General features: G+C 41.1%; 2 protein-coding genes across 5 annotated transcripts in view; one reads left to right on the forward strand and one right to left on the reverse strand.

Annotated features, from left to right (window-relative positions):
• Positions 1 to 2,971: 2,971 nt before the first annotated feature.
• On the reverse strand, positions 2,972 to 28,781 carry PIP4P2 (phosphatidylinositol-4,5-bisphosphate 4-phosphatase 2). The gene is made up of 7 exons (XM_075706080.1): positions 28,676 to 28,781; positions 22,465 to 22,613; positions 20,925 to 21,031; positions 19,007 to 19,130; positions 12,354 to 12,406; positions 3,891 to 3,981; positions 2,972 to 3,117 (listed from the first exon to the last, which is right to left on the reverse strand). The coding sequence occupies exons 1-7, from the start codon at positions 28,779 to 28,781 to the stop codon at positions 2,974 to 2,976; spliced, it is 774 nt and encodes a 257-aa protein (XP_075562195.1). The 3' UTR covers positions 2,972 to 2,973.
• An 18,609-nt stretch (positions 28,782 to 47,390) lies between these two features.
• The window catches only part of OTUD6B (OTU deubiquitinase 6B), a 10,274-nt gene continuing 2,929 nt past the window's right edge, over positions 47,391 to 54,735 (forward strand). The window contains exons 1-4 of one of the 4 annotated variants that reach the window (XM_075704567.1): positions 47,391 to 47,481; positions 50,059 to 50,217; positions 52,156 to 52,247; positions 53,705 to 54,017. In XM_075704567.1, the coding sequence (XP_075560682.1) occupies positions 47,391 to 47,481; positions 50,059 to 50,217; positions 52,156 to 52,247; positions 53,705 to 54,017 (655 nt within the window). Of the gene's footprint in view, positions 47,482 to 49,631; positions 49,664 to 49,757; positions 49,783 to 50,058; positions 50,218 to 52,151; positions 52,248 to 53,704; positions 54,018 to 54,735 lie in introns of those variants that run through there. The other 3 variants (XM_075704566.1, XM_075704568.1, XM_075704569.1) reach the window with 3 other exon arrangements.

Below are 54,735 nucleotides of genomic sequence, written 5' to 3' on the forward strand. Positions count from 1 at the left end.
TTAGATTGATCTAACATGACAAATCATCTTTGCTGCTATTCACCTATTTATTATTCAAGTCCTTCTAGTTAGTTACAGGGATCTTCTAGCACTTGATGTTAAGGTGCTGCCTTGGCTTTCCCTCTGTTTGTAAAGACATACACTATGTTTGAACGACCAGGGAAAAGCAAGTGTTGCTCATCATCCATTTCTCAGCAATAACCACTAATGGCTCCATGGTTGCTTCAGCATCTTATCTAAGCACTTCATGGTGAATTTCTTATCAGGCCAATTTGAAACCTCTAGCTTCTTGCAACATGCTACTTGTGACAAAGATCTCACGATAATGTAATTTTCAGAAACACTACCCTCTAGTCTTTATTTTTAAAAAACAACATATCAACATGTACAATGAGTACAAACAAAACCAGTAAAACACTCACTCATCGGTAGGTTTGTAATTAAAAAAAAAACCACAGTTTAAGGTCTGAAGTGTTTCGTAGTCAACACCACTTGGTTTATATAAAAACCTCCTTGGTGGGAAGGAGTGGAGAGTAGTGAAGGGACAAGATAAAACCTGAAAGCGCAGATGAGTGATTATAAAAGCTGAAAGTTCTTCTAGTGGTCAGTATGCACAGGACAGGATTTTTTTTTTTTTTTTTTTAAAGTTTAGAGAAGTTTAATGGATTGAGATGTAGTTCAGCACATAACATCATAACTGCAAACAAGCGTGCTCCACAAATACCCAGATCTATTAGAGTCCCTTGTAGAGGCCCTTCAGATTCTACCATTAGTTTTCTTACATGGTTAAAATATCATGATTCTTATGTATCCAGAAGTGGCTGAAATGTAACAACACAATACACTTCATATTTTATAGAAATAACTACAATATTTCACTTTGCAAAAGGAAGGAGTAGCAAATACCATGCTATTATCCTGATCCAGCAAAAATAAATTACTATGTCCATGTATCTTCCCTTCTGCTCAAAAACATTAAGAAAAAAGGAGAAACACAAGATAGGAAATAAAGTGCAGCTTAATACAGGGGAAAAAGTACAAATTCCTTTGATTCATTAATATAATATTATACCCAGGCTCCCCCTTCCACCCTCACTTAAGTTACAAAAGCAGCGGATAATTTTCTGTACAGCCCCAGCCTACTTTATTTCAGGATGCGGAGAGCAGGCAGTATTTTGAAATACAAGACAACTGGAAAGATTATTCGAAGGTTTAAGATGCAAATGAGCACAGCAAATCCCTGCAGTGAAGGGATGTAAATAGCATGAGGAAAAGAAGAGAGTATATTACCATATTCCCTCAATAAGCCATTGACCAAAGACGACGTAACCCCAACAGTGCTCTCATCCCTTATTTACTTCCTCATTCTTCCCAAAACGTCAAGAAAACAGCAGTTTGTTCTTGCTCTCTTACATTCCTGAGGCTGCCATTTGGCAAAAACGCAGAGCCCACCTCTGCTGCACAATACCTTTGTTGTTCCTGTATCACACTAGGAAATTCTTCCACTTGCGTATTTTTGTTTTTATATAAATAACAAAATATATTGTTTGAATAATAATCTTTATTTCTTTATTAGTTTATTTGTAAAAGGTACATTGTAATCCTGAGCTACTGCTTTTATACATTTAGCATCATACAAAGACAGATCATTTACAGTTTGATCATTTACATTTATTGTGCTCCAAAATCCTTATCTGAGTATCATTTTGTCCTAGCAGGAACATAGATAATTTAAATTACATGTATCCCTGAAACATCCACATTAATTTACCCATCTGACCCCATTAACTAAATTACTACAGTCATCTAAATCACTCAGGACATTCCTTCTGAATTTAGCAAAAACTTGTTTAAACTATAAAGATGGGCAGTGCAAGAACTGGTCCCTCGATCCTTTATGAATACATCATTAGAAAAAGCTTTCTGTTTCCGTATTCTCTTGGCAAGTCAGTGCTAAATTGACTAGATGTACTTTATGATGGAATGGTCCAAGCAATAGTTTACTCATTTTCTTATTACAGCAGTTAATGTGAATTTACAGTGCCTCCCTTTGCAGTGACCAGTGCATAACTCTCCCAAACAGGGAAAATCTGACATGATCAGAGGAAAGAAAGAGGCAACCCATCACCATCTTATTGTCACCTAGGTGACACTGAAGTATTACGAAACAAGTCATATGAAATGCTTCCCTTAGACCCTGTAAAGGAACTTGTATGAACAACCGGAGTTAAGTTCCATAATCCGAGCATGGCTTTTAGGATTTGCCAGTTAAAAAAACCCGAAACCAAACCTAAGTCCCAGGATCCTGGAGAAGAAAGCACTTATCCTAACTGAAATCCAATCCTGGATAAACGGAGATTGGACTACCAAAACAGCATCTCTCTACCTGAAAAATCTCAAAGCATACAGTGTTTACAAATGTCTCTCTAGCAACAGCATCAGTCTTTTAAAGTACACTCATAACTTTCATTTCCTGAATAAGGTCACTATGATCTTAGGCAAAAGATACAGTAAGCAGAGTTCAAGCAAAATGCTTATTGCTTAGGTTTTAAAGCAAGCCACTTTAATATAATTTTAGTTAAAATGTTAAGTACAAATGTGAAGCTACTGTAGAAACACTTATAAACACTCTTGCTTTTGAATTCTTACTGATCATCTAGAAAAATGGCAGACGGATTTTAACATAAGGAAGGAAATGTAAAACTTAATACTGTCTGTTGAAATAAAATTCAACACCTATAAAGACAGAGTTATGAACATGTAAACGTAGCTTTAGTATTCAGAGCTAGGGAATCTAGCAGCAAAACAAACTATTTGCATATTATGTAGTGCAATGAACATTTGTTCTTAGAGACCCCCAGTCTTAAAACTACATTGAACAGAATGGAATCCTTACAGGAAAGGTTTTAAAAGTGTCCAAGATGTAATATCCAGAATTACTAGATGTTCATCCACTATAATCTAACAATTTCTCTACGCAAAACTGTGCTCTGGATAACTGACTTTAATGGCTCCCCAGTAACAGGCTCGAATGAGGCAGATTAAACCTAAGAGATAAGCAATAGCCCAAGAAACATATGTTGCGTGAAATTGCCTGGCGAAGTCTTGTGTACCAACCTAAAAAGAGAAAACAAAAAAGTGTCAAACATACAGCACTATCTGCTCTTCAGGGAAGAGCAAATTATATTAAGGAGAAGCATATCGGCACCTTTTTTACTCTGATAAGGAGGTGTAATGAAAATCACACATATGAATTCAACTGCAGGTATTTCCTCAGATGTATTTTTCTGGGACTGCCGGGTAGAAAGTTGGCTCTAGTAACCAGTACCAGATACTTCAGAGCCAAGCAAGCCAGAGAGTTTTCTGAGTAACAGAGTAACAACACAAGCCTTTTAATTTGTGAATAACTTATTATCTGGTTTTAGTCTTTATAGCTTGTACAAATTCTAAAGGCATATACATGTTACTAACTTTTGGAATCCCATTCCCCTGCACTGCAGTGGAACTTACATTCCTGACTATACAGCAGTATGTATTTCTGGAAACCTGGAAGTTTTGAGAGCCCTAGCAAGAGCAAGATGTTCCAGTATTTCTACAGTGAAGTAAAACCATTTTTCATAAAACTGAAGGTTTTAGAGAGATGAAGAGTCAAATTTAACATCAGGAAGAAGAGACTCTCAAAGTACCGTAATTTTTTTTTTAAGGAACATTTCATTTTTCTGGCTAACTCAGATGATTAAGTCCATGGTTTTAATAGAGATGACAAAAACCACAAAAACTTAGGACATTACTCAAATGCTGGGGAAAGAAGAGATGGTCAACCAAGGGGGCTCCTTTGTACACGCACACCCCTGCACACAGTTGTAAGTGTATCATTGTATATCACTCACAGTTAATCCAACTCCAATGAAGATGCATATCATTCCAATTGTAATATATGCACAGCAGCGTCTCCGTGGCAGTGCACTTCCAACAGAAGAACTGTTAGAAAATAAATAGTATTTTAAATTAAAAAAACCAACCCTACATAAACAGTAACTGTTCAGTCTAAATGGGGGGAGGGGAAGAGAATGGCAATACACATACACCATCTTAAGCTTGTAAAGGTGTAGGCGAAGTCTACAATTATACCAAGCATTAAAAGACAGAGTCCACGTGTTTGTTTATTGGTGAAGATTACCTAGTATCTAAAAATCTAGATGCTTATAACAAAGAGAGTGGTGCCACACCTACAGTTTGAGTGTGTCTACCTCCTGTATCCACAGTGCACCCAGATAAGTATCTTGAGTGGCTTCTGGATTGCAAAACCCAAGTTTGCTTTGCAGCTTCAACGTAGGTGATAAGACACCCTTTAGACTTTTAATACATGAATACATGGCTTTAATACATTCACTGCATCTAAGTAACTGGAAATCGGTTCTGCCACCCCTAAATGTCATTAACAATAACAACCTGCCCTATCTATTTCCTGGAATAGTTCACTCAATACTGTTGAGTGGCTAAACTCTACCCCATTTCTTGAACATAAAAAACCCAAACCGTTTTGGTCACAAACATGAAAAAATTTTCGTGTTCAACATTTCCAAAGACTGAAATTCTTTAGACGCGTTTAAATCAGTTTTAGTAACATCAAAAATATGACAAGTTCTTTTTACTTTCCAATTTTCTTTTGGAGCTCTATCAGAAGTTACATGAGCTGCACAAATCACTGCTGACAACCAAGGTAAATAAATCCCCTGGAAGTTCTGTCACTCATCATCTTGACTGTGAACTCCACAACAGACAGTTTTGTCTCTACCTGCTGTGTTGAGCTACCTATTACAGTGCTTCAGTCAAATGGAATATAAAATGCAAATAAAACATTACGTTCTTCACTACAGGTTAGAAAAATTATTCCAGAAGCTCAGCTTTGTTGAGACACACATTTGCAATCACAGACAGCTATACTAATGAGGAAAATAGGAACATGAATTAATTCCATTGAAACACAGAGAACACATAGGTCAGTTGAGACGACTAAAAAGGCAGAGGTGCTTTCATAAAACAGGTACCACCTATTGTAGAGGTAGTTTTGAAGCATCCTGAAGCATGCTATCATTAACTAAGTACTTCCTGGGAGACCAACATGCCTTTGGAAATACAGAGTTGCTCGTACTCTGTGTTCAAAGATGCAAGGAAAAGTAATTTTCATCTCATGGTAGTTCAACATACTCAAGGTAAACATGTAACAGAAGAAAGCATTGCTGAACTATTAAGTAGTACATCTGTCATATGACTGACCAAACTTCTGGCTCCAGTTAATTAACCATGTAGTAAGGCCTCATATGCTTAGCATGTGACTAGAATTTTTTAAGCATTCATCTTAGAACGCCTTCAAATAGATTGGTTTAAGCAGCTTTACTTCAATATTACTTCTTTACAAGGAATTTCTAAAACGTACCAAGAAAAAAACAACCCCAAAACACAGTCCTCAAGCTAACATGCACACTCTGAGCTTCATCTTGCAAGGCAAGGGCTGGATACAGTGACCACTCATAAGCCACCTGTTATACACTTTCAGAAGAGGAAAAGTCCCACAACCGTTCTGCTCATTAATTTCCCAGGGGAAATTACTTCTTATCAAAAGCCTCACCATACATATTTGGGATGGGACTGGGGGGGTGGGGTGTGATTAGGGTGGGAGAATTCCCAATTGGGGAAATAATGGTGTCTTACCACCTTCTCACACACCCCCACACACACTCCCCAAAAGCCACCCTAAATACTTCTATAGCCATTCTAGAAGAGGGGTATGTTGCCTGATTCCAAGTTACACAAGGGGAAAAAAATAAACCAGAAGTTTTATAAAAGGGGACAGGGAAAAAATGCCTCCAAAAGCTGAACCGATGAGCACTGAGCTTGCCAAACTGACCTTAAGTTCCCTCCTTTGCAAGATTTCCCGGCTATGTACTCAGAAAGTTAATTCCATTACAGAGCTGGATACCTTAAGATAAGCCAGTAGAAATGTCACATTCAATACACCCAAAACACACATGATATTTACTGCACTGTATATTTCACACAAAGTTCATTTTGGGAAAGAGACCTTCACTTTCAGAGCTGTCTGACTTATCATCTTGGTTTTGTAATCATAATATTGCAGGTGCCGTGTGTATTTTCCATCCATGTTTCTCTCAAGCTCTGTCCCCTCCTATCCAGTAAGAAAGGCTGGAGGAGAAACCATCACCTCAAATACTGCAAAAAGGAAATGTAAAGAATGTCTTAATTTAAACTGCCTTTTTCTTTCTACAGAAAGCAGAGTTGAAACAAATAAATGTAAGTTTCTACAGTCACATAACAGACCAGGGAATGTTTAGCAATCCCAATAAAGCATAATTTATTTAGAATAGAATAGGCTATTTCAGTTGGAAGCGACCTACAAAGATCATCTAGCCTGACAAAAAGTTAAAGCCTGTTGTTAAGGGCATTGTTCAAATGCCTCTTAAACACTGACAAGCTTGGGGCATTGATCACCTCTCTAGGAAGCCTGTTCCAGTGTTTGACCACCCCCTCAGTAAAGAAATGCTTCTTAATGTCCAGTCTAAACCTCCCCTATTTTTCATCTCCCAGCAGTGATAGTAGCCACTGGGCCACTCTAAATAGTGACCCCAAATTGCACATTAAAAACCCAAATTAACTTTGAATAAGGAAAGCTGAAACCCTACCCCAAAACCTACCAACTGCAGCAACTTTGACAGGGACATTCAGAAATATTAAAACTAGGTCAAAAGAACATTTTTAGGTTGCAGAACCAGCTGCTTCCATTGTGGGACTAATGAGGGTGAACTCACTACAAAGTTATCCAGAAGGCAGCGGTTCTTTCTTTCTGAGCTGCTGCTAAGGAAGCAAAGGCACCTGCCAGACCTTTGGGCAACAGCAGCAGATATAAAAGTCACCAAAACCCATTTAGCATCAGGTAGTAATTAGAAGAGGGGAAAACCACCACAAGGGACAGAGGCTATTAAAGGAGTAGCACAGGAAATCTTAAAGGCCCAGCAGCAGGCTGTCCCCATGTGCCAAAAGATGAACGGGCAAGGAAGAAGGCCAGCCTGGCTGAACAGGGAGCTTTGGCTGGAACTCAGGAAAAAAAGGAGAGTTTCTGACCTTTGGAAGAAGGGGCAGACCACTCAGGAGGACTACAAGGATGTTGTGAGGTTATGCAGGGAGAAAATTAGAAGGGTCAAAGCCCAGATAGAACTTAATCTGGCTACTGCTGAAAAAGACAATAAAAAATGTTTCTATAAATACATTAACAACAAAAAAGGAGGGCTAAGGAGAATCTCCATCCTTTATTGGATGCAGGAGGAAACATAGTGACAAAGGATGCAGGAGGAGGCTGAGGTACTTAATGCCTTCTTTGCCTCAAATAGTCAGACCAGTTGATCTTGGGATACCCAGCCCCCTGAGCTGGAAGACAGGTACAGGGAGCAGAATGAAGCCCCCATAATCCAAAGGGAAATGGTTAGCAATCTGCTACACCACTTAGACACACACAAGTCCATGGGGCCAGATGGGATCCACCCAAATGTACTGACAGAGCTGGCGGAGGTGCTCACCAAGCCACTTTCAATCCTTTATTAGCAGTCCTGGCTAATCGTGGAGGTCCCAGTTGACTGGAGGTTAGCAAATGGGACTCCCATCGACAAAAAGGGCCAGAAGGAGGATCCAGGGAACTACAGGCCTGTCAGCCTGACCTCGGTGCTGGGGAAGGTTATGGAGCAGATCATCTTGAGTGCCATCACGCAGCACATATGGGACAACCAGGTGATCAGACCGAGTCAGCATGGGTTTATGAAAGGCAGGTCCTGCTTGACTAACCTCATCTCCTTCTATGACAAGGTGACCCGCTTAGTGGTTGAGGGAAAGGCTGTGGATGTTGTCTGCCTAGACTTTAGTAAAGCTTTTGACACCATCTCCCACAGCATTCTCCCGGAGAAACTGGTTGCTCATGGCTTGGATGGGCGTAGTCTTCACTGGGTAAAAAACCTGGCTGGATGGCCGAGCCCTAAGAGTTGTAGTGAATGCAGTTAAATCCAGTTGGTGGCAGGTCACAAGTGGTGTTCGCCAGGGTTCAGTATCGGGGCCAGTTCTGTTTCATATCTTTATCAATGATCTGAATGACGGGATCGAGTACACCCTCAGTAAGTTTGCAGATGACACCAAGTTGGGTGGGAGTGTTGATCTGCTGGAGGGTAGGATGGCCCTGCAGAGGGACCTGGACAGGCTGGACCAATGGACTGAGGCCAACTGTATGAGGTTCAACAAGGCCAAATGCTGGGTCCTGCCTGCACTTCAGTCACAATAACCCCATGCAACGCTACAGGCTTGGGGAAGAGTGGCTGGAAAGCTGCCTGGCTGAAAAGGACCTGGGGGTGCTGGCTGACAGCCAGCTGAACATGAGCCAGCAGTGTGCCCAGGTGGCCAAGAAGGCCAACAGCATCCTGGCTTGTATCAGGAATAGTGTGGCCAGCAGGAGCAGGGAGGTGATTGTTCCCCTGTACTCGGCGCTGGTGAGGCCGCACCTCAGATGCTGTGTCCAGTTTTGGGCCCCTCAATACAAAAAAAAACCACTGAGGTGCTGGAGCATGTTCAGAGAAGGGCAACGAAGCTGGTGAAGGGTCTGGAGCACAGGTCTTATGAGGAGCGGCTGAGGGAACTGGGGTTGTTTAGCCTGGAGAAGAGGAGGCCAAGGGGAGACCTCACTCTACAATTACCTGAAAGGAGGCTGTAGCAAGATGAGCATTGGTCTCTTCTCCCAAGTAACAAGTGATAGGACGAGAGGAAATGGCCTCAAGTTGCATCAGGGGAGGTTTAGATTGGACATAAGGAAAAATTTCTTCACCAAAAGGGTTGTCAAGCATTGGAACAGGCTGCCCAGGGAAGTGGTAGAGTCCCCATCCTTGGAGGCATTAAAAGAGATGTAGATGTGGTGCTTAGGGACATGGTTTAGTGGTGGACTTGGCAGTGTTAACAGTTGGACATGATAATCTTAAAGGTCCTTTCCAACCTAAATGATTCTACGATTGCAGGATCTCTTGGGCTCTCAGACATGCTTTTGGAAAAATTTTTAAGAGGAAGATCAAAATGCCAGTATTTTGAAGGTGAATAGCACTGCTGAAGCTAGACTCCATAGTAGTGACGAGGTTCCAACATCTTTCTCTTTCCTAAAGGTCCTGCAAACTTTATGGGGCAAAAAGTGTTATCAATTCATTAGGGTTGATCATTTTGTCAGACCATAAAAAGAAACATAAGTAGGTTCTAAAGGAAAAAAAAAAACCAAACCACCACACACAGAGGATTCAGCATTCTGAAATAAGAACTTGTACCATTCAATGCTCTTTCTAGTAACTGAATTCATGATCTTGAAGTTTCTAGATTATTTAACATACAGCTTGGGTAAAAGAGCATCAGACAAAAAAGAGTTCCTGCTTCTTCTCCATCATTAAATGAGACAAATATCAGAACCCTTCCTTAAACCTCTCTGTTTTGGGAAACAGGCTGATAAACATCTGGTATTTTGTGTTTTGAAACACAAAAGAACACTAAAACAGTTTCTCACCCATTCCCAGGTGTCAACCTCTACACTACAAAATAAAACTTTACTGCAACAATTTCCTTATTATCTACATTTGTTGTCCCAATGCAGTAGACAACATAAAACTAAGGGCCTATGTCAGGCACAACCACTATGCATCAGTAGGGCTTCTGCAAACACCTGACCTATACTGGCATGACCAGGTTTGTAGTCCATTTCCAAAGAGATTTGGTCATTTACCAAATAAGTGATTTTATTCTCTACATCACAACTAATTTCCCAGGTTATTTTTCAAAAAAATTACATGGGGGGGAGGGGAAGACACACACATGGGACAATGACACAAACAAAAAAAAAAAAAGCATCTCACAAAACAATACAATTGCAACCACAGTGGTAGCAGGTAGATGGGATTAAAAACAAACAAGAAACCCAAGATCCCGTTTCTCCCAACATCCAAATATGAAAGGTTCCTTTGTTTATGTACTCTGAGGCACACGCGCTTTATTTTCACTGAACATTGTTTCATTATTGACCTTTTCATGTAATAACTCCTAACTTCCCCTGCAGTTTTACAAGGCACTCTTAATATTAAGATCTAGTCTCCATCAACCAAATAGGTGGTCACAAACAAGCTATTTGCAGAGATTCACTGCACTTATAAAAACGTTTGAAACAAAATCATGAAAATTATTTGAGAATTAAAAGTCTCAGCAGATGTCTTCTTGAAAAACCTACTGTTGCAGTGACTCAAGGTGCCTTTTGCCTCAGTCTACACTATCCTTTTTTCAGTGACAGTCATCAGCTGAGTGAACAGAAGGAATGAATAGTTTTGCCTCTGACTAGTCATCTACTAATGAAAGAAGTTTTGCATTAATAAGCTGAAACAGAATCCCACATTCCCTTCCGACTACTTGGTTACAGGTATGACAACCTCTGACAAAGGGCTGATAGAAAGCAGCAGGTCACTGCAGTTATTTATTCCATCATCATGACTCAAAGCTCTGTCTCATCTATGCTGTGTCCTAAATCCATGCATTACAAATGTTTATGCTGTCAGAACTGCAGAACACCTGACCATCGCATCTCAAAATGTGGGAAGACACCAAGCAACTCATTCGAAGCTAAATTACAGTATTCCGTAGTTTGCATCCTCATCCCAAGGAAAGAAATGCCTGTTTGTTAAAGTTCGTTTTGTGTTCTGCAACTCAGTTGCCACACTAGCTGTAATTTTCACAATTGCACTGCAGAGATGCTCCGGTTTTATTACATACAGATAGCATGCTTTGCACTTTAAAGACAAAAATACTATGAAATCCTTAGACTCCAGCTAGATATTAAAATACAAGCAACATAAGTCACCAGAAGACAGACCAAAAGATCACATGGTATGACTTTTGCACTGCTGCTTGCAGTGGTTTTTTTTGTTATTGTTGGGGCTGGGTTTTTTTTGTTTGGTTTTTGTTGGGGGTTTTTTAAGGTTTAAAAAGCAAATAATTTTGTACCTAAGGAGAGTCAAGGAAAAGCTGAGGTCCACTATCAAGGGTGACATAATAAAGTATAAAACATAATTTTGTTAGTTTAAAAAAATCCAACCAAACAAACCACAAAACACCAACCCCTCCCCCAGGATTGAAAAGACTGAATGCAATTACAGTCAGGAAAAAAACCCTGCAAAGCAACATCTCATCAAGACCATGAGTTTATTTGAGCCAAGCAAACTAGAACATACCACTACTCCACACCCGACTGGTTACACTCCTGAGGTTAAACATACCACTAGACTGACTTCTCTATCAAATACTCCAGTACAATATTTCAATCACTGTTGAAGCCCAGGCCATGCCAACATCTACAGTACATTTATCCTAAGCCTTCTGCTTTCTAAGGGACTTGCTAGTTTTCCTACAACATGCCACACAGCTGTGGTTCTCCATTCCCAGTGGAAAACACATTTGCTCCTTTAACTGGAAGTCACACTTCCCTATCAAAGGAAGACAATTATTTAAATAAATCAGCAGGACAAGAAAGTCTCTGAAGTAATATTTTTAAATCTTATTTCACACCCTGTGGTTGAGATTCCATACAAATTTAAAGTACGTTTGTAGTGTAGCTTTTAACAACACTTCAAACCAAGTATTCCCGACCTCAGATAAGAAAGGCCAAACAAATACTCAAAAAAAAAAGCTGCAAACAAAGACCAAAACATAAAAAACTCTTAGGGCTCTTGTATTCTAATTTTTCTCCTTCTTATTGAATAGCAAATGAGCAGACAAGTTAATCTACAGTAATTCATAAACATTAAACAAGCTAATGCATTAAGATGCTTAACAAGTTAGTTGTTGAGTTTATGAAATCAGTAAAACCTCTTTCAAATTAAGACAAGATTATTTCCTTTCCTCCTTTTACAATAAGGCAATTCAAGTTCTACATTTAAACACGACATCTGATTAACCGCATGAAGTGGTAAAATTTCAAGGACACAAGTTGTTCATTTTAGCAACCCATTCCTGTCTATTGTTAGCAGCTTATTTTTGCCTCTAGCAACTCAATCAGAGCATTTTAATAAATGCAGGTTGGATTTGTCAAATTTACTGATTTGTGCACAAAGAGTGGGGAATCCATGTGCACATAACATGCTCTTCAGCCTTGAAATTCAGATGAGCACGGCAAAATAATCAGCACAGCAGACACATTTTACTCCAAAGACTTTTATGGAAGAAACACTGGCAACTTATTTAACGGTTAATTTACGTAACCTTGCTTTCAGAGAACTTACATTTTTTTGCAGTGTGGGCATTTTGCTAGTGTGTTAAACCTCAGTTCCATCCACTGTAAAAAGAAAACATAAAAAGGTTGAAAAACTGGCCTGAGAAAATGTTTGTTGTACTTCATGCTAAATGTCACTGTGAAAACATTTTGCTTCTCAGGCTTTCTTTGACTTGTTTTTTGCTTTCTTCCGTAAATGGGATGCCCTTTTGTCAGTAGCAGCACAGGATTGGGATTTCCATGTGAACATTTCCCATGACTTGCCTTAGTATTACAAGATTTGCTTGACGTAATGTGGTTTCATCCACAGGCACAGTATGGCCAAAGTGATAGTATTAATACAGTTTTTTCTCTTACTTCCACGACTATGAATATATTGAATCAAAATAAATGTGTTTTCTTTGGCACAATTACAGATAGATGCATTTTCCCATCTTTCCCCAACCCTTGCATCATTTGTGAAAACTACGTTAAGTGTGCACAGAAAGATTAGCTAAAGAGTATTTTAGAAAGTAGGTGTCTTATATCAATAAAATAGAGAACACTATTGTCTACTTACATGACATTTTAAAAAGGTGACATATTGTGGTGGGTTGACCCTGGCTGGATGCCAGGTGCCCACCAAAGCCACTCTATCACTCCCCTCCTCAACTGGACAGGGGAGAGAAAATATAACAAAAGGCTCATGGGTTGAGATAAGGGCAGGAACAGATCATTCACCAATTACCATCACAGGCAAAACAGGTTTGACTTGGGGTAATCAGTTTAATTTATTACCAGTCAAATTAGAGTAGGATAATGAGAAATAAAACCCAAATCTAACACACCTTCCCCCGACCCCTCCCTTCTTCCCAGGCTTAACTTTACTCCCAAATTCTCTACCTCCTACCCCCAGCGCTGCTCCAGCGTGGGCTCCCCTCTCCACAGGTCCTGCCAGGAGCCTGCTCCAGCACAGGCTTCCCATGGGGTCACAGCCTCCTTTGGGCATCTCCCTGCTCTGGCGTGGGGTCCTCCCCGGGCTGCAGGTGGATATCTGCTCCACCGTGGGCCTCCATGGGCTGCAGGGGCACAGCTGCCTCACCATGGTCTGCACCATGGGCTGCAGGGGAATCTCTGCTCCGGCGCCTGGAGCACCTCCTGCCCTCCTTCACTGACCTTGGTGTCTGCAGGGCTGTTTCTTCCACATATTCTCACTCCTCTCTCCTGGCCCCAATTGCTGCTGCACAGCAACTTTCCCCTTCTTAAATATGTTATCACAGAGGTGCTAAACACCATCACTGATGGGCTCGGCCTCGGCCAGCAGCAGGTCCATCCTGGAGCCAGCTGGCATTGGCTCTATTGGCCACAGGGGAGACTTCTAGCAGCTTCTCCCAGAAGCCACCCCTGTAGCCCCCGCTGCTACCAAAACCTTGCCACGCAAACCTGATACATATATAAAATTGTACATGGTATGGTCATAACCTTCCATGCATAGACTAAAACCTATCTGGGAAACAGCCTTAGTAGTAATGTCTCAAATACCTCAACCAGAGGATACACAGTCACATACTTATTTAAAATCAGTAGTTTTTGTTAAATTTCATTCTGTGATAATACACATACCAAACAAGTATTTTAAACATGTTTGCCTTGAACAAGGGGTTATGTTTATTGTTCTTTGCTCTGGAAGCTGTTATATTGTAACTGCAGCTCTCTTCTGCTGCCTTTCTCAAATAGAGGTAGTTAGCACCGTTTCCTGGTTAAATATAATTCTCCTCTCCCCTCCCCTCTTAATTTATGCAAAAGTCACACTGCAAGTTACTAGAGGGGAGGAAAGAAGCTACAGCACGTACCACCAATGCCTCCATTCAGATCCTCCTTATCTCTGTGAGAAATCAGAAGCTGGTTTACTGAAGTGAATAGTGTTGTTATAACTGCTACAAACACAAATCAAAATCAGAGCCCATCCTTGTACGGAACACAGGACCTACCTACAGCACAGCACCACTTAAGCACTGAGAAGAAATTTATGATTTTATGTGCAAAGAAAGAGGATGTGGCTTGTAATGCCTTGCCACTATGAGCAGATTTTGCTGTGAGCAAGATTCTGATCCACAGTATTTAGATTGCATTTTCCTGCCTCCTGAAGGTCTCCCCCAGTTTTATTTACTTCTAATGGGGCTAATTCTCCACTAAGAAGAAATCCATCATTTTTTTCCTGGTTCTGAAGTATCCAATTACTATACCAGTTACACAGTTGTTCTTTAAAATTTACTTGTTTACAAAGACTGGGCCAAACTGATTTAGCATGGTTGTATTTTATCCCTTAATAAAATGAAAGCTGCTGTTAATACTCCCAACCTGAGCAATGCGTTTTAGGAGCATTAATTCTACTTCCACATTCCTGCCAGAGGAGCAAGTTAGCTATTTGCCTGCAGCCCTGTCAAAACCTACTCAGCTGTGCTTAGTTCTACACAGAAAAAGTGGGATAAGGTGCGGTTGTCGGTACCAAGGATGGAGACAGGCCTCTCCAGAGCTGTTCTTTCAGCTTTTTAAACTGCAATTCCAGAAAAAGAAGCAAATCTAAATCCAGGACTTACATTTTATATATCTGTAATTCAACTTCACTTCTTTACACTAGTTTTATTCCAGGGTAGGCAACTCCATTTCCAGAGTTACTCATTAAGGACCTTTCTAGGGTTTTATTTATTTTAAGATTTCTGATTATTAGCCATAATTATTAATGGATACAAACTCAAATGCACTTGGGCTCCAAATATTGATGGAAAAGACAGAGGCATTGATAATCTGTTTTCATTAAGAGTTACCTGGAAGTAAGAGAAGCACTAACTGTTATAATGCCTTCTGCACATATTGGAAATATTTGCAGAAAAAAACCAAAATGTGACAAGACATTCAAACTACAAGAATTCAGATCACATTAGCACAGTAGAGAAAGGTTATTTTCATGCACATTCTAATTCTTGGGAGTTTTGGTGGCTTTAACAAGTAGTTTAAATCAGGCTTAAAGCTGGTACTTTTACTCATATTCCAGAGTGTTTTAAAGTACCTAATCTTGTTTCACGTTGTTAAGAAAACTTGAGGTTACAGTTACGTGAAATTTAGCTCCCTGCTGATAACACAAACTGTATTATTCCCACTGAAACAACACAATAAACGATAGCACAAATCCCTGGTTAGATGTACTGAAACACAGATGAGGATTTCAGGGAGCTCTTAAATGTTTCAACTGTGGACAAAACCAGACAACCATCAAGGGATTTACTAGAAGAATATGTCAAACTTTCTTCCTTCTGAGCCTAATATAGTTCTCAATGCATTCAATACAAGACAGAGGGGAAAAAAAAAAAAAAAAGACAGACATATATACACACACACATCCCTACACACAGCTGCTTCTGCCAAAAGAAGCTTCCCCTCCCCTCTCCCCAGGTCCTTTGTGAAAGCAAAATACTTCCGCAGATTAAAATAATTTAATAGAAAACCCTTTAAATTCTTTAGAAAACTAAGAAATGTTTTAGAAGAAATACTTTTCATATTTGATTAGTTTAAAAAAAAAAAAAATTGACAGCACAACTGACAAACCACAGTGCTTAGCCTACAGCCTGTAGCATACATCGCTTGCTCCTGGCTTCTTGGCCTTGAGGGTCTCTCTGACAGCAGGAAGGTAGCAGGGGGGTGGCAGGGGGGGACAGGGACACCCCTCCCCTGCCCTTTACCATTTCCAAGGGCAACTCAGCCTCCGACAGCCACAAATCATCACAGACAGAGGCCCCTGGGAGACGGATTGCAGGGAATGACTTACTGCTGGCAGAAACAGTAACTCAGCCACAGCCCAAGTCCAGAAGCTCTCAAAAAAGCCCAAGCCAGATCAGACTGGGATTCAGCAGGACAGTTAAACTCTCGTCCTGCCCTCCTTTTCTATTCTATCACTTTTTCCACTTGTCTGAATTCCAAATCTGCCAGAAACAGTGGAAACCTTAACACAGAAATTACTCTTACCAGGTTACCCAAGGAAAAAAAAAAAAAAAAATCTGATGAACAAGATGTGAATAACTAGTGGTAGTTCAGCTACAGTATCACTTCAGTACTAAGTCATTCTCCCAGCTGTGACAGAGAAACTTTAAGGTACTCCATAGCATGGAGCACGCTTTTAATAATTTATAAAACACACCCCCCACATGTAGAGGTAGGGAAAGCACAGCCCATACTTATGCTTTCATATGGCAAAAAAACCCCAAATTCTTGGAAAGGTAGTGAATAAGTTGATACTCTTAAAAGAACACAGAACAAGCAACTGACAACTTGACTTTTCTACCCCAGGGATTCTAGCTTTGCTTGTCTATTTTATTTATTTTTTAAACTGCCAAGTAAAGTAAAGGAGATACCTTACTGAGTCACTGAGAGGTGCATCTAGCATTACGTATTTGCTTTACAATGTGAAGAGACGAAAGGGCAGAAATACCCTCACAGAAGCTGAGTTTTCAGACTGACTAAAGCACTTCTAATTTTTGCTTCTCTGCTCACTCTCAAACCCAAGCAATTTTCTGATTTTTCTTAAGTAAAAAAATTTATTTGCAGAATCTGAAACTTAGTAACAGAAAAAGGTATAAGCAAAAGAGTGGTGGGAAGGCTGTATAAAGTGAGAAAAAAGGGCTTGTTTCTTGATAACTCAGCATAAAAGAATACAAGCTTCAAATTCCTAATGATTTTGAGGGTTTCTTTTCAATGTACTACGAAGTGGTAAATTGGTCTTATTGGCAAATAGGACTACGAAGTTCAAAATGCAGCTCCCTAAAGCAACCATCAGATCTAAAGTCACATGCACAAATTCCAAATTAGAAAACTTAGCCTTTTAAGGCATAATCTAGTAGTTATAAGCAAAACCAGCCCTTATGGGTTTGGTTTTTTATTTCCCTCCTTATGTTTGTTCACCTCAAGAAGTTCATAGTGTAAACTACAGAATTCATTTGGGCTGCACTTATAGAAAGTAAATAGGGGATAAAGATAAATAAAACTCCCATGCTTATGAAAGTCCCCAAAGATAGGCCAGTAATTTAGCAATGAGAGTTTTACTTCATAATACTGACTCTCCCTAATTAAAAAAATTAAATCACATAGTAGAAATGGTCTTTTGTGTTAAGAGGCAACATTAAAATTTAATACTATAACTCTTCTACAGCACTGCTTTTGCCTGTGCAGTTTTAAAGCTGTGCTAAAAAATACAATTGCATAACAAAATTAAATTATGACTCTGTATCAAACTACAGTGTTCATGTAGGTACTTAACAGTTTGCAACATGCTACTATATTTAAAATAAAAAAAGCTAAAAGGCAACCTTTTATTAAAGATTCCTGGTTTACAATATGTACTTAAGACTGCCTTTTTCTTCCCTAGATCCAGCAGTTTTCTGTTAGTAACATTATTCTGTATCACATACAATGTTCTTACTAGTTAAGGTCACATATAGACTTGCATTAAAAAAAAAAAGCAAACAGGAAACCAATTCCAGCAATCTCCAGTTACAGACTACTCTTCTTCAGCAAGGGTTATAACAGGAATATATATATTTTTAATATATAGGCAGAATTAGTAGATAGAATATTTCTCAAGCATCTATCTAATGGTTTCTCAGATACTACATTAACTTGTAAATTCATAATCAAATCCCTAGTTCCTGTTTAACAAGAAAAAAAAGTGTAAAAGCCATCTCCTACTCCCTGCATTCATCACCTACTACAGTAGTTAAGCCATTATTGTGCACCTCACTGATCCATAAACCTGAAGTAAAGATTTGAAGGAACAAGTCTATTCCATTATAGAGCCCACCACAAGCAAACCCTTCTCTCACTGCTGATACAAGCCAACATGGAGTGCCATCCCCTAAGCTTCCTTTTTTTCTTTCACAAAATGCACTTGAGTATTCTCTGGCCTTTACGTATCTTACAGTCCTTTGTTTCAGGAACGTAACACCACTCTGGTGACTATGGGGCTCCTTCAGCTGTACCACTTATTCTAGCCATTTCCCATAACTCACAAACCTGATAAACATTCTAGCCCTGCTAGAAGCTAAAGCTAACTTACTTGTGTATTGCAGAGACTCTTCCTAAATCAAAATTCAAGTATGGCAGCCCCTTATTCATGTAAAAGACTACAAAAATGATTTAACAGCAAGAGTATTTTTTGCATCCTTCCACTACAAAACCAGGAGAAACTTTCAGCCTCACATACAAACCAAAATCTCCAGTTCTATAACAACTGACAAATATGCTAATGGCAAGCACTATAACGAACAACTTTCAGGGGTCCATACAGCAATGGCAGAACCTATACAATCTTAATCACCACAGAACACAACCATCATTGCAAGTCTAAACAGAACCTAAACACATAACTTTTCCAGCATCATCTACTCTTGCATCTCTAAGCAGTAAGACTGACTTCGGGCTTTATCTATGCACAGAAAGACTGTTAAAAGTTTTCTTAAAATGCATGTAAAGGTAACCAAATACAGATTATACCATAGCAATACGAGCACAGAAGAAGCTTCAGTTCCTCAATGATGCCACAGAGTGAGGCAATATGCTCTTGAAAGTGCTTACAACAAATAGCTTGAGTGATAGCACGGTGAGGTGAGAAGGAGAATCTGATGCTTTACTTACAAGGAACGTATTTCCACAGTGCCCACATACCACTCTAGTTCCGTCTGGTTGAACTGGCAAGGCAGGCTGAGCTGGCTGCTCTTCTGGGATCAGCATTACTGGACCAAGAGTAATGATGCGTCTACTGTGTTAAGAACATTAGATGTACATGTAATTAAGCTAGCAGAAGAGAAGGATGATGCATTTATGCAATTAGCTCAGTTACTACTGAATATTTTACACTTTTAAACTATAATCTACTTTTTAAACAGATGATGCACCCAGTTTTGGTCTCTCTCCAAAGTGTTTTCCTTTTCAGTTTTGAAAACATGCTCTTTCACTATAAGATCAGCCATGCAAGCCAGAACCCTGTAGAGATCAAAGACTTGCCATCATATGGCAGAAACACTCCTCAGGAAAATGAAATCTTAATACCCAGGCTGAGCAAGCCCATGAATTGGAATGTACATACCCATGTGAAACATGTAGAAAGAGTAAGGACTCTTCCATAACCTAGTTCTCCTTCCCAAGTCAGATACTCCTCCCTCCCCCACTACTGACAACCATGTCAATATAAGCAGCATATCTGCATTTGTACAGTAAAAATTCCATTCAAATTGAGTGAACTAAAAAAGAAAGCCACCCCAGGTGACTGAATGCAATCAATTTACTTAAAAGCAAATATTTACAAACTGTTTTTTAATGTTTAATATGTTTCCAGTTTAATTGTACAATTCATCTGTCCAAAATGACAGTAGCCAAATGAACCAACTCAAAGCAGAATGAGGATCAGACTTTCTAGCGTGGAAAAAGTGAAGGAAAAAATAAAAGCATTAACTTGCACTGCATCTCTCTCCATATACAACCAAAATTGTATTCTGCATGACTTCCCTTCAATCTGGAGCCTTCCAGTTAAGGCATACTCCCAACTCTCTCCTTCAAAGTACTCCAATTTTGCTCATCTTCTAGTAAAACAAATACATAGGCTATCTTAAGGAAACTGCTGAGACATATGCTTTTGAGACTATTTTATTAAAATTAGGGAGTTTCTAATTCAGCTTGGTTACCAACCATATGATTTATTACCACTGAAGTATCCTGTGAACATTTTTTCATTCTGAGAAAATAATTGGAATGTTTTGAAGTTTTCCCCAACACTGCATTAGTAACATAAATAAATGAAATCCCCCCCAGCTCTCAAACTATGTTTCAAAACCAGAACAGCCAACAGACTGGTGACTATGGCACTTGGTGTGGTAGAGCTTCCATTCAAGTATCTGCAGACCTAGCCTTCATCTCAGTTTCCACTGTTAGAACTGCACCACTTACAATCAAATTATTCCTACCTCAGTAGGATCTTTAACACCTGAAGATGAACAGTAAGAACACTCACTATGGCAATTGTGCTTGTTTCTGTTATAATAAATGTGAAAATTAAAGTTGAGAGCTGAGAGGAGACTGAAGACTCAGCGTACCAAAGAAGGGAGGACAGGACTGAAGCCAACCTACTGCTCCCTCTCCCATTTCATTCGGAAGTCCCCACTCTGAACCAGGCAAAGTGAGCAACCTGTGTGTTTACAGTAATTAAGTTTGCAAGAAAGTATGAATGTTAAGTCCCAGAAACAAGAAGTGATTTTCTTCTCCATTGTATTACTTGTTCCTTATGAAGTAGCTAAAATGGGAAACACACATTTGAGACTACCACTAAACACAAAAAAGAAAATTTGTTCTTCTTTAAAGTTAATTTTAAAAAAACCCCAAACCCCAAACAAAACTGACATTACCACAACCTGTCTCTGCAGTAATTCAGTAATGCTCTGTAAGTGTCCATGTACAGAGGCCCAGGCTTGAACTTCTTTTAATTTTAAATACCTAAAACAAAGAGCACCGTTGCTTTAAAGAAAGCTATCTCAAGGGACTTACAGTTTTTTATTCTTACCAGTTTGGTCTTGGACAGCCTATTTTCCGAGACGTATCCTTACAGATAAGGAGACAATTACATTGACATCTAACATACTTCTTCCCTGAAGGAGGGTTTTTGATTGGCTAAAGAAACAAACAAAAAAAAACACCACACCAAAGAACACACATCAGAATTCACAGCAATTCACTGTTTTTCCTCATAACAGTATGACAAAGCAGAACCCCTTCAGTGACAAGTTCTTGCTAACAGAGAAATACAGTTCCTCTTACAGAGGAAACTTGAGAGTCAAGACAAAATTGGAAGATTTCTATCTCTGCACAGAGAAAGAAGTACAAATTTCCTCACTAGAACACAAAGAGATTCTGCAAGCTAATGGAAAAAACATATTTTCGCAATGAAGAACTCAAGACTTCAGTTTAATTTTTTTTTTTAAATGTGAGCTTAAGTAGTGGTATTTTTTTTTAAAAAACAGTCAAAACATCAAGAAAACCTCCTTGCCTGGTACAATGGCTTTACTCAACAGTGAAAGGACCTCAATGTGGCTCTCAGTCACTAAAAGAATATGTAGACATCGCCAAACTACAATCTTATTTTAAACTGTAATCTTATTTTAAACTGTACTGAAATTGTCTTTCTCCAGCCTGGGAGTCAAGTTTCTGGGTCCCTTTCACACAGCAAATCACAAGTCTCAAAAGTTGCAAGATACTTTGTTTGGCCTGAAACATTATATATTGGCAGGGAAAGTGAGTATTAATGGCAGGTTCTCTACTCTCCAAGTGGCGGGGGGGGGGGGGGGGGCAGGGGAGAAAAAAATGTTTTCCTACAGATTTAAGGCTACCTATTTTCTGGACATAATTTAAAGTTTTTTCATAAAAGAAATCCAATCCAGTGTTTTTCATGCAAATGCCCCCACAGTAGCTGTGTAGTGCTGCAGTATCAGACCCCAAAACTAGAAGTGGCAGGAAGGGAAAAAAATAGAAGCAGCCAGCCAAAAGCTGAAGACTTGAATTAAGAAAAGGGGAGGAGGAGCATAAAGGTCTGCGGTCACTATAACAGAACCTACAATTTCTGCATTTCAAAATTGTTGTGTTGCAGTTTGTTAGCAAGCTAACAAATTGGTCAAATAGTATTGCAGGAGGAAAGCGCACATCCAGGGAGAGGTGTAGGTTAGTTACTTTGTTTCTTCCATTCTTAAAACAATTCAATTGCTCATTTCTCTTCATCCCACCATAAACAGTTTCACCCTCCTTTCCAGAAGAGTAATTACTTAAAACAACATCTTTGCTTTTTGTCCTCTGCCTCAGAAGGAAACATCCTGCGCAGGCTCATCAACAGCATGAAGATTTATTCTAGCTGCTTATGGCCATCCTTCTGCCAGCAACCCTTGAACTTGCACGCTAGCTACCCTAGCAGCCAGCTGTGCTGACAGCTGCTTTGCGGGGATGGCAGGAAGGGACTCACTCTTTGTAGGTGAGGACACGAATTCTACCAAGGACATATTTCAACCTCCCCCCACTTCCCTCCACAAAAAGAAAATGCTAAAAATCCATTTTACCGTAGCTTCATTGCAAACTGTGCACTTAACAACATGTTGATGTAGCTTGCCATCCAAATTGATTAGCGACTGGCACACGCGGCAGTTTATTACAGGAACACCGCTGGCATCTGGACTTGCGATGGCAGTATATGGAGGAGGAAGCTCTGCTGCAAGAGATCAGGAAATCTCAGTTGAAAAACCAAACAGGGGATCCTAAAACACTGTCAAGCAAACATAGTCTCTGACAGTCAGCCTCAAAAAAGAAAAAATTAAAAACAATTAAAAAAAAAAATCTAAGTTCACAATTAGTATAAACATAAGAAAAATTGTAAGTTTGCCTTCCCCTTCCTCACAACTTCTGTGTATCCAAACATCAACTTTAGTTGTACATAAAGCATACGAGCAACACAAACACACAATAAATCACCCCAGAAAAGTGGATCAGACAAAAGGCTCACCTATGCAACTTTATTTTCAAACCAACTTTTTACAGTCTTTAGAAAAGGGGTGGAGGGGAACTCCAAACAACCCCCAAACCCACCACAGCAACCAGAGACTAGCTTCTGAAGAAAAAAAAACAGAAGATAAAACAAAACACAGGTAGACAGAAGAGCCATAACCAGCCTTTACAAACATCTGGAGAGACTGAAACATACACAAGTGTTTATCAATACAGAAAAGTCCTGTTAAAGAAACAGGTCTTGGATGGGAAGTGGCATGAAGTGCTTCTTTTTTGAGTGCAACAACAGCAAATTTACACTATCTTGAAGAAAAAAAGATGAACTGAACCCTCAGAGCTTCTGCTTTTAAGGGTTCCAGATATTTTTATTGTCCAAGAGCCAAAGCATGGATGCACGAGGAGGTCTTTAGTCACTTAGGACAGGTTAACATAAGGGAGAATATAGTGGCCTCAGGTCTGTGTGGAAGAGCAGATTTCAGCTTCACCAGTCCTGAGCCCATGAAAAACTGGGGAGGAAACACTCAAGATCCTTCTCGGTTTAAGAATCCATGGAATGAAAACAATTCAACGCAGAAAACTCTCACAAGCTTATTACCACAATTTTTTGGCATGTAATAGCACCAGCTTTTATTTCATCACGAAGCTCAGGGCTCTTCAGGTAAGCAAATAAGTAATGGGCATATTTAGTAGTTCATAGTTAATGTTTTTTTATACTAGTAGTTTGAAATACTCTGCAGCCTTGACCTTCCATAAATTATTTCATAATTACATCCAAGCAGCCAATAAAATCTTCAGAGAAGCAATGTGAGATCAGCCTACTTTCAGTTTACAAACAGCACTGAACAGAGCAGTTATCTGCTGGGATGTGGCAAGGGAAAGCACGGGCTGCCGTCAAAGCTGACAAGCCCAGGTATTAAATGTAAGCTTATAAGAAAGCACTCATCACTCCTTCACTATTTTAAAGTGAATGTTGTAAGCTGGAGGGATATAAGTGATCCTGCCTGCCCTTCGGATCCAAAAATCCTCACAAACCTTCGAAACAGCATTGCTCTTCAGTGCTCTCTCTGTCTTTGCTACTTGGCCTACAAATGATCCAGAGCTGATTTTAACTCAGAGGCAGCAGAAGGAAGGTGGACACCTTGAGGGTCTCGGATCGCATCCAACATACTTGAATTATTTCAGACAAGAAATAAAATTAACTTATACGCAGTGATGCAATTCTGAAGCAATCATACAAACTGATGCTCTGTTACCTGAGCAAGTAAACTTCACACCTTCAGCTTTGATAGCCTGGTTGCAGAAATCAAAATCCTTAAGAAATGTCAGGTAACTTAGAACATTCCAATTTTTTTCTGTTTCTGAGGAATTACAGTAGCAGCCAGTTGAAAATGAAGAATAACAATATTTTGCAGTACCGTGATACCCTGTTTTCAGTACAAGACTGCCACATGCAAGAGAGGAGATATTACAAGATATTAACAAACAAAACCACACACAAGACAAAACCACAACCCCCACACACTTTGGCAACTGGAAACAGTCTCAAGCCTCCTAAATCACTGCAGAAACCAGGTCTGAGATTTGGATGATGGGAACAGCAGTGTCTTAGCTGCGAGTGGCAAAGTCAAGGCTGCTGCAAGGGGTTTTGGGCATCAGCAGGCTACTTAACTGCTCTGCAGCAAGCAGCTGATGCACTTTCTGGCTAGGAGAATAGGTAGCCATAAAACAAAAGGCTAGCACACTGAATGTCCAGCACACTGAATGTCCAGCACACTGAATGTCCAGACACTCTGTCAAGGCACCCCTAAGGTTCAATCCCAGCTTTGAGGTTGCTTTTCTGAAAAGCAACAGTCATGTTACAGAACTTCTTTGCTTTGTCCTCTCCATTTAAAGTGTGACTTCTCAACTCTTATCAGCTGCGCACAGGGCAGCTGTACTAAGGAAAGGCAAACAGCATCTCAAAGGGTACTAGGAAGTAAAAAGGCACACATGTGCACCCCAGCCTTTCAGCTTTCCACAATCCTGGAATACTTCAAGAACTGGCAACTACACCTGTCTATACATTTATAATATTCTATACCCTACTTGTAAATGACAACTCTTAGGATTTTGAAAGTTGGTTAAATGAGGTGTGTGAGCACCTACAGACACTGCCAGCCACTTGTCCAGCCTCATCCTGGAGCTGCTCGGCTTCCAGGTAAGCAGCCTTTCCATTCCTGTCCTGCTGGCTCAGCAAATTTCAGATAGCAAGCAAATAATGGCTGCTTTTCAGAGTGGTGCTGCAGCAAATAACATTCGCTATGGAGCAGAAAGACAGAGGTATCTTGGCACTGCAACCTTCATGCTTAAAGAAAAAGTACATTTGGAAGAGCTCCAAAAAACAAACCAGCAAAAGCCACCAAATTTAAAGAAAAGGATATTTGGGGCAGGTGGGTGTGTGAAAAGGAAAATAAAGGCATTGTCTCAGAGTTTCCTGCTTATTATCACTTAATAAAAAGACTGGCAGCTTTCAAAGCACATTAACATATGTACTTTGGTATGATTTTTTTGTTTTGTTTGGCTTTTTTTTTTTTTGGGTGGTGTGGTGGGGGTTTTTTGCTTGTTTGTTTTGGGGGGTTTTTTGGGTTTGGGTTTTTGGTTTGTTTTTTGGGGGTTTGGTTGGGTTTTGTTTTTGTTTTTTTTTTTTTTTTTACAGCTTGAATTTCAGGCTAACTATAACATCTAAAACCAGTTCATAAAGGTCCATCATGTTGGATGTGACTGGATGGTAGGCAAGTTTAACATACACACCAAAGGTTTCAGGACACATTTAATGATATACTGAATTTCCTGCTGCTGACATACCAGTTTACAGCTATATTATCAGTTTTTCTTTAAAAAAAAAAAAAATCCAACAGTAATTAGTTCAGCAAGATTAGCAGTGCCCTACCATGTAGTACATCTGACTCTAACCTACAATTCCCTCCTCGCCTCCACAGGATAGAGATGCAGTGGAAGGTATCACATATTCAACCTCAGAAATTCCTTGTGGTGCTTGTGTGCTTTCCTCCCTTGGTATTGGAAGGGCAGAAGCCACAGGGAACCACCTGCAGCTTACCTGGGTCAAACAGAAATGAGTTTGGTTTGGGGTTTGTTTTTTTTTAAAAAGAAAGATTCTTTATCATGTCCTGGGAGGAGGTGGTGAGTGAGGGAAGAGTTAGTGATCTGTGTCAGAGACAGGTAGTTAAGCACTGAGAAAGCCTGAAAAAAAAAAAACCTAAAAAAAAAAAGGGGGGGGGGGGGGGGGGAAGCATTGAATAACCACCCTACTACAAGGAGCAGAGCTGATGGTCCCACCCTTTGTCTATGTAAAAAGTTTCTTTAACACTGCGCCCTATCTCCACATTGAAAAGATTTTTTCTTGCTTGCTTCCATCATTAGGAACACCCAGTCATTACCAGGATTCAACCACCCACCAGCTTACACTGAAAAGGGTCAACTGGCTCTCAGCTGCAGCCTAACAAGGGAAGGGGAGACTACTTTCAAACCATGGCCTCTCTAATTTAAAGCTCAGGATGGCATATAGATAGTAGTCACAGTAGATAATTACAAGTACAGGGATAAATCTATTAATGTACATTCAGGTGGTAGTTTGGAGTGTGAAGGGCTTCTTCCTTCCTCTACCTCTCCAGCTCCACACCAGTCAGGGGATGTTAAGCAACGAAGCTCTGCAGAAAGGGGTTTGGAAGCAAACCTCATCTCCCCTTGAGAATGCTTCTTCCCTCTATGTCTAGACTTGCACTAGGGAGAGAGAGAAAGACTGCCCGTTAGCTAAAAAGGTGGTTTAGCTTGCATAGATCCTTTCACTAAGGATAACTGACAGAGCAAGGAAACTCTAGCTACCCGGTCCACGTGGCAGCTCTACAAAATTTGGTTCTGCAGATAATCTTTTTATAAGTTTTGTAGAGCAGTTTTGAAGTGCTATCTAGTATGTTTGCTCATGGAGCGATCAAACAAGAGATCCTCAATTTGTGAAGAGACATTTGACATTTAAGAAGGCTCTATGGTTCCTTCTGGCTTTTGGGAACTAGCCACTTAAGTGCCAACCCACCACAAATGCCGAACTAGTTAACAGGAGTTACAGATACGGACTGAAGGCACAGCAGGGCACAGCTACCCACTGAAATGATCATTTGGGGTCCAGTTTGTTTCTAGGTCATGAGTTTTACCCTGGGTTCAAGCAAGAGTCACTGATCTGATGCATTTTCATTACTTTTTAAATCTTAAACCTTCTAAAAAACAGATTGAAATGTACGCCAAAGTAATCGTTACAGGATAAGGACTACTGAAAATAAAAACATCAAATACCAGAATTTAAACTAAGGATTTCTGGACTGTTTAAACTACAAAATTTAAACGATTATGCCAACCCTACACAATTTGATTGGGGGAAAAAAAAACCCAAACGCTCTGCTGTTTTTCATGTCATTATTAGTTTGTGCAATTCAAATGAAAGTGAATAGTCAACACCAGCTACAGCACTAACTGAAATACATTTTCATATCAAGGTAAAGTGCTAGCTTTCCACGGGTTTAAATATTATTCAAAACAGATAGATGATCACTCACAGCACTCTAGTTACATACATATGTAATAGAACTATACAATTACATAAAAATCCTTAAGAAAGGGCCAACACACTGGAGCCAGTGAGATCACGACTGTAATCTTACATTTTAAAGGCTACTGCTAGCAAAGCTATGCTCTTATATAGTCTCGATTCCTTCAGCTTTGTCCCCCACTCACTTTCTGCTCTAAAATGTTTAATTGGAACAAAAATCTATTAATATGTTTTGTAAACCTCCTGATCTATATTTTCTAAGTAAATTGTTTTCGCCTACTTACTAAATATTCAGCATTGATCAACAAGATGATTTTCCTAAGTCTATTAGAAAAAGTTAATGCCATATCGTTAAGCCACAACTCCAGATGTGTAACCACAGTATCTGACTTGCTTTAAAAATAAAGCCAAAACCAGCTATGGCCTTGAAATGTGTTTGCAAGGACATCCTAGTGGTTTTGGACTTCAACTACCACACTGCACAGAGCCTCCTGCTTACTTAAATCTGACTGCCAGAAGAGGAGCCGATCAGCTGGCATCTCTGGGTTAAGGCGCTCCGATGGTTACCGGAGACGAAACAGAGATCTGCGCACTTTATTTCGCCTCTGCGTTGCACCTCTACCCCACAGCTCACCGTACCGGGTCCGGCTGTTCGTAGCTACGGATCTTTTACTTAATCCTGCTCCTAATTAATGGGGCAACTAAAGTCCAACAATCACCTTGCAAGCTCCGACATGCGAGCGAGTTATAATAAGCAGACTGGTTCGGGCTTGTTCTGCCACCGCAAACAATTATTTCAATTTTTTTTAATTTTTTTTTTTTTTTTTTTTGCTTTTGCAGAGTTCACGCCGGAGCGCCGAGCACGGCCTACCCGGCCCCGAGCAGCGTTACCTGTTGTTCCCCAGCTCGTCCCCCACCGCCGGGGGAAGGCAGGCCCCCCCCCCCCCCCCCCGCCGCCGGCGGCTCCGGGCCCGGCCCCGCCACCCCCGCCGCGGCGGGGGTAACTTCGCCCGCCGACAAAGGCGGCGGCCCCCCCGCCCCGAAGGCCGCGCCGAGCCCCTCGGGGCCTGCCCGCCCCTCCCTGCCGCCAGCCGCCCCCTGGCCGGCACAGCTCCGCGGGCGGCGGCTCGGCGGCGCCGGGCGAGCGGGGAGGGCGGCGGCCGCCTTACCTCGGGGGCTGCTGTCCGGCAAATAGGGCGGCGCGGTCGGGGTGACATTGCCGGAGCCCGGCGCGGAGAGCAGGGGGGAGCGCTCGTCCACCCCCTCGGCGGCCATGGCTGCGGCGCGCAGGGCCCTGCCCGCTGCCGGGCTCTCGGCGCGGGGCGGGGAGGCGGCCGGGCCGGCAGCACCGGGAAGGGAAAGGAGCGCAGAGGAAGGGGCAGGGAATGAATGGGAGCGGGGAGGAGGGGCGGCGGGGCGGGGGCTGAGCTAGCCGGGCCTGCCTCCCTCCGCGCCCCCGTCACGGGCTAATGAGCGGGGCAGGCCGGGGGGGCCGGGCTTCCTCCGGCGGAGCGGGCGGGGGAGCGCCGCTGCGGCGGGCCGGGGCTGGCCGGGCCGCGCCGGGGCCTCCCGGGCGGGGGAGCCTCCCTGCGGCGGCCCTGCGGCCTGCCGGCATCCGCAGCGCCGCCGGAGGAGGGCCCGGGCGGGGGGGAGGCGCGGCCCGGCCCGGCCCGGCCCTCGCTGCCCCCCGGAGCCGTGCGGCTCCCCCCTGCCCGCCCTGCCCGGCGAGCCCCCACGGGGGAAGACCCTCAGCCCGTGGGTGATGGCCGTAGCGCGGAGCGGGGAGTCGAGGGTGGGTTCAGCAGGAAGGGTGTCTGGAGGAGAAACCTAACAACCTTATTTTTCAATATTTTTTTCAAAAAAATAACAGTGGTTTAGTGTGGTTTTTTTTTTTTTTTTAACTTCCCCCACCCCTGAAACGCTGCGGTTATAAATATCAATACCAGGGAAGTGCTACAGTTGATTTAACTGCACCGGTCGCCTTTTCTAGGGATCTGAGGATGCAGACCGGCAGTGAGGGACTCGACTGAGGCAGTACTCACTGAGGTGTGAAAATGGTGGTAACCCTTAAAGCCACCCTAAACATTAGGAGATAAATCTGCGTGCTATCAAATCTGCTGCTCAACCGAGAAGTCTCTCCCCTGGTGTCACTGAGCTCTCTGAAGACTTAAAGACTTAATTTCCTCCTGCCAGACAGCCCACTCGGGCACCATCTGGAAGGCTCCAGCAAAGAGGGAAAATAGCCTTCCCTGATGAATTCTTCGGCCTCTACTGAGATAAGACAGATGTTTGTCGCCCGTGTGTTGTGTCCATCCGTTGTTAGAGATGGCCAGGCTGTGGTAATACCGAAAGATAAGTAGTTACTTGGTACACGGGCAGACTTCAGTCCTGTCTGCCAAGTGCCACGCGGCATCCCCGCGGCACCATTACCCAGAACCGAGCCGCCTCTTGAAATGCGTTGCATGGAAGGTGTGCAGGTGTCTTCATAAGAACTGGGTAATGAACTCTAATTGAAAAACTTTATCAGATGAGATCGTGGCCTGAGAGTTCATGAGCTGGTCATATTCCTTCTTTGATAATACAGTTTATAAGATGAAATAGCATTACTCACGTCACATTGAAAATTTTCTGTGGGAGCTGGTTTTCACCAAAAAATTTTGAATCTAGGAAATCAAACCACTCTACAAAACCAGAGTGATGCACTTGAGAGACTATGAGAAATAAAACATTAAATTAAATGGAGGCTGATGTATTTTATTTCTGTAGTATTTAAATATTTTTTACTTGAATAAGTATAATATGGAATTAATAAACTATGGTAATATTGTGATGGCAAAACAGTGTTTTCATAGATTATTTTAATGTTTCCAAGAAAGAAAAAAGGCTTTTATTTTGAGGCAAATTTTGAAATACTGTTCGTTCATTCTCGTTTGGGACGAAATTGCGCTTTTGAACGTTGTTATTTCCTGAACAAATAGACTCCGAATTTGAGTGAGCTCTGATGTTACCATGTAAAGAATAATATGCTACAAGGCAGCTGGTTGTGTTACGCCAACTGCCTTCACCATGCAAGAAATGCAGTCATGCCATGTCAGACTGCTCTTCCTTTGGAAAATGTGGCAACTAACTTGGAAGGTGTTTTTTGGTATAAATTAGACTGAGCTTTCAGTTTCCAGTCAGCTTAAGAACTCTCTCAAGCTCAAATCAATACTTAAAAGCTTTTTTTGGTGAGGATTTTTAGGGCCTAGGGTCGTTTGTGCCCCCAAATCCTTTGTCTGGCTCAGGTACTGTGAGGCTGACATTGGCAACTCAAAGAAGATCCTTAATATTACTAGTCAGGACATATACTCAGCGCATCTTTGGCCCATGATTTTGCTATCACATGCCCAGTTTTCAACAAGTACAGAGCCATAGGCTTTCTTTTGGAGTCCTAATACAGGAACTGGCATTTGCAACCAGGTTTCTTGACCATTTTTCTTGTGGGGAAAGACAGAAAAGACTTTCTGTCTTGTTAAAGCTGCCAACTAGGCAGCACTGAGTTCCACCAATGCCCTGTCTATCCCGCTGCAATGACAGCAAATTGTCTGTGTGGGACCTCCTTCTCCACTGAACTGCTGTTCTGTGCCTCAGAAGAAGACTGAAAACCTTAAGATCACTCCCAGGGGCCCGCAGGGAAAGCTATGTCACAACTCAGCCTGACAGCTCAAGCCTGCACATACAGCTGAGAATTATTGTTATTAAGTATCCCAGCATGCTGACCTATTCTTGGAAATATGATTGTCATCTAAATAAGTAGCCATTCAGGATTAAAAAAAAAAAAAAATGCATTCTTCCAGTCCCTGTGATTTGACTTGTCAGAGTCCTTTAAACCCTATAGTCACCTGAGCTGCTAAACAGTCTAAATAGCAGAAATGAAGTAATAGTTTGGTCATCTGCCCCTGTTTTACAGTATTTTGAGTCCGTGTGTTTAAGGTAGGCAAAGGTCTACAGGACTTGCCAACTCAAACATTGCAGCCTGACGTGTAGACCTGCTAGCACTGGCTGCAGTATCCACGTGAAGTTGGATGACCCACCTAGTAAAAACGGAGGGTACCAAAAGTGTACCATGAAACAAGACGATGCATTCAGCTGGTAATGGACCTTCTTTGGATGTTACTCAGGCTGTAAAGGGAAGAATTCAAACATTGGATAGTGCCAGGCTGAAGACAACTTAGGCAGTGAGACCTTGCTGCTTTTTTCCTGCTTTTCTTTGTCTGGACACAAATGCCTTATGATAGATGTTTAATTACACCACTGTGCAGTTTTCCTTCTGTGTAAATCCTGCCTTGTCTGGTGGGTAGGATGCTCTGCCCTGAGGAGCCCTGCTTGTGACCAAACTACCCCGAAGATACGTCACTACTTGAGTTCAGGGCCATAGCACAAGCCACGGTGCATGGCCCATCACGGTGGTTTTCTACACTTGGCCTCGTTGCCCCTGAGCTCCCTTGACTGGCACCCTGCATATGCCTCACACTTGTACTGCGGTACCTGTTTAAGCTGCCGAGGCATCTCGCAGGTAAAGGCTGAATGGTTGTCCTGGTTTCGGCTGGGATAGAGTTAATTTTCTTCCTAGTAGCAGGCACAGTGCTGTGTTTTGGATTTAGTAGGAAAAGAACGTTGATAACACGCTGATGTTTTTAGTTGTTGCTGAGTACTGCTTATGCTAGTCAAGGACTTTTCAGCTTCCCATGCTCTGCCAGGTGCACAAGAAACTGGGAGGGGGCACAGCCAGAAGAGTTGATCCAAACTGGCCAAAGGGCTATTCCATACCATATGACATCATGCTCAGTATATAAACTGGGGGGGGGGTTGGCTGGGGAGCCGCGATCGCTATTCGGGAACTGTCTGGGTATCGGTCAGCGGGTGGTGAGCAATTGCATTGTGCATCACTTGCTTTGTATATCATTATTATTATTATCATTATTATACTGTTATTATTATCATTACTATTTTACTTTATTTCAATTATTAAACTGTTCTTATCTCAACCCAGGAGTGTTTCTCACTCTTACTCCTTCAATTCTCTCCCCCATCCCATCGGGGCAGGGGGAGTGAGCGAGCGGCTGCGTGGAGCTCAGTTGCTGGCTGGGGCTAAACCACGACAATGATATAGACTATGGATCCAACCATGTGCCTCTGTGGAAAACGCCTCCATAAGTGCAGGTAAACTGAAAACATGCTACTACGCAGCTTTGAAAATGGCACAGGCAAATGAACCAACTATACCTCTGAGAACAACCTTACAGGTTTCTCAGTGTGTCTTCATCTGTGTCACGGAATTGAATCACACATGTACCTCTCCGTCCTGCTCCAAAGTTGGGTTGTTTCACATAAACTTCTGTACCAAATAAATGAGGGCTGAGCAAGACAGCACATCAGTTACTAACAAGGCTTACACTAAGTAGAAACATAAAATGAACAGGATATAGCATATTTTCTTCTACTATTTTTATTCATTTTCCACGCTTAGTGTGATCTTTCGAGAAGCTTGGTAATGCTCAAGTTTTATTTTTCTTCGCTTTGAAAATATCATCCTCATTGGTTTTTTTTATTTTCTCTAGATAAAAGAAAGAATCGAATTAGTTTAGTATGAGACAAACCACTGCAAATGTTGAAGCTCATTGTCAAGTGCAAAAGTATTTGTGTATCAATACTATAAACGACTACGACTCGTTGTTAATCTTGCCTCTTTAATAAGTAGTAAGTGCAAAAAATATCTTAGGGAGTCTGTGTTCTGCAGACTTTTTTCAGGTAACCTTGTAAGTTTATGTGTTATATTTAAGTACAAATAACCTCTGATAATGACCTTTTATCTATCTATTACTTTTATTTTCATAATAATGCTTAGAGACTGCAAGCCTCAATCCATTGTGATAGGAGCTGTTCAAAGACACAGAGGAATACCCTGACCATTTAAAAGATAAAAAAGAAAAAAAAAATATTCAGGCATAATACTGGTTATGCAAATTCACATAACATCTCACTGGTAGCGTAAGAAATGGAATACAGTTTTTCTCAAGTCCAGCTAAAGGGCTATTTGCTAAACCAAGTTTCTTCCTAATGGCCAGAGGAAGAGGAAAGAAAAGCCTGGGGTCATTTGTCTCGCACATGGCCCAGCTCCCTGCCTGGCAATGGCCTGAGCACAGTTTTCAGACACTCTGCAAAGAGTATAATAATCCAAGTAGACAGAAATTAAAGTTGTATTATCTCTCTAAACCTTTGGATGGTAAAATCTTACTTGAGAATGGCTGAAAACAATGAAAAGCCCATATACAGCTGGCTTTGATACTGAATAAGGCAGTAAAAGAGAATAATACAAATCTGCTGCAACAAGTTTGCAGAATTTTTGTCAGTTCAAATAATTTTTGAAAGATGTGGCTATGGTGTACGGCTAAGTGGTAAAATATCTGAATTTCTAGAGATGTCAGATATTGAATATGGCCATGCTGGGAAGGAGAAGGTAAATTGTGACTAGAGCTTTCTGAGATTGTTTTTCGTGTTTGTATTAATGTCTCCTTTCCTGTGTTACTGAAATACATTAATTTCTCTTCTGCTGCTTGGCGAGTATATTGAATAAAAATAGAAGGAAAAGTGCTTATTCTTACATCTTCCCATATCTGCTACATTAGAAAGAGGCACAGTAAGATAACACAAGACCGGGCTTATTTTTTAAAACTGTAATACAGATTGGTGCACTGGAGCAGCATATACAGTGTACACAAAGTCCTCCCATGATTTTCATTTGCAGAGGTATCCTGTGCTACAAGATTAAGTCTATAACAAGATAAAATTTTATAGCGTACATAGTCTGAGAAATGTAATAACATTACTGTGTATAGTATGAAATGCAGGATATAATAATCAGCACCAGTTATAAAAATAACTAACAGTAGGTTTGCATATGTGGTTTCAGGTAAGGTAATGCAACATAATCTAATACCATAACTATGATACAGTATGCAGGATAGTATGTGAGAGCATATTTTGACAGACGGGCAAGTCTTCTGAAAACACTTCTCACTTCTGTCCTTTGTGCCATGCAACATCCTAGTGCAGACTTCTGACTCCAGATAGGACTGTAAGTTGGCATTGGTACGCACAACCATGTACTAACCTCTGGAACTGTTACTACGTTGAGATTTTTTTTTTTTTTTTTTTGCTTTTTGCTTTTAACGTACATGTCTGTAATTTATTCACATGCAAAAGTATACAAGCACCATGAAAATGGGAACGTCATACAATTCCATATTTATTTGTACTTGGGAAAGGGCTGATTCCTCTCCATACAGCAGAAATTAGGTAGTAGGTCTACAGAGCACAGGAATTAAATATGAACCTCTTATGTGCAGAAGAATTTTATCTCTAGTGCCATCAACACTGCTCATCCCGTTACGGTGGTGTGATAAGTCACCCTCCCACTGGCAAAACACAGACAAAGAACATTATGTTATTCAATGATGACTTAGGAGGCTGACAGCAGCTAATGCTGCAGAAAGTGGTTGTTCTTCCAACCCACTCCTTCCCACCTGCAGGCCATGAGAGCAGCAGGAAGGGTCATGCTCACTGCACTGACAGCCCCTGCTTGCCGCCACCCTCTGTTCCCAAAAGTGATGGGTAGCGTTTGGCCAGTGACTTGACAAGTCTATTTTTGGTAACTTTTTATCCCATATATTCTGTTCCTGTCACTACAGAGCACTCATGCAAAAGTATATATGGAGGCTGCTGTTACAAAGCTGCAATTTACTGGATTGCATCAATTTTACTACAGTAGATCGTGACAGACAAATTATCATGGTAAAGATGTCTTCATTTACACAAAGGGACACCTATTCTGTTATTCCTAACTGGAATTGCAATTCTTGTAAAGCTTATTCTTGTTATCATCTTTTCCTGATTGCACATCTGTCATTTCTTTTACAGTCTTGGTGCTATTTCTAGTTAACCTTATTTTTAGAATAAAGGAGGAATTTTCAGTCTCAATTCAGAAGCAGTTCACACTGGAAAATGTAATCTTGATTGGCAGGAAAATTGTTTATGGGTTTTAAATTCCTTTCCAGCCCAGCTCTGTATCAGTGTATTACCATAACTGCTAAGCACTTTCTTGGTCATCTTGAAGACACCAGCTGCTTTCAAAAATCTTAATTTAATATATTCATCTCCCCTTAATCACATTACATACACTCAAGATTCCTTCCTTTATTATTTGTCAGAGGTTGCTACTCAATAAATACCTGTATCTCGAGCCCTTCCTTCTGTAAAATCATTCCATTTGTTTACTAATGTCAGTCAAAAGGTATTGTACTAGTAGCTTTTAAGCAACATTTTAATTCCTTTTTTTCTACTTTCTTTTCTATTCATGAATGGATAAATATTATAGAGATAGTTAGATACTTCTAAATTTGTAGATGCTTCTAAATGTTGGCATCATCTACGATTTCATTTGATCTCCAACTTTTAGTTCGGAGGGTGGGGGGCTGGGGGAGACAACAGGGAAAAAGTGGACTTACACTTTTATTTGAGCATTTTTTTTCAGTTTCGATTGGAGTTACTTTTTAGCCAGAAACGCCTCTGAGTCTTTGGTCATGAAACCAAGCAATATCAGGCTTAGTCAATGCCTAGATAAGAGACATCCAAGAAAAACAGGCAAAGATCTAAAGTTACTTCTGGTGCTTCAGTAGATGGCACCCATTGCTCTGAGGAAGAATGGAGCTGCTGTACCCTCCTGGTATCAGATGGAGACTAAGTATAAAGAAGCAAGCTTAAAACTGAAGTCAAGGTTATGACAGCTTTTGATCATGAGCTATCTCATAACTCATATCACAAGAACAGCAGCATCTTGGTCAGACTCCAGTTTGGATAATTAATGGTCTGACCTGAATTCGTCTTTGCCATTTTAGTCTCAATGAGCAGCCTTCTTCACTTTCAACCAGAACTCGTTTCATGCAACATTTTCATTAAAGCATTACTCCATTTCAGGAGTGGATGAAGTGATTAACATAAAGAATTCCATGATTTGTCCAGGAGAATAAAAAAGAGTAACAAGGCCTGTTACTCTAACTGTTTTATGTGAGCATAAATCTCTACTTCAGATAAGTAGCAGTTTTGCTGATGATTCATGACAATATTGCAAATTGTATTGCAAAGACTGTTCAACATAGATATGTATTGTGTGGATTGAAGTGGCATGATGCTGCTTTTTAAACTTAACCGTGTTTGTTAATGTCGTGCTCAAATGTGGTGATCTTTGCATCACCAGCACTTTGGAAGTAAACATTCGAAATCAGACTGGGGGAGTGAAAATGCTGGTGATGGCCTGTCTCCAAGATAAACTTTACTAAAGAGATGTTGCTGCTGAAGGAATGTGCAGATGTTGGAAATACGACTGAATGAAATTCTTAAAGATTGTTGGGTGCCTGAGGCTTGGCTCCGCTATGGCTTGGGGTTCTGCAAGACTTCTGTGAGTTAGGAAAGCTCCACATAACTGGATGGGAAAGAAAAATAGATGAGGGGGGATTAGTTTACTGTAGATACCCAGAAATTAAACTGTTTGCATGTTTGCATCTAAATATTAGCTGCACCTGCAGAACCTCTTTAACTGATTCTTTTCATAAGGAAATAGTTTTACAGATATGGAGTCCTATTGTGTGCTGCTCAGCATGTGATGCAAGGGTGGCAACAGCTAGTCTAATCACAGCCACCAATAAAAAGGAAATTGTAATTAACTGCAAAACATAGTAAGAATGAGAAAACAGACAAATTAGAAGCCTGGAGGGACTCCAGCTACTAGAGAGCTGAATTTCCCACTATAAGAATAAAAACAACAGAAATAATTTTTTTTTTGTCTGTATCTAGATCTTATCAGTACAGATTGAAAATGGAAAAGCGGAAACATACATTATTCTCCCATTGATGGAAAAGATGTGAGAAGCATGCCAATAGTGTTGTAATCTTCAGCAGAAGAGTAATTTACAGCTTTTTGATACAAAACCAAATATCCTCCTGGAAAAGGTCAAAACAGAGCCGGGAGCTACTTATCAATTGCCGAACCTTAAGATTGTCGGGAAAAGATGCAGGATGTATAACAAGGAGAAAGAATGCAAAATGGTGCAATTAAGGTAACAACAGAATAGAAAAAATCCCTTTACTGGTACTACAAACAAGTTTCAAGATGCATACAATTGAAAAAGGTGCAATGAAATGAGTGTACTTAATGCCATTGCAGCATCTTTATAAGTAGTTCTCCTAATGAAGAGCTAATAAATATGGAGTCTCTGCACATTGTTACTCAGCACATAATGCATGAAACATGATTCCTGTGATCTTTTTATCTGGGGAAAAAGAAAGAGACTTAGTTGCTCCAGTGTATCTCTGCAAAAGCTATTTTGATGTGCATCAGCTTTGGGAGCCAATGACACAATTTTCTTGTGATCTTGCTATCAGGTTACTCACTTAAGTTATAATATTTTGCTCTCTCCCTGTGGAACTGGAAGACCTTGTATCGCGCTCCTATTTAATCTGCACATAGAAGTATGGATAGCTTCCACTTCCCTTATTTCCTGCAGGCAGCTATTGCAATTCCAGCTCTGGCTTCCTTCCATAACCCCTCCCAGATGACCTGCTATATCATTTGAGGTCTCTAGTATGCTATCTATTATGGATCACAAAAAAAACCCAAACAATCTTCTGTAAGAAATTTATAATATCTATGTTCTCTGATATGTCCTTAGCATCTAACAGCGATCAGATATGGCATCATCTCTGGGCACATTACTAAAACAGATGACAGAGCAAGAATGAATACAATTCTCCGACATATTTTTGAGAGCATGCTATTGGAAGTTGAGGAGTTTGGAGTTCAAAGGCACTGATTTAGGATTTCCGAGGACATGAAAAATTCAGTTCTGCCACAGATTCAAACCCCAAAAGCAGCTTTCCTCAAAAAAAAACCCAAACCCAAAACAAAAACCCACCCAAAAAACCAGAAGGAATAATGTCATTTGTTTCTGTAAGTATCACTTTCTCATAAGTATGGAAAAGGATTTTTGTGAAATGTTTAGTAAGATGAATGGAAATACACACCAGCTTTGTTTATTTATTGCTTTGGCTTTGGGGAAACTGCTGTATTTTCTTTTTTCTCCCACATGATACACAGCAAAGGTATAGAGAGCTCTGGGGGTGCTTATTAATAGGTTCTATAAATCTAGAGATAAAACTTCATGAAGCAGTTTGAGAGAAGGATTGCAAGATGGCTGATGTTAAGTACAGACACTGGTTTGAAACGTTTGAAGTAGTGCTGTTGTACAGTCCCATAGCTACAATGTACAGCTTTATGAGTCCTTTGACCTATTCTTTTCATTTACCACATGCTGTATCCTCCATATGTTCTGCACCTTTTCAAATAATTCAGCTGTGCTCGTTGTCTAATCATTTGTTGTCTTACTCCATCTCATCCCTCTGCACAATTCAGTCACAAATCATTCTATGTAGAGGGCGTTCACTCCAACATGCTGCAAGAGCAAGCAACAATCTGTTACCAAACTCATCAACTACTTAATCAGCTCTGTGTTTATAAGTATTGAACATAGTGTGATAGTTTTCTTTGGAGTGTATGCAGCAATGTCTCTGCATGTCAATCAAAAAATGTGTGCAGCCCACTTGCTTTGGGATTGCACCGCAGAGTTTTGGAGTTCCTCTGTTTTGTTAATCTCTTTTAACCATTTCCTTGCCCCAGTACTCATGTTATCATAGAATCATAGAATCATAGAATCGTTTAGGTTGGAAAAGACCTTTAAGATCATCCAGTCCAACCATTAACCTACACTACCAAGTCCACTCTGAAACAATCAAGGGCAGACTAGACTAAACCATGTCCCGAAGTGCCACACCTACCCGTTTTTTGAACACTTCCAGGGATGGCGACTCTACCACCTCTCTGCGCAGCCTGTTCCAATGCTTGACAACCCTTTCCGTAAATAAATTTTTCCTAATTTCCAATCTAAACCTTCCCTGGCGCAGCTTAAGCCCATTTCCTCTCGTCCTATCACTAACTACTTGGGAGAAGAGACCAACACCCACCTCACTACAACCTCCTTTCAGTTTTTCCTTTCAGTATGTTTTTCCACTCCAGGTCCTTACCCTGTTTTAACTCTTGTTTTTGTCCTCCAAATGCATGATTCCTTGATTCTCTCTGGCTTCTCACTCAGCTTATCCCATTTTTTTCTCGCAGCCTTGCTTCTTGCCAGAGCTATCTCTCAACTCCACCTATCTATGACAGGGATCGGTGATTCCCTGTCTCCTTCTCTGACTAGTCCTAGTCCCATTGTCCTTCCCCTATTTTACAATTCATAGAATCATTGGATCATAGAATGTTTTGGGTTGGAAGGGACCTTTAAAGGTCATCTAGTCCAACCCCCTGCAATGAGCTTCAACTACATCAGGTTGCTCAGAGCCCCATCCAACCTGACCCTGAATGTTTCCAGGGATGGGGCATCTACAACCTCTTTGGGCAACCTGTTCCAGTGTTTCACCACCCTCATCGTAAAATCCTTCTTCCTTATACCTTGTCTGAATCTACCCTCTTTTAGTTTAAAACCATTATGCCTTTCCCTATTGCTGTAGGCCCTACTAAAAAGTCAGTCCCCCAAATTCCCTTCCCTTTGTCAAACACACCTCCTCCAGTTCCCTCTTCCGTTTTCTGTACTAGTTCCAGACCTTCCTTCCTCTTGTCACAGCCATGGTCTCTCTCTCCAACCATCACCTCTCTAGGCCAACGTTCCTTTCACACCTCAGTCAGAGATTTCCCTTTCTCTTCCCCGTGTCCGGGTCTCCAGACTCATTTTCTGAATCTTCTGCATGTCTTTTCCTTGTCATTAGGGAACTTAAGTGAGGCAGATTCCTTTCTTCCCTCCCCGGGTACCCAGCAGATGACAGCACTAGAGGTAGGCTCCAGTACTCGGCCCTGTGGAGGGTAATGGCAGCCCAGCGCTGGGATTAGAGGATGGGTCTTGCTTGGTGCTTCAGCCCTGGCCAGACTGTGCTCCAGCAGCCTGTGGGACCAGTCGTACCCAGCTGGAGCAGCGCCAGGGCTGCTGCCGCAATCTTGCGTGCTGACAAGCAAAATAGAAAAAAAAGAATCTGAGAATAAAAATTTTCTGATAAACATAATACCTGCCATGTCCATACTAAAGGTGTTTCTGATATCATAGCTAATTAAGGATCTGTTTTGGTGGCTTCCACATTCTTGTGCTCAAACATTAAATTAGTAGGGCAAAAACTCCTAGCTCCAAGTTCTTTGCACAGCATTGTAGATGAAGGTCCTAATTACAGATCTAAATGTGTGGGGGTCTGTACACTAGATGGGATTTGAAACCACCAGCATTTAGGATTGTCACCCAGCAGGTTCACTCTTGAACTTCCCTATGCCCCCCCCATTGCTGTTGAGTGTGCATGCATGAGTAGGTTCTCTGCTCAAGTACATCAGCAGTTTGTCTGAAACGGACAAATATTTTTGTTTTGAGTTTTGGAAGTGATGGAGAGAATTAACCAGTGGTCTGTATGCTGGACAGCAATCGTCTGGACTAAGGTGTAATTGTATTTTATTGATATAAGAAATTATATTGCATGAATCACAGTACAGATTTTTAGTTACATATTTGTCTTGAAGTCTATGTACAAGTAAAATGCAGTTTTAGTTGGAATGCTTACTACTGAATGCTACTTTGAGAGTCTCAAAGATTACAGTAACTGTCCAGTTATACTTTTTAGCAGTTTAAGGAATACCTAGGGTCACTCTTTTCTTCTTTTTCATTATCATGATTACCTGGCAAAAATATGTCTGCGTACATGCGACACTCGCTTTCATTGTTTTACAGCAATAACATGAGCTATAGTTGGCAACTCCACAGTCTAGAAAGTAAATAAAGACCATAGTAAAAATGACAGCAGCTTCAAGGGGTTTGGGGTTTAGCAGAGCCTGGATTATTGGCCAAGATTCTTGCCAAGACTACACCAGCAAAATGTGATGGCATTCAGCGCTAACCCTGTGAAACCTGATGGATGGGCTCTGCCGAATGCATTAAGTGACTGTACTTAAGTACTGAAAATCCCAAGTGTCCAATTTTTTAAAAATTTTTCTACTGAAAAGCAGTGTGAATAGCTGGAGCTGAGCTTTTTTCTTTTTGCTTATTGTTTATGAGCATTTAGGATGCATTCAAGTCACCTCTTGTCAAACATAGGTCACACCTCAGTTATACATCCAACAAAACTGCTTAAAAATCCAGACTCATGGGTTTTCATCAAATCTCTCCATTCCAGCTGCTGAGATTTAAGAAAGCAAAACACTGCAAAGCTCACAATACATCTGCAGAGGTGGGCAAAATTGTGCTACCACTTACACACACATTTCTCAATAGCAGTCTTCATAGAAATCAAGGACGTCTCCAGGTAACAGCCAGTTTCTCTGCATCCCAGCATTTGTAAGGTAACTGTGAATAATGAGTGACCCTGAACCTGTTTGCATTAACAGAGACCTGAGATTCTTTTTACACCTTCTAGTGCTACAAATAGAAGAGGTAAATACACTGGGCTTTTTGAGCTCCAAAATGTCAAATCCAGAAATAAACTCCACAGTTTCATTTAACTGATAAATGTGACTCATTACAGATTTTATTAAGTGACTGGATTTGCATTAGGTCCTGACACTTCTCAGATTTGTGTTGAAAAATTATTAGAAAACAGTTTCACAGATGAGGGATCCTAGCTGCAGATGTTGTGCTACAAAAATCTATTAGCTCTGTTTTCAGCAAACATAAACAAACAACAACAAAAGCTCAGCTAGTTCACTTACAGATATAATGGAGCTTTCACACAATATATAGCTCATATACCATGCCAGGAGATTTTGGGTACCAAATAGAACGTGCCATATTGATTCTCATGTTCTGTTTCATTGCAAGGTCATGTATACTCATTAATTTGTGTAGAATAATTGCAAATCTTACTACCAGCCAAATTTTATGGCATAGAGTAAAGGAAAGTTTAGCTACTTTTGCTTCCATACCTGGGATCAAATGACCCAGATTGACTGGTCATGTAGTACATAAATCAGAAAACTCTCAACAAAACCTCAGTGAAACAACAGAGCCTCTTTTAAAGAGTTTTGTGTATGGCTACAACTGGTCTATAATTCACTTATGCTCAGCAAGAAACATTTTGGAGATAATGGAAGGAAATGAGATACATGCTTGCCTAAAAGTAGTAAGACAGCTTCTTTGCTTGACCAGCATTTTATATCATTTAGCTGGAGTGAGATTTGGATATTCTTTACTGCTGTCATGAAAACTCTCTGCTAGACAGCCTTAGCTTATTAGTTTTGCAACTGAAGAAACAAAATCAAGATTTTTAGAGTGACATACGTACCAGGGCTCCTGCCCCAACTTATAAAATACCAATGAACAAACGACCTTCCTGATTTTCAGCATGCTTACTAAACACTGGGAAACCACTGGGAGAAAGATACTAGAAAGGATGTCAAAGTGTCAAATACTTCAAATAGCTATTCATGCTTTCCTCCTCAGAAAATAAATACAAAACAAAGAGTTCATGACAGCTGGTTAATTCACTGTCCGAGTCAGCTGTTGTCAAAGGTAACCCTCAGTTGTTGACTTCAGTGACTAACTCAACAATAATTCAGACACGTTTCAAAAGTGCCCCTTAATTCTGAAAGTTTTAATTTTGACAGTGTGTAGAACACAGACTCTGCTTAGTACAGAGCATCTTACAGCTATCATTGATTTCAATGGGAGGTTCAAGTTTCTACAAAACAGATTAATGAAGTCATCGATTTTAACACCAGAAAGGGCTGTTATGGTAATCCAGTCGGACTTCTTTGAATTCTGAGAGGACGTCAGTAAATGTTGCTTGCATGGAGCCTATAACTGACAGGTGAACTAACACTTATCCATAGGAAGGCTTTCAGTCTTGATTTAAAGACTTGTGTGACACTGAACCTATCACATCCTAGATAAAGTGCTTCACAGTTAGTTACCTCAGATTTCCGTTCTCTTTTTTTTTTTATTTCAGCTTCTATGCATTCTATTTCATTATGACCTTATCTGTTAAAACCACCCTTTCTACCCAGGAATCATAATTAGCCAAGCTGAGCTTACATGCCAGTAAGGCTCTATTTAAGTGTTTTAAGAGTGTCAGAGAGGAAAAACAGAATTTGTGGGGGGAAAAAACGCATGTCCACGATCCTGATATGACAGTGCTGATGAGCTGGCAGGTCAAGAGGTCCCTGAGGATCCAGGGCTCCGGGGGCAAGCCGGCAGGGCGAGGCAGGGCCCCTGGAGCAGGCAGCGCAGGAGGGAGCGTCAGGGCCCTTGGCACAGGCAGGGCGAGCAGCCGGCACGCTCGCAGGCACGCTCGCAGCCCTGGCAATCCCACACAGACGTCACGACTGCAGATCCCCACGATGATGGCTTCCCCAAATTCAGAATTTTTTCCTTTTATAAGATGCTTTCTAGACAGCCAGCAGCCTTTGGTCGGCACCCCCTAAGCCCTGTGCATTCCTTGTGATCCTGGAGAGCATTACTTTCTCAGGCCTCAGCAAAGGCCTCCCCCAGTTGCTCAGTTCTTTTTCTCTTGCTCAGCTGCTGCTTTCCCTTGGCACGCTCAAAGTAGTTGCCTTCATAACTTGCGATGTTGTGTTTTTTTCAACCAGTAATTGGCCATCAGTTAGTTGTTTATAATCATAGAATCATTTAGGTTGGAAAAGACCTTTAATGTTGGGTCCTCTCTTGCCAACGGTATTTTCAAGGCCTTTGCCACCATCCTGCGTTAAAACTCCAGTTCGTGATGGCTATCTGGCACGCAGGTCCTGTCGACGGGGAGGTTCTGACCACGGGTTGGTAACGAGCCCCACGGGCCAGGACTGGGGCCTTGCGAAGCTGGCATTGAGCCTGTGGCCCGCTGCTAGCAAGGGCAGTGCTCTAGCTTTCATTTATTCTTGGTTAGAATCATAGAATCGTTTAGGTTGGAAAAGACCTTTAAGATCATCCAGTCCAACCATTAACCTACACTACCAAGTCCACTCTAAGCCAATAGAGTGGCTTACATTAGACTAAACCATGTCCCGAAGTGCCACGTCTACCCGTTTTTTGAACACTTCCAGGGATGGTGACTCCACCACCTCTCTGGGCAGCCTCTTCCAATGCTTGACCACCCTTTCCGTAAAGAAATTTTTCCTAATTTCCAATCTAAACCTCCCCTGGCACAGCTTGAGCCCATTTCCTCTCGTCCTATCGTTAACTACTTGGGAGAAGAGACCAACACCCACCTCACTACAACCTCCTTTCAGGCAGTTGTAGAGAGCGATAAGGTCTCCCCTCAGCCTCCTCTTCTCCAGGCTAAACAACCCCAGTTCCCTCAGCCGCTCCTCATAAGGCCTGTGCTCCAGACCCTTCACCAGCCTTGTTGCCCTTCTCTGGACACGCTCCAGCACCTCAATGTCTTTCTTGTATTGAGGGGCCCAAAACTCGACACAGTATTCCAGGTGCGGCCTCACCAGCGCCGAGTACAGGGGAACAATCACCTCCCTGCTCCTGCTGGCCACACTATTCCTGACACAAGCCAGGATGCTGTTGGCCTTCTTGGCCACCTGGGCACACTGCTGGCTCATGTTCAGCTGGCTGTCGACCAACACCCCCAGGTCCTTTTCAGCCAGGCAGCTTTCCAGCCACTCTTCCCCAAGCCTGTAGCGTTGCATGGGGTTGTTGTGCCCGAAGTGCAGGACCCAACACTTGGCCTTGTTAAACCTCATACAGTTGGCCTCGGCCCATCGGTCCAGCCTGTCCAGGTCCCTCTGCAGGGCCATCCTACCCTCCAGCAGATCGACACTCACACCCAGTTTGGTGTCATCTGCGAACTTACTGAGGGTGCACGGTACCAGAGGAAACTCATCTTTAGCTGGCTGCGCAGCCTGACGTCCCCAGCATTTATCGTACCGCTATTCCCTAAAATGTACTCCCTCATATTTAGCATGCCCTAAAGTCTCCATTCCTGCATAACTTTCAACTTCAACTTATTAAGATACGTGTTGTTCAAATGAAGCTAGCGTATCATAAGATCCCTTTAATCAACCTACCTCCATCATCACTTAGCACTTCACGTTTGGTCACCTGAGGTATTTATTTATCTGGTCGTTGGTATTTATTCTATATTCTCTTTCGGATTACTGCTAAAGATATGGCAGAAGTCTGGACTAAAACCAGTAGTCACTACAGGGACCTGAAGGAGCCTCTGCTACCTTTTTTTCTGAAAGATTTAAGCCTGTAGTGCCCCAAAACACTGCAGAGCTCAGCCTGCTTGAAGGATGGATTGGGTCGTATGTCTGAACATCTAATGACAGTGTCTTGTTACGGTAAAAAGACGATGGTTTTTTTTTCTTTGCTGTAATTTTGTAAAGTTCTAAAAGAAACTAAAATGCAGAAGGTATAAAACCAGTATTTATTATTTTTAAATATACAGCATTTTTAAGAACATGTATTAAAAGTCAGCATATTCACATATACATACATGTGTGGACAAATATATGCCGCTGACAAACTGATACAGAGCACACATATACGTTAGTCAAGGCAAATCTAAACCGGATTTGTTCTTATTCTGGATTTCCTGGTAGTATGCAGAAATATTTATAGGGCCACCCTAGTAATTTCCAGTGCTAACCTATTTTCCTAGCTAAAAGCCAACTGTCGCCCTTTCACTCTTTTTGGATGAGAATTGGTTTTTTTTTTTTTTGCTAGCCTATCTGTGATCTGTTTTATTCTAACAGGCTGGAAAAAGCAGGTGGAGGTAAGCGAAAAATATATTTCCGGGTATTGATATACAAATCTGAATATTATTTACATTTACATTATTTACATTTACATACTATTTACAACAGAATTGTAAAGGTCTAAAAATGGGGTGGTTCTATACAGCAAGAGAGTCCGCTCCATCATCTTATGATTCTGCTTTAGGCCCGTTTCCTTTCTTTGCACTTGACAGTGTACTCTATAAAATCACAGGATCTTCTAAGTTGGAAAAGACCTTTAAGATCAGAGTCCAGCCGTTACCCTAGCACTGCCAAGCCCACCACTAAACCATGGCCCTAAGCACCACATCTACATGTCTTTAAATATCTCCACGGAGGTATTCTTGTGGAGGTTGATAAAAATGTAAAAGAATAATAGCAATGCCATTACCAGTTTAAGCACAAGCTGACTGTTCCCATTACCGAAGTTTTTGATCAATTTGAGTAATTTTAAGCCAAATTAAAATATTAAAGCTCTTATTTTGCCCAGATGAACTGAATGTTCCACAAAATAATGTTGGTGACTGCACTGCACAGGAAGGCATCTCACTCCACACTAGCGCTCAACAGGAATTTGCAGTTCCCACTTTGAGGTGGGGATTTGCCCCCAACCAGGAAGTTTGGATTTTACTGGAATAAAAATTCAAGACTTTATGAGACACAATTTCACAGTGGCGAGGAGACACAAATCACGAACATCGCGACTTGGAAAATCGGGGAGTCTTTCTGGGTATTTTTTTAGCTTTAAGTAACTTCAGGGAAAAGACTGGCGCACACAGGGCACAAAAGCGAACAGGTTAAATCTTTTTATTTTTTAATAGAAAGCTCAGGCGGCGGCCGAGGGCCGGCGGGCGGGGCCAGGCGGGGCGGCGCTGCCGGAAGCGCGGCGGGCTCCCGCCTCGCGCCGGGGTCAGGGGTCAGGGGTCAGGCGCGCCGCCACCGCCGCCGCCGTGGGGGGAGGGCGTCCCGCGGGCGCCGGCCTCCGGGCGCCCATGGAGGGCTCCGGGGACGAGGAGCCGGGGGCCGAGGGGCCGCTGCAGCAGCTGGTGAAGCGGCAGCGCAAGGAGAAGCGGGAGCTCCAGGGTGAGGGGTGCGGCGGCCCGGCGGAGGGAGGGCGGCGGGGGAGAAGGCGGCGGCTCGGGATGGGCGTGGGGGGGAGCGGGCCTGCCTGAGGCGCCCGCCGGGCCGCGGGGAGACACGGGCCGGGCTCGGCGTCCCGCTCTCGGCCTTCCCCGGGGGCGGGCTCCGCGGAAGCGTTCGCCACCGCCCGGCTTTGGGAAAGGAAGGGGCAGCCCTTGCACTGCCTTCGCAAGGGGTAGAGGGCGTCGCTAGTGGAAACGTTGAGCCTTGGCAGGGGTGTCAAAGCCGTGCTTTGCTGCGAGGTGCGGTTCTTGTGAGGCGGGCGGTCTGCTGAGCTCGCCTTGCTGTAATGCGGGGAGCCCAGCGATGCTTGAGAGCCGTAGCGTAATGCTGGGCCATTAACATTATGTTAACGCTTTGCTACTTCGCTTGCAAGTTAAAGGAGGCGTGTTTTTGTAAGGCATTTTGGATTGAAAAGCCTGCGTAAGTGTCCTTGCTGCCCAGGCAGCTACGTTTCTTTGTTCAAAGCGCAGCTGATCTGAAACGAGCTTATACGTTCTGTCTAGCCACAGTAAAGTATCTACGCTGTAAGACCTGTGCGGTCTTACAGTGCTACATATGAACTGTTTGTGAGGCAATTCTACCTTCCCTATTACAGTAGATTAATATAATGAAATAGTTCTGTTAGCTGGATTCTGTTGAGTTGTGTTTTATAGTTGATTATAACCTTTTTGTTAAGCCTTTCTCATTGCTGGTATATTGATGTGGCCTTTTCCTTGTTTGGCTTTTTTGGTATGTAATGAAATAGGACAATCTCCAGCTTTCTATCAGTTAGAGGGTTAAAGAAGAGGAGAGACACTATTGGGCTATGTATTGTCGTTAAAACTATAGGAACTTACTGGTTTGAGATGCCTTTTCTTGTCTCAGATTTGGTTGAAATTGAAAAAAGGGGTAGGAATCAAGCATTGTGATGAGGTGGCCGGAGCACATGGCACGTTGATTGGGAGAGGCTGAGGAACAGAGGTTTTTTCCACCAAGAGAAGGTGACAAGGGGGTATGTAATCGCAGTCCTCCGCTACATAAAGGTGGGAAGGGTATACAGAAGACAGAGCCCCAGCCTTCCCAGTTAGGAGAGGCAGGTGACCTATAGGCACATATTTTCCCACTTGAAAAATACATTTATGAGAAGGGCAATGATTAACTGTTTGACAGGTAGCAAAACAGTTTGTTCCTAAGAACTAACATAAGGTGCATCTCAGCCTCTGAAAATCCAGCATCTCCTCCAGTTGATGATCCTTGTCTCCATCCCCCCCCATATACTCTCCTTGTGTATTTGTGTTTGCCTCTTAAGTCCTGGGTTTCCTTCTTCCCCATTGTGTTAATTTTTATGAACAAAACTGCTTTTTGCTCTGTCAAACTCAGTTGATTCACCTGTGAGGCTGAACGCTTAACACAAATCTTTCAGTGTGAGCATTCTTGCTGTCTCCTCTTGAGAAGTTTCATTATCATCGTCATCATCCTCAGCTCACTTGTGTCAGTCAAGGGTGAAGGACAGGAAAATGTACAGATGATGAATAGCAAGCAGGGTGTTAAATAATTGGTGTTGTAACTCTAAAACAGTGAATACAGAAGTGATGAGAGCTAGCAGAGTGTGTTCATGTAAGAGCACAGGCTGTGGAAGCTGTGTTTGTTCAGCCTGAAGAAGAAGAGAAGGCTATGGGGGATCTGGTTGTAGTTTCTACTGTGTAATGAATGGAGCCAGACTCTTCAAAATAAAGCATAGAGAATGGTCTAGAGACGATGGCTGAAAGTGGTAATGAGAACAATCCTCATGGGAGGAAAAAGGGAAAATATTTTCATAACAAGAATGGTTAGCAACACTGGAAAAAACTGCCCAGAAAGGTTGCAGAATGTCCATCCCTGGAGACTTCGCACAGTCATCTAAATAAATTCTGGATCAATCTGAATTAACATAACCTGATGTAGCTTTGAATTCACCGCTGCTTTGAGCAGGAGGTTGAACTAGATGACCTCTGGACGTCCTTTCTACCAAAGTATTCTGTGATTTGAGAAATGGAGCCTTGGCTTACAATCTAAAAATACTTACGGAATTTAAGCAAATTTAGGGTTTTTTTTTTCCTTTTGACTACCCATTTGGCTTTTAGAAACTTTATTTTACAGACAGGTAAACTCTGTTTTTCATTTTAATGTGCTACTTCTGTGATTAAGAATTTACACATCTTTCCTGTGACAGGATTTGAGATCTCAATGCCCAGATAATCTTTTTGAAGGCAACAGGCTGAGGTCAGCTGTGTTGATGATATTCATAAGTATTTGTAATAGTAACCTGGCACAAGTTTTTCTCTTCTTCAGATATCATGCTTGCATCTTTTAAGAAAAATATAGCTGCTTTAAAATGTGATGATCATAATGGGCAGTCTCATAGCTAAACTGTTAAAACATACTGATATGTTCATATTTGTAAATTTTTTTCTGTATGACTTGCAGTTCTTTTTTCTACAATGACTGTAGAGTATCTGTATTTAGAGGTAATGTTTTACTATGCTACTTCTCTAACAGCAAAAATTCAAGGCATGAAAAACGCTGTTCCCAAGAATGATAAAAAGAGGCGAAAACAGCTGGCTGATGAAGTTGGCAAACTAGAGGCAGAACTTGAACAGAAGCACAAGGAAGAATTAAAGCAGCTGAAGGAAGCTTCACCTGAGCAGAATAAGGTAGGTTTCTTAACTTTAGCTGAAGTGGTACAGATACAATTTGTGTTAGAGCTTCTTTAACTTTTAAAAATTATAATGAAGTAACACTTCAAAGTATTTCTCCTTTTCCTTGCAGTATTGGTAACTCTTTTCATCTTTGGAAAGATTCAGCTGTTGCAGTGGGTGGGCATTGCTAGAAGGGGCATTTAACTGCGAGATTTTTGTGTTGGTGTTATTGAACAGTATTTAGTTTTGCTCTTGAGGCTATGTTAGTAGCTCAGTCATCTTAAAGATTTTTTTTTGTTTATTTTTAAAGTTCCTCTTATATTGTCACTCTGATTATCTTATGTAGACTACTAGAGTATTGTTGGCCTTCGATAGGCATTTGACTGATGCAGTGTGTTTTGTCTTGCAATTCTGTCAACAGTGTGACTGACCTTTTTGTAAGAAGACACTTTCTGTGATGATGAGAATTGTCTTCTGAATGCTATTGTTCTGCCATGTTGGCAACATAGCTACATACTTAAATGGTTCCAGTTTGCTGTTTGATGGCAAACCACTTAATTTTTAACAGAGGCTTAGCGTTATTCAAATTTAGCTGCAGGAAATATGACCACCTGAGTAAACTAGGTACTATTAAATACTTGTGTGACATACCAAAACTCACCTATGTTTTAGCACTTAATAAGTAGAGTGTTGGCAACTCCTGTCATAGTGAATTTGCAATCCATAGACTTAATTCTGTATATCCAGTACTGAAAAGAACTTTATTAGTATCATGTGCTTCAATTTAAGGGCTGTTTATGCAAGTAGGCCTGTTCATACACTTTCTCCTACCTAAACAGGAATAGAGCTTATGGCTAAATTGGTGCGATACAGTTATCTGTGAATGATGCTAATGCTCCATGCTCATACATCTCCTTAAGAGTTTCCCTAACAGTGTGTGTCTTTTGGCTGCTTAATCTTATAAAGAAACAAAAACCTGTCTGCCTGATGCTTTCTGGACTAGGGGTTTTCTGATTAGTGACCTAACAAAGAGTTAAGCAGAATGTACTTTTATTTGAAAATGAGAGTGAAAAACATGGGTGAATTACTTTTAGGGATGTAGGCTTGACTGAGAAGCATCTGCTGAGAATCCTTGTGGAAAACAGAAGTTTTCAATTGTGAGAGTTAATGACCCTATGACAATCTTCTGTAGTAGTTTTTAATCAGATGCTTAAGCTGATGATTAATGCATAAGCATTAAACATACTGCTTCTGTTTATCTGTATCTTAGATTAGTTTCAAGAGTTTGTTTTATTTTGAGAAATGGGCTGTCAAAACTTTACGATGGAGGACCTTTCCAGCTAAAATCCTTGCCCTGGACATAGCTTTGCCTGAGAGGATTTTGTTTTGAGATGTATGATTTCTTTCACCTCTCAACTTTATTTGGATTGAAATGTGTCCATGTAGTTCATATCGTTACGGGTTTATCTTTGTCATTTTTCTTGAGAAGTGTCAAATCCCTGTCTTTTCCAACTGCTGGTTACACTTTGATATGGAAGGTGGAGCCTTCTCCTGCTTTAATTGTCACATAACTTAATAATGGCTGTTTGGGTACTTCAGTCGGCTGGTATGGTGAGGAAAACTTTCCTTTTCAGCCAGCAAGCAGTGTTCACACTTCAGTGTGGAAGCTTGTAAGAGACCATATAGATTAAGTTTGAGATGCGCAGTTCATAACTGTCTCTTTGTTGAGACTACAGAAAAAGTAATAAAATGCATGACAGTGGTTTGGGATGTGAAATGCTTTACTTTTGGCTTTGAATGGGTTCTGTGCTATGCACAGATCTTTGTGGTTAAACTTCATAAATATACCCTGGAATTACCTAGGAACGGAACTTAAAATTCTTTTTCAGGAGATGTACATCTCAGTTATCATTTATACTAATAAGAATATGTAACATTTTTTTTTCTTTTCAGACAGATTCTATAGCTGATGGGGTTGCAAATTTAGAGCTTGAAGGAGTAGAGCAACAGATTCAGCATCCTCGAATATCAAAAGCACAGAAGAGGCGGGTATGACTTAATATTTTAAAATTTTACAAATATTTGATTGAAGTTATATTCACTTAAACTTAACTGTAATAACCAAAGTTAAACAGTTTTGCAGGGGACATTACCTGGCTAATTCAGTATTGATACTGTACCTACTGGGTGCCTTGAAAATCTGTAAAGCTGCTACCTAGAGATATGTAAGCATTTTATAAATAGTTTTTTTACCCTCAGCCATGAGCTGGGAATCGGAATAGGTCAGGAGATGGGAGCCAGAAAAAACAAATGATGTAAACTAAATGATTTTAAAAGAATTTCACTAAAAAACATTAATGAAGGAATAAAGTAATTGAATTAAAATAATGTAAAATATTATGTGGAAAATATGCAAGTAGTAGAACTTTGCAGATTTAACAAAAGAACATTAATACTGATATTCTTGTAAATTTTTGAGTTGTTAAGAAACACTACCTGGTGTCCAGGCCATTAGGGTTAAATCTTGTTAAGCTTCAGATGTTAAATTGCGATGAATTAACATTCTCATTGTACCTGCATGAATGTTGGTTCAGGGCCAGTGGAGCACTGCTTTATTGCAAAATCCATCCCCTGTTACATGATCACTACTGCAGAGCTGCCTTGTAACGAACATGATAAAAGGATGTTCTCAATTCATCGCACCACATCTAGGCAAACTAGAAATTTTGTAGTCTAGTTTTCCTATATTGTGGTTGCCTAAACCAGTCTGTTCTTGATTTGTAGTGAATTTTAAGTGTGAAAGTGAAAAGATCATTCTCTCTACTGCTTCCTTTTTTATTTGCTCATTTACTTTGACTCTTACTCCCTTGTTAACTTAAGCGTAAGCGTACGAAGCGTTCTATAAAAGTAAATTTTATGTTAGGTATTATTACATCCCCTCTAGTATTCTCTGTATGCATTCTTATCTGTCCTTTAGGTTAGGAGCAGTGTTTTATGCTGTGTAGTACCTAGTCAGAGGGAGTTTCAGTTTCATGACATGAGCTCCATTATGCAATCATATGTGTAAGTGGTAGATCTCACACTTACTATGAAAGAGCAGTATGTTCTGTTGTTTAATTAGAATTCCCATACTTGAGTTGTTTGCCAGTGTGGCAACACAGGTGATCCTGAAGAAATGACTACTATTAATAGCCTTTGTATGGGTGTGGTAAAGTGTTATTTTGCATGTTGATATAATTAAGATTTCTCCTGTCACATAATTTCAGATGTGATGTCGGAGGCAGGCAGGATATATTGGTCACTTAACATTTTTTGCTAAACTTTAGCAAAAGTTTGGGTTTAGGAGGTCTCTAAGATTTGGTAGTACTGATTCAGGAGAACATTTCACAGATATGAATGCACTGAGAAAACATTTGAAGAGTTAGAAGCAAGCACTAAGCCAAGAACTGTACAGGCATCTTCTAAATTTTAACACTTGATGTAATTTTTATGTGTTTTAATCTAAGGAAAAAAAAGCTGCCTTGGAGAAGGAAAGAGAAGAAAGGATAGCTGAAGCTGAGATAGCAAATTTAACGGGTGCTAGACATCTTGAAAGTCAGAAACTTGCCTCCCTGTTGGCAGCAAGGCACTTAGAGATTAAACAGATCCCTTCAGATGGCCATTGCATGTACAGAGCTATTGAAGATCAGCTCAAGGATCGTCAAAATTCCTGGACTGTTGCAACTTTGAGGAACCAAACAGCAAAGTATATGCAAAGTCACTTTGATGACTTCCTGCCGTTTCTTACAAACCCTAGTACTGGAGACATGTATAGCAGAGGTAAGATTTGTGGCATAAGAGATTTTGAAAACTGTTATAACTGTTTCTGATAATTCTTGATCTCAGCTACAGCTGAATTGGGACCAATCCATTATGGTGTTTGTTCCTGAACTTTGTTACTTTGTTGGTTTGGCTGTGTTGTATGGAACACAGAATTATGATCCGCTATGAAACTTGGTACACCTGAATCTTTGTAGTTTATCTTTCTTTTTCCTTAAAGTAATCTAACTAACATTCGCCTAAAAAAAAAAAAAAAAAAAAAAATCATCACTTTCTGGTTACTGGTTGGCTAGTTGGTAATCATGTTCTGGGATGAGATTTAAGTTGTATTGTAAACAGCTTGTCCACCAGGTTTGGGATGACTTTTTGTCAACTTTTATGTTGGTGTTTTCAATATACCTAGGAAAGCTGTCAAAAATGAGTGTAAAATTCGAGCAAATCTAGTTTGCATAGGTGCTTTTTCTTATTCTACCCTTTATGTTCAGTTAGGCCTTTTGGAGCCCTTTCTTATAAACAGACTAAACTAAAAAATATAAATGCATTTAGTGTGGAGCAATGGTGTAGGCTGAGTAAATGTAGTTAAATGGAATTTATGTACTTATTTGAGCAATACGTGGTTTACTGATTTCTCACTGTGTGTCTGGAACACCATGCAAATGACTTTATACACATTTTTTTAACTTACTGCTACATTCATTTAATAGTTATTGCTGTGGAT

This window comes from Pelecanus crispus, chromosome 2, assembly GCF_030463565.1.
Source record: "Pelecanus crispus isolate bPelCri1 chromosome 2, bPelCri1.pri, whole genome shotgun sequence".
NCBI classification, from domain to species: domain Eukaryota; kingdom Metazoa; phylum Chordata; class Aves; order Pelecaniformes; family Pelecanidae; genus Pelecanus; species Pelecanus crispus.

Excerpts from the sequence above, each read along its gene's own strand:
- PIP4P2 (XM_075706080.1), bottom strand. The coding sequence starts at position 28,781 with ATGGCCGCCGAGGGGGTGGACGAGCGCTCCCCCCTGCTCTCCGCGCCG. Across the intron at positions 22,614-28,675 it reads GCCGGACAGCAGCCCCCGAG|CAGAGCTTCCTCCTCCATAT; the intron begins GTAAGGCGGCCG and ends GATCTCTTGCAG. Across the intron at positions 3,118-3,890 it reads TCATTGGAGTTGGATTAACT|GTTGGTACACAAGACTTCGC; the intron begins GTGAGTGATATA and ends TTCTCTTTTTAG.